Consider the following 72,089-nt stretch of genomic DNA (forward strand, 5'->3'; position numbering starts at 1 on the left):
CCATTGTCATGCGTATGGCTCTTAGTTGTTTTGATTTTAATACGTGGCGTGGAAGATATCTTTGCGACGCAAATAGGATGAAAAGATTTCATCCATCATTTGTACGCAACAAATCCGTCATTTGTACGCTGCATTTCATTGGTACAATGTTGGACTATGACTTTAGCCAGCAAAACACAATGTGCACTCAAAACTGATTTTGTACATTGTTGCACTTATGGGCCTCATATGGACCCACCATGCTCCATAGTTCCCCCGATGCGATAATCCTAACCATCAAATTGCTTTCCTAACTTAAAACTTACTACTTTGCTTTTGTTACTCCCTTTTATCTTTATATGTACTCTTTATTTGCATCAACCATCGTGCGAGCCAACTCAATGTCGAGTCAACTTGAGTTGGTGAGATCTCAAGCTGAGTCACTATCTAACTAACTCATGCATATGACTCAGTCCAAGAGAACAAGACTAGTGGAAATGGCTGAGTCTATTAATGCCAACAACGACAGATCCCCTTTTGCGTGCGTCCATCATCTCCACAGCTGCTTGAAAACTTCTTGGCCAGCGTAGTACCCTTCCATTCAGGAGCAGCGTCTTTATGCATTTGGGAGACATGTTTGCGGAGTTGTACCTGGACCTCTCCTTAATAGCAAGTACAGTGCCATTTGCTGTGATTTAGTCGAAGTGCTGGAAGACCTGGCTTGTTCTAATCTTCAAAACTGAAGGCAAAATGCCTTCATGAACTGAAAACTCATCGAAATTCTGCACCACCCATTGGTATCCTGCTACCACATCACTTCCCAAATGGGCCGTTGCTAGTTCAGCTATTTCTTGAGCTCTTGTATCGGTCGGCATGACCTAATGGTTCGTCCTTATCAAACGCTATGCTCATCCTGCATGTCCTTCGTAATTTCTGTTGTTTTCTGCAATAGGTCGGTGTAATTGTGGGGCCAAAATCAGCAATTGTATTGCTTGCTACAAGAATCAAGGCTGATGTGCCTCCAACCTTCCCGAGAAGGTAGTCACTGGGTGAGGTTGTTCAACACTATTGATAGGAGTCTTTTCCTTCAGTAGCAGATCTACTTTCGCCTCAATGCTCAACATAAACTGTTGTTGATTCTCCCTGACCACTGCAAGCCGTTCTGCAATGGCCTTCCAATGCTTCTGCAATTTCTCCAGCAACCCCATCCAACTCCGTTTCTGTCTGAATCATGTTCGTTGGCCATGGATCTGATCATAGTTTAATATCTCAAAAACTCAACTCGTTATCCAGCTGGGTCAGGTTGACTTGAAGATTCGAATTGACTGGATGTTCAAAATATTAAAGTAGGATTAAATTTCACTAATATAGATAATTAAATAATAGGAATGTAAAAATAGTAAAAGTTGATTGCAAAGCAATTTGCTTGGGTAGCTGGTAGGAGCATGATTCTGCTTGTTTGAAGTTGGGAATTGAAATCCCATGAACAGCACATGTTTTTTTTTTTTTTTTAAAAAGGGAATTACTCACCAAGTGACTTAGTTCAAGTCATGCTGAGTCTTGTCAAATCTCGACTGAGTATGCAAGCCGACTCAACAAGTCTAAACCGAGTCAAGCTCGCCAGCAAGTTTCAGAGTGACTTGTTTCAATTTCGAGTCGACCCACCAAATTTTAGAACAATTGCTTTGATACCAAATGTTAAGACCCCAAAATGATGACAACAAGAAAGGTGAAACAACACCTTTAGAAAAGATTTATATCATTCATACTCCTTTTACAACAATAACACTTCCACGTACAATATTATTCAAATAAAACTCATGCCTAAAAATAGCTTATTCAATCTCATCAACAGCAAATACAAATTCACACCCACATCTAGCTACATTCCAACATCTTAAATGGTAGCTCACATATGTTGACTCATCATTACCACTAACAACTATGATGATTCACATGCTGACTCATGACTACATGCAACGGATGGCTGACAAGGATCGTATCTAGGATCAAATGACAATTGGGAGCAAAATATGAAGCATCAAGCGATCTTATTCTTATTGCTACATCTATCTATAGTAATCCTGCCAAAATCTAAGAATCCCAAAATAAACCTTAGATGGGGCATTATCAACAATGGAGATGGCCTGCATTCTGTATGCTTACAATCCCCAAATTGCATTGGCTTGCATCATCAAACATTAGGAACATTTCAACTACTACCTTGTGAAGGGAGATTATGTCTTCAGATCTATGCCGCAAGTTGAAGCAAGTTATCGAGCACCACCTGTCTAGCCACTGAGAGCTCTATGCAGCAAGCTGAAGCACGGCATCAAGCACAGCCTTTCTAGTTGGTAATGCAGGAATGGCTCCCCTCTCCATCACAGTCAATGCCCCACATGTATTTGCAAACTTGAGAGCCTCTCTCAGTCGATCTTCATCCTAAATGGTATGAAATAAATGACCGATGAAAACATGGATAATGCATAATAAGTGTTTTTAAAGTTGGGTATTTACAATTCTTACAGTAAAAAGAAGTTTTTTTTTTTTAACCAGAAGCAATACCTGAAGCAACGAAAAATCAGTAGCTAATTGTGATAGTATTCCTGCAACAAAAGCATCACCAGCACCAGTCGTATCGATTGCTTCTACCTTTAATCCACTGACCCGCCCATTGAAATCCTGTAAGAAGTAAAGACTGGTTTTTCACATCCAAAAATAGAAATGAAGACGTCTATAATGACTTGATAAACTGATTCCAAATGGCATTCAAGGATTCTGTTCGCCAGTTCCCTACTTCTGTCTGCAATGCATTAGCAGGTGATTGTGGATAATGTGAACCAAACTTATGATATTCTACAGAGAATTGGAAAGTTCCTCAATAAAGAAAATTTCCAAATAATAGATCATTGGTGAATTTTCCATGAAGAATTCATAACATATTCAGCATATAAAACGAGTGCAGTTGAAATGACAAGGTAATCTACTTTATAAGCAGTGTCTTGAGACAGCACCCACTCATAATATCCACATTCGTGCCTAGGACGAAGCATATAGCCTCAGCCATCACATCAGATGAGAGAGGGAACAAACACAGAAGACTGAAACAACTTATGTTCAGAAATCCTAGCTCAAGTTGAAATTATCTTCTTCAAAGCTCACAAAAAGGATAAATATTTTTACATGCATCAAAACTGTCAACATTCTATAGACCAAGGGGAAGTAATAAAAGGCATTCCGTGGGTTTCTCTAAGCAGAAGTGTAACGTGTTGGAAAAATCTGACACTACATTCATATGGGATACGTTAGGGTTCTTCTCCTAGACGAATCCAGCCGTTTAGACGGCTGAATACAGAATCCTCTCACCAGCATGGTTTCAAGATCAATTTTTGGCATGTCATAGCGTTCCCCAAGGACACATGGTCATATCACCCTGTTCGGGCTGTTTTGGGCCAATACAGGGCCAATGCAACGTTGTCGTTTATGGATGATACCAGTACATATTGCCCACTATGCGATACTTTAAACCACGCTAACCAGACACTAAATAATTCTGTGCTAAGAAAGACAACAAATCTTAGCTTCTAATTTAAAACATAAAACAACTTTTCTGTTTACAAATAACTCTCAAAATAAGAAGTCACTTATGCAAAAGATAAATTATTAATTCTATTGTTGCTTTTGTATCACAATTTTAGTAAAAGTTTGAAAGTTAAAATTTTATTTTTATTTATTTTTAACCACCAAAAGCTTTAAATTTTTAAAACATGTTTATAGTTTTCTTCCTTAATTTATTTATTAGGAGTGGATCGTGCAATATGCATGTGTGGAGAAGGAAGGGAGCAAAACCTGCAAATAGAGATTTTGCAAGAGGTTTTGCTAGGGTCCGGCGGCCCCATACTATACTATGTTACATTGGTTGGTTTTCACACTGTATTGGATTTTAAATGATGATTTGAACCATTCATGTTCTGGATTCTATGCTACCCAGGCCATGGTAAGAAAGATCTGTTGAATGGGTGATTGTGTATGAAGAAACATTTGTTGAATTCAAATACAAGATTCAAAGGTTAGGATAATCGAGGAAGCATGATTATAAGATTATAGCTTCTATATGGTGCTATTGAGAACATGAACGGTTCAAATCAATCTAAGGATGCAACCTAGGGGTGTAAACCATTCACCATATCGTACTTTGGTGAGTTGCCACGGCCTCCACACCATAGCAAAACCCTCTAGAGTGAGGGCTTTTTGGGGAGAAATTGATGCAGGACAATTAACCACTTGCTCTAAAAGCTCGAACTAATAGAGTGTGACGAATTAATCCCTTTTATTTCATAGCCCAAGCCTTACATCGCATGGGTTAGGACCTCGGTCGAACCCCCCTCGTGGGCCCCAAATCACATGGGTACCACCTCACACGAGCCACCTGTCTACACGGGTCGCCCACCCCGAGTGTGCCCCTATATCCCACAGGTAAACCCACTCATGCCCAGTGTGAAAATGCCCCTACATTAATCACCCTTGGTGAGGAGTCTCGAACACGAGACTTTCCGCTCCGATACCAATTTGATGCAGGACAATTAACTACTTCCTCTAAAAGCTCAAACTGATAGAGCGTGGCGAATTAATCCTTTTATCTCATAGCCTAGGCCCCACATCGCATGGGTTAGGACCTCGGTCAAACCCCCTCTCACGGACCCCAAATCGCATGGGTACCGCCTCACACGAGCCACCCGCCTCACACGGGTGGGGCCCGCCTCTCATGAGCCACCCGCCTCACACGAGCCGCCCACCCCGAGTGTGCCCCTGCATCCCACAGGCAACCCCACTCGAGCCCGGTGTGAAAATGCCCCTGCATTAGAAATCCAAGCCCATTGCTTTCTTTTTGCAGGTGAAATCTGCACTGTTTGACCAACAACAGCCACAATCTTTAGTTCCTGTGATACCCATCCTTCATTACAAATGTCTCCCATATGCGTTGAATATCCAAAAACTCTGCCTTTGGGAAACTAATTGCGGGTGCAAAAATGTCCAAAAGCTGCTCATGTTATATATAGCATAGATTTATTAGTTACATTATTTATTTAAAATCACTAAGACTAATAATACTCATTTTAAAGCAAAGTGTTACAGAATCCGGCATGCTGTTTGGTACCCGCAATATCAAGTTTTTTAAAGAAGTAGTGGAAATACGCAATAGTCCTTATATAACAAAGGATAGCATGTGTTTACCTAGATATGGTACAGATAGCCCATGTCACCTTGATCATTTTGGCACAACTGTTGATAGGAAATGACCCAAGTATCACATCATAACTTATTGGAAAAGGCAAATTTGTTAACCAGGAATTATACCATGCTCTACTGAAAGGGTCCTTATTTTATGTTTAATTATGAAGACATTTTAAATTAAATAAAAATATACCTGTCAAATCTATGAATCCTATTTTGAGGTTGTATGAGCATGAAACCTCCATACTGGTTGCCAGATTTCAACACTTGCATCTTCATGCAAGATAAAATCCTTAATAATTCTCATCTCCATGCAACACAAAACCCTTTCCTGCCCAAGGGTTTCCTTGATTCAGTTATGACCTTTGTCATTATTGTTAATAGAGGTGGTTTATCGTTATGTGAAGAAAACTGTCTTCTTCTTATCCTTTAGGCTACTTCCTTTATCTAACAACATTCTTGTACCTTTTTGTGCATCTGTATAACATAAATAGATTTTCCTACCTGGAGAGGTGACTAATCATTATTATTGCTTTAATCCTTTGTCCTATATTTTTCTCATTCATCTTATTTCTGCTTCTCTACAAAATCGCATTTGTATATACAAGTTTTTATGGTCATGTGGAGTCCAATTCTGACACATTTTGCTAAGAGTGAGCATGTTATTAGGATGGATTTGACTGTGACGTGTGGTGTTTGAGTGGCTAGAGTGGTGATGAGTCTTATGCCATGTAAATGTTGTATGATTTTCTTTGCATGGATGAGAATTCTGGAAGTTTTAGGAGGTTGATCCCCTCCAACATGATCACTCACCTTCAACACAGCAAGGGTTGTATCAATTGGTTTTTTGTAGTAGAACAAGGCTAGCCTCCTTTATACATGGTGATCAAGGTGTCCTGTATCGGTATTGGTTGGCGTAATGGTGCCCTCCGAAACCGATACGGATACGGGGGCGTAACGGCGATACGGGGACATAACGGCCCATAACGGCACCAAAAAAAAAAAATTTGGCAAAAAAAATATGAAAAAATATGGATTAAATCCGGAATATTCTAAGCATTCCAAATATGCATTCATTTATAAATTGGAACATGTTTATGGTGGTGTAACGGTCCACTCTTTGGTGAGAAGTTGTATCGGACTGTCTGATGAATTTATGAACCAGATAACCTGAATTTGACTACAAAATTCATATATTTAATTTTCTAAATATCTAATTTATATACTTAACAATTTGATATCATTTCTCCCTATAGTTTTTTTTTAAAATGAAATTAAATTCAGGTAGATCGCGTTGCCAATTTGGGGCTGACTTGGAGGACCAATCCATGCCCCAAATCAGCCTCAAATTCATGCAATTTATTGCCATTATCCCACTTGTGAATTGGTGAACATTTATTAGATAGTGAATCATGAAAAAAAAAAATCAAAAGGCCCTAATTTAAAAAATAAGCGTCCACAAATTAACAATTAAAACTATTCAAACAATTTGATTTTGGCATTTTGAGTTTGCAATTACAGTCCATAATTTAATTTGTAAATTTTAAGTTAATACATGTATCATGTACAATTTTTTAAGGGCCCGAATTAGGTAGGACTCAGATTGTGAAGTGTAGCACACGAGTGTCAAAGTTTTTTGGACCCCACTCGTGATGAATGTGTTATATCCACACCATCCATTCATTTTGCCAAATAATTTTAGGACATGAGCCCAAAAATGAGGCAGATCCAAAGGTCAGGTGGACCGCACCATAAGAAACAATAATAATTAAACAACTATCATTAAAAATTTATCGGGGCTACAAAAGTTTTAGATCAAGCTGACATGTGTGTTTTCCCTTCATCCATGTTAGTGTGACCCTATTAATAGGTTAGATGGAAAATAAACATTATAGTGGACCCTAAGAAATTTTTAATGGTGAGCATTCTATAACCACTGTTTCCTATGTTGTGGTCCACCTGAGATTTTGATCTTACTAATTTTTTGAATCATAACCTAAAATGATGTGGCAAAATGGATGGACGGCATGGATAAAATATATACAGCATGGTGGGGCCCATGTGGCACATGTACATTTTATTAAATTGTGCAGCTTGCTGCGTAACGTGTACCAGTCCATTCATTTGATGCAAGCAAGTCTTGCGGGTCTGATCATGAGGTATGTGTTATACCTAAACCGTCCATTCCTTTAACGAGCTCGTCTCAAGGCTTGACACGAAAAATAATACAGATCTAATTATTAAGTGGACCACACTGCAAAAAGTAGTGGGGGATTGAACGTCTACCATTGAAACCCTTTTTGGGATCACAGAACTTTTGGATCAATATGAAATTTGTTTTTCCTCTTCATTCAGGTCTTTTTGACCTTTTGAACAAATTGGATGGAAAATAAACGTTATGGAGGGCCTACGAATTTTTTAACGGTGAAAATCATCATCTCGCTGCTATTTTTGGTGGGTTCCAGAAGATCTTTGGATAAGATTCATTTTTTGGCTAATGCTCTAAAATGATATTTAAAAATAGATGAACGGTGTAGATATAATAAATACATCACTGTGGAGCCCACGTAACTTTGATCTCCTTTGAACCGTTCGTACAACTCGGAGCTCGAGGACTGTCAGCGCTCGTCTTAACATGACACGTACCTCCAGCTGGTGCGCGGTACACCTCCGAAAGAAAAAAAAAAAAAAGGGAGAGGGAAACCGAAAAGAAAAAAGAGGGAAAGAAGAGAAAAAAAAAAGAAAAAGAGAGAGAGAGAGAGAGAGAGAGAGAGAAGAAGCAGCAGCAGCAGCAACAAGCCACCGCGGTTGTAGCCACAGCCGCGGCCTCAGCTTCCCGAGAAGAAAAAGAAGAAGAGGAAGAAGAAGAAAAGAAAAAAAAAAGGTAAGTATTTGTTTTTTTTTTTTTTCCTATTTTTTAAAGGCCGTAACAGCAGTTACGGGTCAGTAACGGCTGTTACGTGTACAAAAACGAGACTCGGCCAATACGGCCCCGTATCGCGTAACGGGTACCACCGTTACCGTTACGTATCGGCCGTTACGGCCGATACGTAACCGTTTTGGGACACCCTGATGGTGATGCAGGGGCATCCTGGTGCGGACTCCAAGTATACACCCTATCTCCACATTGGGGTGGGGTGGGGTGGCCCACAAGGTGGGGTCTATGAGATGTAGAATGGCCACAGGGTGGGACCAACTGTGGGACCATGTGATTCAGGGACCCATGCGATGTGGGGGTTGCCCACAGGAAGGTCTCGCCTAGGTTTACCTAGGAGAGCCTGCATATAGGAATAATCCGGTCAATCCTCAACAACTCTTAGAACTTTTGATGCACTGGTCGGTTATTCGCTATCAGAATGGTATCAGAGCGGAAGCCCAGGGATCGAGTCTCCTCACCAGCATGGGTGGATGATGCTGGGGCATCTTGGTGTGGACTCCAAGGATACACTGTATCTCCAAGTTAGGGTGGGGTGGTCCACGAGGTGCGGTCTATGAGATGCAAAATGGCCATGGGGTGAGGCCCGTTGTGGGACCATGTGATTCAGGGACCCGTGCAATGCAGGATTGCCCACAGGGAGGTCTCACCTGGGTTTACCTGGGAGAGCGAGCTGGAGCTTATTGTGCACTGGTCGGTTGTCCGCTATCACATGGTAACATGGATGAGGGCAAAGATGGAGGTTGGGATAAAGAGCGGGAAAGTGGGTTGGCTGCCACGAGTAAACTTGCCTCAAATCTTGGAGTCGTTGAAGCTTGAAGGATGTCTTGAACGTGTTATCAAAACGGCCCGAGATATCAAGTCCACAACTCCAGGATGAACAATCGACCACACATTATCCCAACTACCAAGGAAGATCTTAACGGCAAAGGAAGCCTATCAAGAGGCACATGGATTCAAACTCGCACTGTCAGGATTAAATTCCTAGAAAATATTTAATATGATTCATGATGGTCAGATGGTGACACTGCCCTCAACGCATCTAATTGGTGATGCAATTCCATGGTACTAGTGTATGGAAAGGACCATTGAAAAGATGCCATGGTCCCAGTTTAAACTTATGTCATGCATGCGAGCTGGACCCACAGAGTATGAAGATCCTGGTGGCACGTTGTCAAGCTTCAACAAACCTTATAGGCAGAGATTGGCTAAGAGAACCATCAGGTTGCTGAAATTGTTATTAGCTAGTTGCTATATCCAGGCTCAAGGATGAATATGGCGCAACTCAGCAAATGACTATGGAGATTCAGAACTGAAGATGCAAGGTTTTGGAGGGAGGTCGTCACTAGCAAATATGGTGTTCAGGACAGGTTGGGAACAAAAAGATCTTCTCTTTATCGCACTTATATCTTATGGAAGGTGATTTCATCGGTCTAGTATAGCCGCAGTAGAGGGATTTCCTTTCTTTGTGGGATGGTAGTCACATCCGCTTTTGGGTGGATGTTTGGCATGGGGATCGGGCATTGCATGAAGATTTCCCTAGCTAGGCTCGTATCACCTCAAATAGGCTTGTTCTTGTGCGAGATTGCTTTTCGATTTGTGGTGGTCAGTTTGTTTTGGACTCCTTGCTGTGGGGATATGGTAGAAGAATAGATATTGGAGTTGTTTGCTCCGATGGGTCATATGAAGAACACGGTCCCTTTGCCTCATGATGGAGACTCAACGGTGTAGAGAGCTCATAGTTCAGGTCATTTCTCTGTGTGATCTTTTTACAAGTTGATAAGTACACACATAGAAATTCCAGGTATCGGTGATATATCGTAGAGTACACACATAGAAATTCTAGGTATCGGCAATATATCGTAGAGTAGACACAGAAATTCCAGGTATCGCAATATATCGTGTAGAGTATTGCCAATGCATCAAGATCACCAAGGTATCGTCAATATTTTCAATTGTATAGATTCCAGGTGTCGCTTGTATCGCCAATGTATCGGTGATTTTCGATAATATCGCCAATATATTGCAATGTATTGATATCATGAAAAATCTGTTTATTAAAAAAAATCATTTTAAAACTTTTTTTATGGGTGCATGGTTGTATGATGAAATACATGTTTGTATGTGTATATGTATGCATGCATGGATGTATGTATGAATGTATGTATGGATGGTCCATTGGATGGATGGATGGGTGGATGTATGTGTCTCTATGTGCGCATGCGCGCGCGTGCGTGTGTGTGCGTGTGCCAACGTGCATGGATGGATGGATGGATCCACCATTTTTCCATGTTTCCCTAAGTTGACGATACATGCTTTTAGGCCCCATTAAAGGGAAACTTATTATTTGATTCCTAAATTTGCAAATATGCGTCTTTTTCTATTATTTTATTCTTAAATATGCAAATGTGTATTTTAGCATCTTCTAAAATATCATTGAAAAAATCCACCATTTTCCTGATGTTTCTCTAATTTTTCCCTAAGTCAGCATTACATGCTTTTAAACCCCATTAAAGAGCAATTATTTGATTCCTAAATATACAAATATATGTATTTTAGCATCTCTTGAAGTTTCATTGAGAAATTCCACCATTTCCTGGTGTTTCCCCAATATTTCCCTCAGTCAGTGATTCATCCAAGTATCACTGATAATATTGGTGATATCGATAATACATGTTTCTGTATCCCCAGCCAGCGATACATGTAATGATACCAATACTACAAACACTGGTCATATCCGACATCAGTTAGCAAATTCAAAGAATTAACAAATAATCAGTTAAAACACTAGCTCTTACGTCATTCACTTGGTTTGCGTGGATCTGTTTGGAAAACTTGTCTAACACAGTTACACAGGTGGAACTATAGGGTCCTCAGGCAAAGCAAATCTACAGTTCCCTGAAGCTCTCAAATCTGTAGACATGTGGCCCCTGTTCCGATTGTCCAGACCTTGAATTGATGGATGCCACCTTCAATGAGGGAGGCCCAAAAAATATCACAGATTGATAGATTTCAGTTGGTGGCCTGCAAATAGAATGTTCAGGGGAAAAAAACAAAAATACTGCATAGTTCGCATTTGTCAGAAAGAAGACCAAACATTAATGGTTTCAGATCTCCAATATATAAGAACTTTGGGGCACCCCCACCCACTGAGCAGCCATCAGTTCAACAGTCTGAATTTCCAGAACTTGGGTCCCTTATATGGATTTGAGAGCCACATAAAACTGTACATTTGCTGAAGCTCAAGTCCCTATAATTCCTATGCATTGAATTGGTACAAGATCTAGAAAGAAAAGCATAAACAGAATTCAAGAAAGATCAATTACGGGAGGCTTACCTTAGAGTAATACCTGCAACCATCTGGGCCCTCAGTCACAAGCAGCAACTTGAGATTTGGATGGAATAGCTTGCGAACAACAGCATCATCATATGGGTCTTCACCTTTAGTCAAAAAGCACACTTCTTCTTCGCTTATCTATTTCAAAAGTTGGAACAAAATCAAGAAAATATTCATTTGCCTGTAATTGTAGATCATTGACCTTTCAGAAAAGAAGAAGAACTGTAGATCATTGTAACACTGCCTTCTACAACGGAACGGGACAAAAGGAAAGAAATCATGATTCTACAAAACACATTTTTAAGAAGATCTATACCTTAATAACGTCAGCAGTCTCCCATATGCTCAGTATTCCTTCTCTTGCACTTTCTGGTGATGGCCAAAGTGGAAGTCTCAAATTAGGATCATAAGACAGAAGCACGCCAGCATCCTTTGCAGCTTTCACTGCAGCGATATGGGCTGACTTGCATGGTTCCGTAATCAGACTTATAGAACCGTAATGGAAAACTTTTGCCTGTCAAAGGATTTATAATAAAGCATAATGAATCGCTAAATTAAAGAGAATACCACCAAATTCAGAAAAGTAAAAAAATACTCTGGCGCTAGAGAGTGTATATTTTATTACCACCACCATAAAAGCTTCACATACCTTCTTAATGAGATCAAAATCAAGTTCAGATTCTTCAAGCAGCATATCAGCACTTGGATTACGGTAAAACATGAATTCACGTTCACCATCACTCTTCAAAGTGACAAATGCTAGAGCAGTCCTAGCACCAGGGTCAAAACGCATTCCCTTATTATTTACATTATTTTCCTTTAAAATATCAGCAAGCATATACCCAAACTCATCTTCACCAACCTGTTTTTGCAATTAAACATAATGCAAGATACAGGCATAAGATGTATCAGGAACACATGCACTGGTAGTCAAAATAGAATGCAGTAATCTGAGCTGAATCGAACTCTTTATTACAGAGACTACAATTGCTGAGTTAACTTCAACAAGAAATGAAAGTAAGAAAGTATAGTCGAATTCTATGCAAATTCATAGATCATAGGCGATTACAGCTCCATGGCTTCAACGTTAGAACTATTCAAACAACAAAGTGACTGAACTGAATCATATTGAATTTGTATGACCATCAGCGATAATAATGCAACTATAAACATTGCAAAAGATAAAGACTAGGCACTGATACCAATTTGAAGATTCTCAACTTTCAAGCACACCACAACTACATAAAAGTCTCTCATACAAGGCATAATACATGTACAAGATATAACCTGAGAATCCTCTTGTTACGCCCCGAAATTCGAAACCTGAGTACAACGACCCTGACCGCGAATTCTAGGGTGTGAACTAAATGAATTGTGTTTATTTATCCCATTCACATTCAATACACCACAAACTAAACCAAACAACTTATTTAATTATCCAAACCATAACATCCATAACTCTAAAATTAAGAATTTTTTTTTTCAAATTCCACTGAACTACTACCATTGTCTCTCACTCATAATCTCTGCTTTTATCTTTTACAATTGTCCAAATAAAATAAACTAAAACTGAAACTCTAATAAAAATAATCATTTAAGTACTCTGCTTCTATAGTTCATTCCTTGACTCCTGAACCTAAAAGAGTTATCAAATTGGGTGAGCAAGAAGCTCAATGAGATCAGATCCGCCACACTTGAATTCTAAAAGTTGTACCAAACGGATCGGCTCAATGACAGACAAAAATTAAAATAGGATCTCAATGGAATAATGTCATCAATGAAATTCAATGTCATATATAAACTACGATGCCATAATTGTTAGTGCACCTATGAGTCAATTGAGCCATTGAAAGCTGAAGACCGAAGACACAAGAGGACAAGAAGCATCAAGGAGTGAAGGAACGGATAAATTGAGGTGCCTTGGTGACCCTAACCTTGGACCCAAAAGAACCTAGCCTCTAAATTATCCTAATCGTAATGGGTGAACCTTCTTTTGATCATCCTCTAGCTTTAGGAGCTCCATTTGAACATGCTTAGATAGGCTATAGAGGTCCTGAGCTATTGGAAATCAAACTACCCAAACCAACAGACTCTCGAGTGAAGCTCTATCGACCTCAATCAATCAAACATGGCTGAAATTGTCCAGCGAGTTCTCCGGGCTAAATCAACGGAGTTCAATCGATCAACGACCCTCGGCCGATCAATCGAAGATGCCGTTTTTTGCCCGTTTTATAATCGTTGCAAACCGAAATCTATATAAAGGGTATTCAGGCATTGGGCATTCGGATGAGTTTTTGGTGAAATAGAAGCCTAGGTGATTTCTCACTCATATCCCTCATCCTAAGCCTCTAAACCTATAAGATCTAAGTCATCTTCTTGAGATTTATCACTCCAATGAGGATTTCAACCTCCATGATGAAGATAAACTTGATCTCCACAATTTTGTAGAAGTTAGACACTATGCCTATAAGTATATCCTTGTCTACATCCTTTAGAAGACACATTTAGGTGAATCCCCTTTGAAAATTTTCAACTATCCATTAGTTGTAGGAGATTCCACCATCCTCCCATCACCTTTGGTCACCTCATCGGAGCATCGCATGCAAGGTATTTGTTCGTGGAGCTGAACCATCAGCATCAACGAACGTGGGAGCAATTGCACAGCTGATTCAAGCACGAGAGAGCATTGAAGAAGCATCTCAAGATGGCGCATCAACATGGCTCATTCCGACAAGGTTGTCAATTGTAGAGTCCATACACTCTTTCCTTGTGTAGGATTCAGTGTAGGAGTTTGTGAGCCAAACTTGAATAAGTTCTTGTATAAAACCTAGGTTATTGTGTAGGGCCGAATTCAGCGGACACGTGTGTGTACGTGTTAGTCTCCTTGGGGAGCCTCCGGTGGGGGTGTACGTAGGGTCGTGGATTAGGACTGTTAATAGTTGGTTAACCAATAGAAAACCAACTAAAGTCTCTTGCGGGAGCCACCGACATAGGTGGAAATGTGTTCCTCCGACACAAGAGTGTACGTACGTCAAGTCCTTACGTAGGCCTTCAATGGAAGTGTACGCTTGTAAACATCAGGGGTGAACCTATTGAAAACTCCTAAGATTGTGAATAATGGTACACTCCAGGAGAGTGTGTCCGCTAGGAGTGGAGTAGGGAAACCGAACCACTATATATGCTTATGTTTGTGATTGTCATTTAAGCACAATTTTATTCATGCTTATGTGTTTGATTAGTTAAATTATATGAATGCTTGAATTGAATTGTATGCTAGGCACTTAACTTACAAAGCACACACAAGCTCAATATCTCTTACAAACTAGTTGCTTATTGATGCATCATTTGTAGTCTGTGATTGGACCTACTTGGCTTGGAAGCCTAAGTGTTAATTTTCCTCGTTATTTTTAATTGAGCGACGAATTTTAAAATGGTCACACAGTTTCAATAATGCCATGAATGCAATAATATATTTCATCACATTCAATTTCAATCTAACCAGTTTTCTATGAACTGCATTGCTCTGACAAAAAGAACCTTTTGCAATCCCGACATGCTCACCTATCCAGTCTTGCGAGGCGTGTACTTAAATTCAATTTATTCATGTTTCCAAAATCTCGCACGGCTCTGGCGTCAAGAACCTTTTGCAATCCTGACATGCTCACATAACCGGACCAGCGAGGCGTACAATCCCAACATGCACACCAATGAGCAATCCAGACATGCTCACATAACCAATCCAGCGAGGCGTACAATCCCAACATGCACGCCGATGAGCAATCCAGACATGTTCACCAATCCATTTCAATGAAACAACAAGATCTAACATGGCTTTGATGTTAGAAACTTGTTGCAATCCCAACATGCTCATCTAATTGGTCCAGTGAAGTGTACAATCCCGAGATGCACGCCGAAGAGCAATCTCGACACGCTTACTGATCCGTCGCCCAATCAATCGAATTCCAATTATTCACATTCTCAAATTCCAAATAGCCGAAAAAAATCCAGTTATACCATAATGATGGAAGTAATTCAATTCCCAAGCATTCCATGATTATAATGTAACCATGCAAATCAAGTTGTCAAGCACACCATGATTATGATGCAGGTAGATTCCATAAATGGACAAACTTAATAAATAATCCTTAATCATGATTTCAAAAGAGGTATTACAATGCAACAAAATGATATGATGTGAGAATACATCATAGTTCAAAGAAAATTACAAGGGTCGGGATTTCAAAGAAGATCACACCAAAAGTTCAGAATTCAAGACATTCAACAAAATGGCTACTAACTCCAAAGGAAACAGACAATGAAAGGAATATACCCAAACCTTTAGAAATCAAGCAAAAGTAGTCAAGGGAAACCCCCAAGTCAAAAAGAAAAGGAAAAGGGTTATTCCTGAAGCAAAAGAACTATGTCAAATCAAAAGGAAATAATTTTAGATACACAAAAGAATTTCCAGATAAGGAAGAAATATTCAAGAAACCCAAACAAAAGGGCTAACATAAAGGAGAAATAATCACAGAGATGAATTCAAAGATTTGAGGAACCCTGTGCAAAGGGGGAAAAAAACTCAACTTAAAGGAAAGTATTAAAAGAAAGAATTAAAAGCTTATACATTAAGGAAGAAAATCCAAAAGAAAAAAGGGCAATTCAAAATCATGAATCTTTCAAGGAAAATAATCAAGAAGGAGAAGAATATAACCCAAATTTTTTAAAGAAAGAAGCAAAGATGAGAATTACTCACCCAAAGAAAAAGGAGTTATTCACAAAAGAAGAACGGTTGAATCAAAAGGAAAAATAAGAAAGATCAAGATTAATCCAAACATGTGAAGGAAAAGAGGAAAAAGTTCTAAACCTAAAACAAATGGGCTAAACCCAAAACAAAAGAACTATGATTTCTCTACTCGAAACGGGAATTAGAAACTAGATGAAATAAAACGAAAGATGTATGAGAGATATTTAGATCTTGAATTCTTGAATTTAATGAACAAGAATAAAGAATCTTGGAAATAAGAAATCAAGCAGAGGAAATTTATAATGGAGGATCACTCACCTTAGAATTGAAGAAATCTTTAAACTCTCTCTCTCTCTCTCTCTCTCTCTCTCTCATCATTACCCTCTTACGCATCTCTCATCTCATGACTCCCTTGTATAGGAAACTCCCATCACCCTCTCACTTCACATGTGAAGCACATACGCACCCTCTTTCTATTCCTTTTTCAAGAAGCCTCACGTTACCAACACCTAAACTCCATAGACTGCACACGCTACTCTCTTACACTCATTAGGACAAAACAAACACCGGATAGACACTACCAACCAAATGACAAGACATGACAAACACTTATTTATATAAAATAACATGCAAGTAAATGTTATAAACCTTACCTTTCCATTTATTTCAAGTTATTTTATGCAATAAGAAAATCCTCCCCCCCCCAAAAAATAATAATAATAAATAAATAAATAATAAAAATAAATAAATAAATTTTCCAGATCAGGAATAAATTACAACCAAATGACAGGACGGGGACAAACACTTATTTACATAAAATACTATTTAAGTGAATGTTACAAACCTTACATTTCAATTTATTTCAATCCCCCTTGAATTCAATAAAAATACTTTAAGAATCAAATTTCCAATAATTAAAAATCCAATTTTCCAAATCAAGAACAAATCGTGACTTTTTGACATTTTTCAAAATTTTGAACTTTTAAATGACAAGGTTTTTTCTAAAATCTTAATAGCTTATAATTTTTGTTATATCAAAATAGTGCAAAAACACTGAATACGGATAAAAAAAATATTTTCAAATTATAATTTGCTTCCTTACCAAAAGAAAAAAACAGGCATCGGCGGGCAACTAATTAATGGATGGTCAAATGAATGAATGGTTTAAATTATCAAATAGGTGGTTTTATTTGGCTCGCTTGGGTAGCGCGAACCAAGCTTCCTTGTTTTTTCGTCTTCTTTCAGATCTCCCTCCCCAGGTTAGAGGCATCCTCTTCCTTGATAAGGTGGGCCTAGGGGCGATCAGGGAATCCTATCAGGTTGGGAGTCCTTGAAGGCGATTGTTTATGTGGCGTTGTCTTTAGAGTTTTTACGATAGGCTTCCCCAGGTCCTTTTTCTCTTGAGGAAGCCCGAATGCAATTATCATCTTCATCAATGATAATTTTGCTTTTAAAAAATAAAAAAGAAAAAAGAAAAAAAGAAAGAAAAAAAGGTGGTTTTATTTGCTTATGTGAATGAATGGTTGGGATAAGGAGGTTAATGAATGAAAATTCCACAGTAGGTTAAGCATATACATACGTGATGGACAAAATGAACGAAACAAAATCTTGAATGGATGTGTATTATGAACGGATATAATGATCTCATGGTTGGTTTACTATGATTGAGTGGTCCAAAAGCGAATGGAACAATAAGATAGCTTAATCTAATGATGAATAGTTACTTCGATGGTCGGTTTGATGAACGGTCATGTATGCTAAGCTATATGAGGGCATGAAAGTTATTATAGTGTATGATGTATATGAGAGTGGATGTACACTCGTGTACCTACCCATGAGCGAAAAAATTTGGGTCATTACAACTCTTAGCATTTCTCAAATGCTATGAGTCTAAGTACTCATTTATTTTCAAAGTACAGAAGGCAAAAGAAGAAGAGATGAAAGAAGATGGAGGCATGTACCAGTACAAGGGACCAAAGTAATTTCATTACATATAAAATAAATTACTTACAAGACTCATGTATATGCTTGCAGAGACATACTCTTTGTTGTACACTCATGTCAAATCTACTTATGGCTTTACAACTATTCTTCCGAATATCCCCGATATTATCGGTATCTTCAACTCAGTGATACCACAACACTAGGAGCATTAGAAATTCTAGGTATGGGCGATATATTACTTATATCACTAATGTATAAGCAATATTTCGATAATATCACTAATGTAGCAATATTGCCAAAAATCTATTTATTAAAAAAGTTTCCATTCCAATTTTTTATGGATGTGTGGTTGTATGATGAAATTCATGTTTGTATGTGTGCATATCTATATATATATATATATATATATATATATATATATATATATATATATATATATATATATATATATATATGCATGCATGGATGGATGGATGGATGGATGGTTGGATGGTTGGTTGGTTGGATGGATGGATGAATGGTTGGATGGTTACTTGGATGGACGGATGGATGTGTGCATGGATGGATGGATGTGTGTGTGCATGGATGGATGGATAGGCCATGCATGTGTGTATATATCTATTTGCTGTTGTATGTATGCATGTATGCATCCATGGATGGTTGGATGGATAAATGGACGGATCATGCAAGTGTGTTTGTATTTATGTATGTGCATGCATGCATGGATGGATGGATGGATGGACGGTTGGATGGATGGATGGATCCACCATTTTCCCCATGTTTCCCCAATACTTCCCTGAGTCAATGATACATGCTTTTAGGCCCCAATTAAAGGGAAACTTATTATTTGATTCCTAAATATGCAAATATGCATCTTTTTCGCAATTATTTGATTCTTAAATATGCAAATTTGTGTATTTTGCCATCTCTTTAAGTATATCATTGAAAGCTTCCACCATTTTCCCCATGTTTCTACAATGTTTCACTAAGCCAACGTTACATGCTTTTAGATCCCCATTAAACAGAAACCTATTATATATCCATCTTTTTTGCAATTATTTGATTCTTAAATATACAAATATGAGTATTTTAGTGTCTCCTTAAGTTTCATTGAGAAATTCCACCATTTCCACATGTTTCCCTCAATCAAAGTTGCATTTCCAGAGTACGGTGATATTGATACATGTTTCTGTATCCCCAGCCAACAATACATGTAATGATACCAATACTATGGACAATGTGTACCATCACTATTTGTATAATGTAAGAGGTGTTACTCCTATCATCAGTGCTATTTAAACCCCACGATGTATGGTTAGTGTGACAGCAAGAAAGTGTGAAGGCAAAAAGATCCATGCCATGTGAATTAGCATGACCACATAATAGGGTCGTTGATGTGTTGGACTCGGGCACATGCAGAGGTTAAATCAAGCCCAGCCCATTTAAATTTCAGGCCTGCAATTTAGGCCCCACCCTAGCCCACGATAGGCCTGAAAGTTAGGCGAAAGCCCAACCCATGGCAAATATGAAGGTAGATGGCTGCAAAACTGAAGGAGAGATTTGAGAATACACTTACCATTGGTGTAGGAGAGAGAGAGAGAGAGAGAGAGAGAGAGAGAGAGAGATCATCTGATACAACTCCACTTGGCACAACTCCATTTTAGCCAAGTTGTATCTGTTTCCCTTAGAACTGATCTGGTCCAACGACTAGGTTCCAACTCGGTTTGACTTTGGGGCTTATCACCAAATGCAACTCATCCGATGATTTCACAAGTCTTGAGATGAGTTTGAAGACACCAGTTTGCCTTTTCTTCATTCCATTTAAGGCTTAGGGAGGACAAAAACCTTGATTTTGAAGACTCCATTGTCATCCTCTTTCAGACTCGCAATTCAAAAATTCCAGGAAATGAAAAAGCCTGTTAAACTAAAGAGACTACATTGTGGAAGACATGAAAAGGAAAAACAGAACAAAGAGGCAAGAATATTTCTTTATATCTCTTCTCTCTAGTAGCTCTCATTTATAGACCATTTGTTACAAAAGATAAGCTCGAAATAAATTAAAATGAAATCTAAAAGACACATCATTACTCCAAGGATATGGTGCACACAGGACAAGTGAATGTGTACTCACACTCAAATACACTGCAATGCACATACACTAAAGATTGTACTCTAACAAAGCCATTTTGGGTTTTTCACTAGAAGTCTTGAGACAAAATTCTATAGTCATATCACCTGACCCATGGCCTCGTAGCAGGTGATGAACCCCGCTTCCATGTTTGAAGCAGCACTAAGTGTCTATTTGACACCTTTACTGATATAACTCTCCCAGCCATCATGGAAACATAACAGTTTTTTTGAAAGATGAAGCAATTTATTAGGCAGAGCCAAAAGCAAACCAAACTATACAGGAAAAAAGAAAAGCCTACAACTCAAAGAAAGAAACAAACAAAAATAAAATACAACAAGAACAACAGCCTATAGGCTGGAAAACCCCCAGAAGAAGCCTTTAGGGCACCCAATCCCTCAAGCACATCTTAACCCTATCTAACACCCCTTAATGAGGAAAGACTCTTATTACAGAAGCAACAGTTGTTCCTTTCTCCCTAGATCGACTATAGAGGAGCAAGGAGAGCTAATCTCCATTTCTTCTTCCGGGTTTCCCCCTGTTGCTAGTGTGCCAAGAGCGGAAAAAGGCCGGCAATAGAGGGAGGCATCACCCATGAGAGATACGCAAGGGCAAGGATTCTGAACCAGATGGACAATGAAAACAAACACTAAGGAACAAATGGTCAACATATTCTGCCTCCCCGAAGCATAATGAACACACATTAGGCAGCACCAGGCCTCTCTTCTGGAATTTATTGACTGTCATAATCCGATTTCTTCCTGCCAACCAAGCGAAGGCAACAACCTTTGGAGGGGCTCCATAAGCCCAGACCAGGCCTGTAAGACAATTGTAGCTAGGGATATCTAATTGGGAAAGATGGCTATAGAAAGAACGCACGAAGAACACTACTGACCTCCCAAGCTACAAAACTAGAGAATCCTCCTCTCCCGAATACAGCATGAACCCCAACAGACATGAAAAAAGCCTAACCAGATTATCTATTTCAAAATCCCTCAGATCTTGCCTGAAGGGTGGTAGCCAAATCCCTTCCTCACCTAAACTTGAAAAGCAATTAGCCATAGAAATGTCTGCCACTGAGCAAAGTAAAGCCGGTGATGGAAAAGAGGACCTTAAGGGAGGACTCATCACACCAAGGATCCTCCCTAAACCTAATCCTAATCCAACCCCAACCAAAAAAACCTGCATAGAGGAAGACCTTGGTGGCCACCCGGGCAATTCCTTTCCAGATACGAGAGGCTTGATAAAGGGAAGACAACTTTGTCAACCATCTTATCCGAGTCAAATCATATTTCGCAGCTACAATGGATCTCCACAAACCAGACCCCTCCACCCCGAAACGCCACACCCATTTTCCTAACTGGGCTTCGTTTACCAAATCTAGACGCTTAATCCCCACACCCCCTTCTGAATAGGGAGCACATAACTCTTTCCATTTGAGCAATGAGAATTTTCTAGAGGAACCCCCTGCCACAAAAACTCCCTCTTAATTTTATCAATCTGAAGAATGTCCGATCTAAGGCAACGAAACAGCGACATGTCGTAGAGAGGCATGTTCGAAAGAGATGCTTTAATGAGGGTGATTCTGCCTCCCAAAGAAGCTTGCTCCTCTAGGGAGACATGTCCTCTTAATCCTCTCAATGACCCTATCCCAAAGGTGTAGCTCTGGTTTCCCCACACAAAGGGGAAGGCCAAGATAAGAAGTGGAAAAAGAGCCGACTCGGCAACCAAAAGATTCCGCCAGACAAGAGGGATCTTCCCTGGATATATGAATCACAAAAAAATAAAAATAAAATAAATAAAAATTTAGATTTGTTTACCTTTATACCAAAAACTACTTCAAACCAACAAATAGTCATACCCAGACAATCCACCATATAATCACTAGCCTCGCAAAACATCAAAGTATCATAAGCAAACTGCAAATGATTGATACACTGGGGATAATTCTCCCTCGAGAATCTCGAACAAGCCCAACCTCCTAACCCCTTGAAAGCATCCTACTCAAGGCCTTCAAAACCAGGATAAAGAGAAACGGAGACAATGGATCACCCTAACGAAGGCCCCAAGAGGACTTAAAGAAGTCAAAGGGGGATCCGTTAATAAGCATAGAAAATCTGGCCAAGTAAATACATGAATGGATCCAGTTCCTCCACTTTGCTCCGAAGTCCATACAAGACGGCATATAATCTAGGAAGGTCAAATCGACACGGTCTTAAGCCTTCTCGATGTAGAGTTTACAGAGGGCACCCGACCTTCCCACCCTATGACAGGAATGGCGGCATTCGTGCGCAATCAACACAATGTTGAGAATTTGTCTCCCTAAAATGAAGGCGCTCTGACAAGGGGAGACAAATCTTCGGGAGGACCTGTCTCAACCTTTGACTAAGCACCTTAGCAACAATTTTATACGAGGTCCCGTTTAAATTAATCGGTTGAAAATCTTTCAAATTTTCGCTCCCCACAACTTCGAAATTAAGGGCAATGAAAGAGCATCCCAACTCAAAGGGTAGGCAACCCATCTGGAAGAACTTTCCGATCATTCGTGCTTGAGAGTTTTTATCCTATCGGCTGTGTGATATATCATGATATTGAAAATATTGTGATATGTCACATGATACATGCGATATTTGGGGCAATACAAAGGAATTTTCCAAATGACCCATACCCATGTATCTTGTATTAGGCGCATGCAATACCATCGTACATAAGCAACTGCATATGTGAGGAAAAGGCACTCTTCTCAATATGTATAAATACCAATCACCGGTCATTGGTCTCCAAATAGTTCCCATCTTGATTTCAAACAGGTGGGCGGACACTAATAGACAATGGATCATAGTTTGGGCATTGTGCTTGGGTTGTTATGGGTGTCTAATTTGAATCATGATAGCCATCTTGTGAGTGCAAAAAGGTTTGCACAATTACATATGACAGTTTGTTTATTTTATTTTGGTATGCATCAACGGTGATAGATTAGGTTTTACGGCAGGATTGGTTCGTTAGATTCGTGTCAACCCTTACAGCTTCCACTTATGCGATGCCCTTGGATTTGTTCTCGAAAATTCTGTTACTCAGTTCTTTCCAAATACCCCACATGTATTGCATGTGGAAGCATATTCCTAGTATCTCGCCTCTCAATTTAAAGGACCACTATTCCAATCATCCATAAGAGAAGCTACAAAACCTGGAAGGATGCAATTGATTTCAGAGAAGGAAGACCAAATTGAAAGAGCTGAATCACACATAGGAGGAAGAAAAGATTGACAAGACTTCCATATGTAGAAATATTAACCAGCTATACATAGAAATACTTTTTCACAAGAAAATGCATAATGCTTTAGTCTATTAATTAAAAAAGTTACAAGCAATCTAGACCCATTGGATTTTTATTAAGAAATCAATGGGTGAAAAGAACAACAAACAACAGCAAACCATTGAGTTACAAAATAAAACAACTAAACTACCAGCATGGTACAAAAGAGAATAGTAATTGTGGGCATAATAATGTGAGGCATGCAAAGAACTGATCCTATCAAATATAAGTCAAATAGTACAGTAATGAGGTTTGAATATGACACTTGGAAAATAGGTTTCTGACAATGAGAAAATAATATAAATCTACAGAATGATGGCTCATCATGATATAGAAGCTCTGTCCAGCATTTTGAATACATCATACCTCATTTTATTTTAGAGAGTATAATTTAAAAATCTTTTTATTTTTGTTCTTTTCTTTGATCAAGTGAGCCATATTCATCTATTCAGTATTTTTGTCAAGAAACAGTTGAAAATAAACCAAACACTCAAGTTTTCAAGAATTTTTCGAATTGAGCAGTATCCAGATCAAATCAACAGACTTTTCAAAGGTACCTTTCCAATAAAAGCAGATGAACCACCAAGCCGAGCAATGCCAACAGCAACATTAGCAGGGGCACCTCCTGGAGCCTTTTTAAATGCAGGTGCATCAGCCAGCGAAAGCCCATTGGTAGTAGGGACAAAATCAATAAGCATTTCTCCAAAGCTCACTACGAGTGGGGATTCATTTGTATCAGGCGAGCCATTATCACCCGAAATTGCTCTTGTAGTGCCTAGGATCACATAAAATTTCATGGATAAGAAAGTAAATATCAATAAGAAAGGACCTAATATGAATTTTTAAATTTCAGAAGAATGTATCAAAACGTCTATACACATTTGTTTATTTGATACAGCATCTCCTATAAACTACTTGGTCAAAATAATAATAATAATAATAACACAGGATCTACTATAAACTATTAAAGAACGCATCTACATAAACAAAATCGTAAAGTAGTCACCATTTTTACGATTCATTCACCATCCATGCAATTGAATTTGAGGGGTGAAGGTTGACTTTCCATCCTATGATGTTTGGCATGTGGATCACCTGACCACTCTTTAGTTTTGGCTCCTTCTTGTGCACTGCCATGTGTGGTCATTGTAGTCACACAAATCCCAATCTGCTTCATTGTCATGCACGCTCTACATGGTAACAGAGTTAACATCAAAAACCACAAAATGAGTCAATACTCTAGACTGAGGGTTCATTCCATTTATTGTGGTCGTACGGGGCTAAGTAAGACAGAGCTTTGGATGCTATGTGATAGTAGGATGGTAGCCCTGTACACTCAAACTCTTTATAACTCATTATAAAGACAATGGAGTCCCAACTCGTCCATGTTTGAGATTTAGATGCAAGGGAAATTCCTTTTGATCTTTGGACTTGAGATTTGCCACCCCCATAGGTCATGTGAGAGATGTTGGACATGGGCCACCATGGGTCGTGTTGAGGTCAAGATCTGGACCACCCTCCACTCAATGCTACAAACCTCGAACGGACCCTGGTCCTGCACAAAAAGGTGAGCAAAGGAGACCCTGGTTTTAACAGGGGACCCTCTGATGCCTAAGTCAAGCTAGGGAATCTGGGTCTATGTCCTGTAATGTAGAGAGGGTGTGAGATATTGCATACCTGTGGCAATGCGGTCCCCTAGTATTTATACCTGTCGAATGGACGGATCGTGTCCGTCAATCTCAGCATGATATACTTAATCAAACGAATATTACAATCGTGGAGATACTCCACAATCTTTGGATCGTGTAGCGCATCGTGTCTTAATGGAGCATATCTTCAGGCGTGATCTTCGCCACCTCCACATTCGGATTCCAAGCTCGATAATCGAAGTATTTTCATCCAAGCTCGGACTTCATCCTATTCGAGTCAGCGGCTGAGCACTAGTACTCGAGATTCATAACCGATTCATAGGGGTTGGAGTTTGTAGAGTGAAGATGATGACGAGTGTGAGAGCTCGACTCGGCCAACCTTCTTCGGACGAGGATGATGGCTCGGCTCGACCATCCTTCTTTCCTGAGGATGAGGATGAGGACGAGGACGACGGCTCGGCTCGTCCAACCTTCTTCGGCTAAGGATGAGGACGATGGCTCGGCTCGCCCATCCCTCTTCAGCTGAGGATGAGGATGAGGACGAGGGCTCGTCTTACCCGGCATCGTAGTCCAGAGGCCCGCTCGTACCGTATATGTTCTCTTTTCGAGGCCCTATTGATTCAGATGACTCATGCCGACCCCATTTGACCCTGTCCGGATTTCCCCATAACAGGTCGTACAAGTGGGTTGCATATGGGATGGCTGACACATATAGAGAAGGGAAGGGATCCCTCACTAGCAAGGCTCCTTCTCTCACTCACTTTCCCTTTTAGGAAAGATTCTCCCATCACTCACTTTCCCCTTTTTATGACAACACTACTATTCTCTCCCTCTCTTGCTCAATAGATAAAGAGGAGAGGAGTCTTTATAGACAAAAGAGTAATATCATCATCATCACTATCATCATCTAGGCCTTATCCTAACTTATTGGGGTCGTTTACATGAATCATTTTCCTCAATTCCACTCTACCAAGGGCCATAACTTTAGTTAGACTATAGGTCACCAAATCTTTTGATGCAGAACCGATGCATGAACCAAAGAACATGTGAGATCAAGTAGTAGAATTAAGACAATTAACAAAAAAACACAAGCATTGCCATAATCATCACGAATCCCATGAAAACCAAAGGAACATCATACATAATCCTAGCTTAAGTTACCAACATCGTCACACGGGATCATTAAATAAGAAGAAACTAGGATTTAATGCTTGTAAGGACATCCAATTAGCATAGGGTATAGTCTATTTCAAAGTTAAAAAAACTCAATACAACATATGGTAAAAATTAGGGCTTGGGTAATTTGGTAAAGTAGGAAAGTTAGGGATTTTAGATTTAGGGTTAGGGTTTTGGGAATATAAGAAATCGGTTTAGGAGAAGACGAAGGTTTTGGTTGTGAGAATCGGAGAACTTGAAGACAATACCTTGATGGTGGTGTGGGGATAAATGGAGACCTCGCACCTTCGTTGATGAAGATTAGCCTCGCACCAATCTCCCTTCCAAATCGCATGAAAGTATCTTCAAATCGCATGAACATGGAAGAAAAAGAAAGAAAGGGCCTTTTCTCTCTTTTTTTCTTTTTAATCACAAAACCTAATGAGGGAGAGGGTGACACGCCCACCCTCTTTTTATAGCTTTAAGAAAATTGAAAAATTACAATTAACACCCTGTTTTGTGAATTTTGACGAAAATACTAATGATGTCCAAACATAACATAAACAAAACTAAATCCTACAATGCTGATAAAATCTAAGAAAACTAGTGTGGACGATCCACGATCAATGGCCTAATCATGTGATCCAACGGCCCGATCATCACGTCTCTCTGATCCAACGGTCTGGATCACTCCATAAAGCAACCCATGTGCATCTTCCCAATTTAGGGTCTTCCAGATGCTCACACATGCACATGGGGTCTTCAGCACGATCACGGGTCCTCGCCTAGCCACAGGGAAATCAGTGCGGCCCACCTCCTCCTTTGATACATATGCAAAGGTGTATGTGACGTGATGTCCTCGTCATCTTTTCTTACTACTCTACCCATCACCTTTTGGGCATTCCCCTTGTCCTTTTAGAGCCTTAACTTATACGAACTCATATGGTGAGAGAGAGAGAGAGAGGGAATCCACTTTAATTTCAACCATCGATCAAGGACACCATCTGTGCCACTGGATGTAATGGGTGAAGACTGACTTTACTTCCCATCGAAGTTGGATTTTGGACCAACTACATCTATTCGTCGTCCTCTGGGTCACCATCTGTGCCATTGGATGTAACAGGTGAAGATTGACTTTACTTCCCATCACAGTTGGATTTTGGACCACCAACTACATATACTATCACTCTGCCACTCCTTGAAATCAATCCAACTACATGTATTCGTGGTCCAATACAAGCAACTATTGTAGCCATAAAAATTCCAATCAGCTTCCACTCTGGTTTTTATTCTCTACGGCAATACCATTGGGTTGATAAATTAACATCAACACCTTAACTCATGCCATGGTTGTTGCCCACCTCACATCTACCATCACTCTCCACTCCCACTTCTTGAAATCAATCCCATCTGTTTACCCCACCTTCCTTCCTTCTTCCTTATCTCCTCACTTTCCCCTCTCATCATACCATTTCTCCTTTACCCATTGCAACACTTAACTCTCATATTCCTTTCTTTAGCGCGTTTACTCTAAGAAAAATCTCCATTTTCACCTAAAACAAAGAAATATACTTCAATACTTTGAAATGAAGAAGCCTTATTTTTTAATAATTACAGAATATACCACCAGTACCCACATGTGCAATGAGTGTGCAGTGTTTAATGCATGCCCATTCCTGCCATAAGCTGTTCACAGAGATATCTTTGGATGGAAACACTGTTTGGATAATTGATAGAAATACCCTTTAAAAAATATTTGATAGAAACATAAGAGCATGCCTTAAAAAACAATCCGATAGAACTCAAGGTTCATCTGAGTTATATCAGTTTTGATCTGAAATGAAAAAAATAAACAGACCGAAGAGGACTGAAACTGACCAATACAGACCAATTTGGACTGCTAAAGGGTGAGGTGTATTGGTTTTGGGTCCCTGGAAAATCATACTCCAAAACCGCTCTTCAAATCCATGAAGAGGATTGCTGTTGTTAGATGTTGGTGGGAATTTTCAGTCATTTTACTTCTCATATAGATGACTGAAACTGACCAATACAGACCAACATGGACCATTTAAAGGGCGTGGTGTACTGGTTTTGGGTCCCTGGCAAATCATCCTCCGAAACCACTATTCAAATCCATGAATAGGAGTACACTAAGGAAAATCATTGCAAAAAGTTTCTTTCTCCAGAATCACAATAAACAAAAAAAAAAAAAAAAAAAAAAAAAACACACCGAGATGCAAGATCACATTACGGAATCACTAACCAACAGATCGCACAACACACAACAGCTCCAATGATCCACCAAAAACAATTTAGCGTAGGTACAACCAGATCTGTACAACTGAACAAAAGTTTTTTTTTTTTTGTTCCTCATACCAAATCTATACAAACATACGGCACCCGAGAACACCAAAGGGGAACTATGAAATCCAAAAGGGACTTACCAATAGATAAGGATTAAAGTGCGAAGAACACCGGATCTGATCTTCTTAGATTGTCTGCTCTAATACCATGATAGGTTTTGGAGAAAACCAAGAGAAATCACCACAGATAACAGAACTCCAGATTAGTGAGGTTTGCCCTTATGCAAAACCCTCAAAGAAAGCAACAATATATATCAACCCTAGGAAGAGAACAATGTATAAGAATACCCTTATATAGACATAGTCACCCAGCATGGGCCAAGGGATAAAAGAGAATATATTACAAGCAATGATACAAACATAATATAAACAAGTGAGGGGACAAACCACTCCATTACGGCCATCCAGCCGTACGACCTAGCCATGTGTGGCACATGTGACATGGGCAATCATATATGTCTAACAAACATGACAGTCTGTTACAAAATATTTTCCTCTGGGGTAAAGTCATATGGATAATAAGAGTTCATGCTCTAATTTATTTTTGTGCTTTGTTCTTGACTTTTCTTTTAGTAGGATGCCAGGAATGCCTTCCATTACAGTAACCTGCGTAATAAATTTTACATGTAGTAAACACTTGGCATCCATCTCTTTTGTACTAGGTTATTATGGTGCCTCTGTAAAGCTCTATATGGCCTTAAGACAGCTACTCAGGCATGATTTAAATGACTCCATGATATGCTATTCTATGATATGGTACTCAGCTATCTTTATAACCCCAGATGATCAATAAACAAACGATAGTATATGGATAGGAGCGCGAGGTATGGCAAGATATCGCACGAATATTCTTTCTTAATACATATTGAGGACTATATTATCTCCTAGACATTATACATTTTTTTTTTTTTAAAGATTGATGAAATTTTATTGAAGGAACCTGCAAGAAGCAAGGAAAGAATACAAAGAGGACCAAAAAGCAAAGAGGAAAACAAAAAGCCTCTATCCTTTACAAGAAATGGATTTTCAATCTGAAATCTACACTTTTACAGTTTCCACAATAGACCCAACAGACCGGGCAGAATCCTGAAAACACTAGCTATTTCTTTTGCCCCAAATCGCCCACCAAATAGCCGAAAGCATCAAAAGCCAACTAACCCGGTCTCGCCTCCCCCCGCAACCCTCGTGTCAAGCCCACGGGAGATCCCTAACTGGACCTAGCATGATCCAAAACTCCCCAAAATCCGTTATAAAGAGTTCCCAGACCTTAGACGGGAACAGGCAATGGATGAACAGATGGTCAACAAGCTCGGCATCCTTACTACACATGCAGCACATTTGGGATAAGAAGAGATCTCTCTGAAGCTTGTCTATGGTCAGAAGACTCAGAACCCTATTCCTCCCCACCAACATTGTATAAACCAACAACACCCACCGCATTCAATGCCACCTAGTCTGAATCCATTCTTCCCCAAATGGGTTTCATCACCCTATCCATCAATTGACGCTTAGTTTCTTCAAGCATAATAATCCGTGCTTTAGATCAATGACGTAGATCTTTGATCTGAGTCCTTTCATACCCCAAACTTCTCACGTTGCAGCAGAGGATCTTCATAAATCCCTTCTTCGCACTTTTAGAAGAAGCGTCTGCGTCGTAGTTGATCCCTTTCGACATCAGTTGAGTCTTCCCCAAAATCCCTGTTCGAGCCTTCTAAGTTCCTCTTTCTTCCACAAATTGGAATAGAGCTACATAATCCTCTTTACAATCATCGAATGTGATGTCGACCATCTTACGAACCTGATCAAGGTATCCCAAATCGAATACGTATCAGCCGTAACAGCTGATATGTATCGGTAACGGTGGGACCCGTTATGCGTTTCCGGGCCGTATTAGCGATATCCCATTTTTTCACCCGTAACGGCGTAATGGCCGTTACTGACCTGTAACGGCTAGCCCGTAACGGTCATATAACGGTAACTTTTTTTTTTGCCTTTTTTAGCTCTGTTTTTTTATTTTTTAAAAAAAACCATTTGCTTCCAAACTCTCACTCAATCCTTCTACCACTAATTTCAACCAATCTTGGCTTGGTATTTGAGATAAAAACACATTATATTACGGATTTTCTTGAATCAAAGCTCAATGGGCCATTTTTCAAAAATTTGTCAAAAATAGATTTTTATACTTTTTTTAATATATTTTGCTGTTTTAATCATGTCATATGATGTGTTAATCATAGTAAAACATGTTAATGTGCATTTTATAGATCTGGGGTGCCATTTTATTTTTTTATATATTTTTTCTATTTACGCATTAATTTTGGCCATTTTTTTTAAAATTCGAAAAATCAATTTTTAATGATTGTTTTGTTGTTTTAATCATGCCATATGATGTGTTAATCATAGTAGAACATGTTAATGTACATTTTACAGATTTGGGGTGCCATTTTATATTTTTTTATATTTTTTTCTATTTACGCATTAATTTTGGCCCTTTTTTTAAAAAAAATTCGAAAAATCAATTTTTAATGATTGTTTTGCTGTTTTAATCATGCTATATGATGTGTTAATCATAGTAGAACATGTTAATGTGCATTTTATAGATTTGGGATGCCATTTTTTTTTTTTTCTATTTATGCATTAATTTTGGCCCTTTTTTTTTAAATTCAAAAAATCTATTTTTAATGATTGTTTTGTTGTTTTAATCATGCCATATGATATGTTAATCATAGTAGAAATGTTAATGTGCATTTTACAGATTTGGGGTGCCATTTTATATTTTTTATTTATTTTTTCTATTTACGGATTAATTTTGGCCCTTTTTTTTAAAAAATTCGAAAAATCAATTTTTAGTGATTGTTTTGCTGTTTTAATCATGTCATATGATATGTTAATCATAGTAGAACATGTTAATGTGCATTTTACAGATTTGGGGTGCCATTTTATATTTTTTTAATATTTTTTTATATTTATGCATTAATTTTGGCCCTTTTTTAAAAAATTAGAAAAATCAATTTTTAATGATTGTTTTGTTATTTTAATCATGTCATATGATGTGTTAATCATAATAGAACATGTTAATGTGCATTTTACAGATTTGGGGTGCCATTTTATATTTTTTTCTATTTTCGAATTAATGACTTTATGTTTTTATTTGCTTATATTGAACAGGTTTTGGAGCTTCTTAGGGTTTAGTTAGAACATAAAATCATCTTTATTGACATAGATCATACACTCATACTCTAATATATATCTAATTATCTAGTATCTACCTAAACCTAAAGAAATGTCTGAGTCTGGCCAACAACAAGTGAGGATATTGGATGGCAACATTGTGAGAGGGTTGGTGGTACTAGGCACCAAATGAGGTGCAATTATTGTGATAGAATAGTGACTGGTGAAATTACCCGTCTCAAACAACATTTGGCACATCGAAAGGGTCAAGATGCGTCATGTACTAGAGTACCGATCGAGATAATGCATTTAATGCAAGCTAGTCTGGATGAGTCGAAGGTAAACGTGCTGCTGTACAAAAGAAGAAAGATGATGTTTTGGATGCAGCTCGACAGGAAGTGTTTGGTCCTGAATATATGGGCATTCGTGATGAAGATATTATTGATTCTAATGAAGAATCAGATCGGGAAGTATTTATAGATAGGAGAGAGAGCTTGCGTCTAGCTCGTGAAGAGGAAGAACGTCGCCGCATGTTTAGCACACATGGGTCAATGCGTGATACAGGGGGGGCAGTGGGAGTGGGAGTGCAACTGCTTCTGCAGGGGGGGTAGGTTTGGTGGGTTACGACGTGTATTTGAGAGCCGACGACAAACATATTCACGTGATGCCCCTATACGTTTAGATGAAGAAGTAAATGAACCTATGAGACCCTCTATTAATCCAATCCTGTTTAAGAAAGAATCAATTAAACAAAAGAAGATAAAACAAATGTGGAGTAGAACTTCCGTTGAGAAATTAGGTAAAGCAGAAGCAAAGTTATTTATACATGCCAACATACCTCTTAACGCAGCCAATTCTCCATATTGGCAGGTGGTAATTGATGAAGCAGCAGAAGCAGGTGATGGAATAAAAGCTCCTACGGCTAAGGAGATTAAGGGGAAATGGACAGATGCAGAGTATGCGGATGTGAAAGCATACGTGGCTACCTTCAAACCTGTATGGCAAGCAAGAGGATGCATAATCATGTGTGATAGCTGGACGGGCCTAACCAAACGCAGCATGATCAACTTCATGGTGTACTGCCACTTAGGAATATACCACAAGTCAATTGATGCCTTAGAAGTAACAAAAGATTCTAATTATATTACTAAACTAATGGATAAAGTTGTAGAAGATATTGGAGAGGAGAATGTAGTGCAGATTGTGACAGATAATGAAGCATCATATAAGCTTGCAGGACATATGTTGATGGATAAGAGAAAACATCTTTTTTTGTCACCATGTGTTGCCCATTGTATTGATCTCATATTGGAAGATATTGGGAAGAAGAAGAATGTTAAGGAAATAGTCGAAAGGACAAGAGAAGTGACAACGTTTATTTACAACCATAATCAAGTAGTCGCAATAATGAGAAAGTTCACGAAAGGACGAGAGTTGTTAAGGCCTACGGCGACTAGATTCGCAACAAACTTAATAGCATTAGAGAGTTTATTCCAGCATAGGGGAGAGTTGAGTGAGATGTTCGCTTCCCGAGAATGGCTCAACATAAAACATGGGAAGAAGACATCAGGGACAAGTTGTGAACAGCATACGGGACAACAAATATTGGAAGAGCGTCAAGTCAATCCTAAAGTGATGAAGCCACTAATGAGGGTACTCCGTCTTGTTGAAACCGACGAAGCACCTACCATGGGCTTCCTATACAATGCCATGCATAAGGCAAAGTTGACAATTCAACGTGATTGTAAAAGCTGAGAGTCTTATTGGAGGATGATTGACAAGAGATGGACAAAACAACTCTATTATGATCTTCATGCAGCAAGTTACTATCTAAATCCTAGGTATAAATATGCCCAATCATTTGTTGAGGATGATGAAGTTCGTGTCGGGCTAAAAAATGTGATAAAGAGATTAGAGCCTGACATAGATCTGCAAATAAAGGCGTTAAATGAATTAGATATATTTGGAAATCGCCTTAGTAACTTTGGAGATGTTCTTGCACAGCATGCAGTATCTAGGTTGCAACCGGCCGAATGGTGGATTAGTTTCGAAGAGAGTACGAAGGCTTTCCAAAAAATTGTAGTAAAAGTTTTAAGCTAGACAATATCTTCATCTAGCTGCGAAAGGAATTGGAGTTGTTTTGCGCTTATTCATTTAAAGAATAGGAATAGATTGCAGACTAGAACATTAGATAGACTTGTCTTCATGCACTAAAATATAAAACTAAGAATGCGACGACATCATAAGAGCATTACAGCTGTCGATGACGGAGACTACTGTCCAATAAACTTGGACAATATTTATGATGAGGGTGACCCGCTTTTACCTTGGTTGGAAATAAGAGAAAGGTAAATTGAAGAGGATAGTGAAGAATTGGAAATTGATGACCCAGAAATATGTAGAGCGCAACAAGAGAGTCGTGCAGATGTGTTGGACCCAATAAGAGGGGCAGCGTTTATGCCAAGTACGAGTACGGCTCAAGATCAACAAAAGAATACGAGCAGTGGTAGCATGACCGTGTCGGATGATGGTGACGATGACCCTCCTGCCCCTAGTGCTGGCACTTCCGATGTTGCTCAGCGCCCTATACAGTCATCTACAGATCGCGATGCTGATGAACATCGACGAGGTAGTACACGAGGTTGGACTTATGAGTGTACTGAGTCACGATACAGCTAACAGGAGGAGGGTACATCTAGTGGTGCACTGGGTCCGGGAGGTCCGGAACATCTGCAGGCTCATGGTCTTGGTTATTATGATAGATATTCTTATGGTCAATTGGATTATGATTATGATGGTTATACTGAGCCTGTTCCATCACATTTATGTTGGAGTAGCCCTCCCGATCAATATCCATATGATTATAGATATCCAGATCCAAATCTAAGTTATTCATCACAGCAGACACACTCTCAATCTCAAGATTCTCAACAACCCGAGTATGGGCACCAGTATGGCTATTCGACGGGCACTGGTGGATATCCTTACTCGGGCTCAAAGTCGTTGCTTAGTCAGCATCAATCATCCTTTGGTTTCGTTGATCTAGTATTTCCTTCTGGCACTGGATATTATGGATATGCAGCACCTACACCTATTGGACAGCCTCAGCCTGATGGTGACGATGATGATAATGTGGAGGTCAAGCAACCACAAAAAAAAACAGATTTTCATTTTGGTGGTGACTTGTGAGTATATATTTGTATTAAGGTAAGTATTTGCAGCAGACAGCTCACAACAGTATTATTGCAAGAAGCCATACACACACTTGACACTGCCGAACTTGTATTTAAAATAGCTCACCTGACAACCAATCAAGTAATCCTTAATCAAGTTGCAGGGAAGTATATATCAGACACTACTAATTTTATTTTATTTTAATATTCTTGACTTGAGGATGACAGGTCATAGACAGGAATCACAGTAACATGCACGGGTATGTTTGAGAAATTCCTCAAAAATAATTGCAAACACCTAATGTAAGATATTTTCATATTACATTCATTCTAATATATCTATCATTGATAGTAGATAGTTAGAAAATTAAATATATGAATTTTGTAGTCAAATTCAGGTTATCTGGTTCATAAATTCATCAGACGGTCCGATACAACTTCTCACCAAAGAGTGGACCGTTACACCACCATAAACATGTTCCAATTTATAAATGAATGCATCTTTGGAATGCTTAGAATATTCCGGATTTAATCTATATTTTTTTATATTTTTTTGGCAAAAAAAAAAAAATTGCGCCGTTACGGGCCGTTACGCCCCCGTATCCGTATCGGTTGCAGAGGGCACCGTTACACCAACCGATACCGATACGGGACACCTTGAACCTGATACATTGCTTCCCTTATCAACTTGGTGCCTCTGTACAAGGGAACATGCCCTCCTCCATCTTCGTCGAAGTGATCTTTAGTGCCATCCGAACAACTCTCCTTAATGATAGGGCCCACTTCAAGTCCTCTTGCTTCTTAGAGGGTAGAAATCGCTAGCACTTCCGGTAAAAAAAAAAAAATCATTCTCCATCTGATCTGCACTTTTTGAACTTGCCCACATTATCTGGTTTCGCCGAGAGGCCTATCTTCAAGCAACACCATTGCCAACATCTGCTCCACTAGGGTCTCCTTATCCATAGCTTCAATGACCTCTATCCGTCCCAAGCATGAATATATAAACTCCCTCACACCTCCATCCATTCCATCAACAAAGTGGATAGACCGAGAGTTGAATGACAACCTCAAGTTACAAGACATCTCCTCACACGTGAGAGGCGTCGATTGTGTGGCAATGCCCGTTAGCACTGCACGTTCAGGAGAATGTGTCACCGGAGCGCTTTCAACGCATGCCAACACTAGAAGTACCAGCATACTCTTTTAGTTGACAGATGTCAACCCAAACGTACACACAGTACCACAAGGATTAGCCTCGTCTCCAAGCCTATCATCTCTCTCTGAAGGAGGGGACCAAGGCAGTCCACTCACACTAGCTGCCTCTAAATCTTCAACCGAAGCTCCATTGAGGATCCCAAGCCTGCACGTTTTCTCCTCCGAACCTTGACCCAGCCTAGATGTGTGGCTGGCACGCAGTCCTCTCTCTTGTCTCCATCCCATCATTCTGACAACTTGATCAAGCCTGGAAATGTGGCCAACACACTGCCCTTTCTCGAAATATTTTTTGATTAAAAAGAAAGAAAGATCCAATAAGTAGGGACTCACCCCCTAAGACAGGCCCTAAGCATAACATCCATACAACAGAATGCCCAAGTACTCCCTACAACAAAATGCATGATCATATCAAACCCCACAAGCTCCTCAAGTAAGCCAATGAATCTGGTGTCTAAAGATACCCTAAGGGGCTGTTTGTTTTCTAATTCACTATGGTAAATATGTGGAAATAGGTATTAATAATTTCCCACCCAAATTCCAACACAATTCTCAAGGGAGAGTTGACGTTTTGCTTTTTGAACGCTAAAAGCGAGGTGGAATGTGAATTTCATGTGGGGCCCATTGTGTTGTTTATGGCTTATCCATGTTGTCCATCCATTCTGCTAGCTCATTTTAGGGCATGAGCCCATAAATGAGGCAGATCTAAAGCTCAAGTCGACCACATCACAGGAAACAGTGGAAATTGAAGGCCTACCGTTAAAAACTTTTTGAGGGCCCAAAAGTTTTGGATCAAACTGATATTTGTGTTTTGCCCTTATCAATGTCTGTGTGACCTTATGAACAAGTTAGATGACAATTAAATAGTCTTCTAGGCCCTAGGAAGAAAAAACATTTAAACGGTTGAAGCTTTACGACCACTGTTTCTTATGGTATAGGCCACGTGAGTTTTAGATTTGCTTCATTTTTGGGTTCATACCCTACAATGTTCTGGTAAAACAGATGAACAGAGTGGATATCTCGCATACATCATGGTGGGGCCCACAAATTCAAGTCAGTCCTTTTTGGACCAATTTTCGAGACAGAAATACTCTCAAAAATCAGACGTGCATAGGGAGTAATAATGACCCATTTACCATGCATTTCCAGTGAAAATAAAATATCAAACAGCACCTAACTTGATGCATAAAAACAAGGAAAGACAAAACTAAGTCACACAACCAACACTTGTAATGCACCAATAAACCCTTATTTATCAAATCCCTTCTAGTAACAAACAGTAGACATGTAGTTCAATGTATGATGGACCCAAAGGTAAAAGATATTTGTATTTTGATGAAAATGCACAGTAATTGCTGATTTGCCATTGGGCTGCTGGTTATCTCTTGCAGCGGGGATTAACACATATGATAGGAGATTTTTTTTTATGCTTGGATTTTTGCATGTCTTTGTCTTAATAGACAATCATAAATTCAGTCGTAAGAGTTCAGGTGTCTTGGTAGAAAATGCCTCCTTTCCAAATGTACCAATCTATGTCCACCATCCATTGCAAGTGAAAATGGTTGGCAGTTACCAATTTGAATTTAAAAAACACACAACCTTAGGGCCTGTTTGGATGCCTGTAACTTTTTTAAGTTGTAAGAAAGTTACATGTAACTTACTTACAGGTGTAAGTAAGTTACAGGTAATCCTGTTTGGATATAAGTTGTAACTTACTTACAGGTAACATACTTTTTGTGTTTGGATAACTTGTAACTTTATTATAGGTAATAAGTTGCATATTCACACTAAGTAGAGCTTGAAATAGGGAATCGTTGAAAAATCAGATTTACACGTAAAAAAGATTGGATAAAATTATTCCATCTTATCAAGCCCATGTAAATGAATAGTTTGGTTGATTCTTAGGCTAAACAAATCAACAGGTGGGCCATAAAAGTGAGCTCACGTTTTCAAAATGCTTGTAATATAGGGGGGGGAAAAAAAAAACTTGAGGTAAGATATCCAAGCAGAAATTTCCCACAGGAGTGACTCTTGTTGGCAAGGACAAGTTAAAGAGAAATCACAAGCATAGGAAGCTGCTTCCACCAAATTCTGCATTAGCAGTTAAAATCTCAAAGTGGGACATTATTAAAATGGACCAATATCAAGGGACTGTTTAAAACCAGATATCTTAACACTTCGATGTACCCTCCATTTCTCACCATTTGACAATAGAACTTGGGATTGTTTGAAAAATGGATATGTTAACAATGCAGTGGGCACTCAATTTCAGAACACCCGAGGATGTGAGGAATCTCAATGCAAATAGAAATTGGGAGTGTTTAAAAAACCATATGTTAAAACAGATTTGGGACCTACACGGGGACAAGTTGCACTAACCAACAAGCCCCACTTATACAAAATGAATAATGGAATGTGGGCCCCACTATGATGTATTTGTTTTATCCACACCATCTATCCATTATTCTAGATCATTTTAAGAAATCAACCCAAAAATAAGGTACATCAAAATCCCAGGTGGACCAAATCACTAGAAACAATGTTGATTGAATGCCCACCATTAAATACTTTTGGTAGGCCACTGATGTTTTGGATCAAACTGATATTTGTTTTGTTCCCTTCATCCAGGTCTTTCTGACCTAATCAACAGGTTGGATGTGAAACAAACATTACAGTGGCCCAAGGAGTTTTAACGGTGGACTTTCAATCATTACTATTTTGTGTGGTGTGGTCCATCTGAGATTTAGATATGCCTCATTTTTGGAATCAAGCCCTAAAACAATCCAAAATAATGAATGGACGGCATGGATAAAACAAATACAGGATGGTGGACCCCACAGACCATCGGACGTTACCCACGCCTCTAGCCAAACTGCCTCCGTCAACCCCGATGAAAAAAAAAAAAAGTAAAGAAAGAAAGGGGTTTTCTAACCCTGTTGAAGCTAGATTGGAGAGGGAGAAGGAGACTGGGAGAGGGAGATTGAGACTGAGAGAGGGAAACGGAGGCCTTCACTCCGTCTGAGAAGGTAGGTACGCTTCTTCAATGCAGGTGCGATTCTTCCCAACGATTTTCATTTCAAAAATTTCAACCGTTACCTGTAACTTAGTTACAGGTAACTTGAAAAACGACTCCAACGCCTATAAGATTTCCGGCTCTTTCTCCTGTAACTTAGTTACAGGTTGAGAGAAAGTCACCTGTGACTTTCCTCCCCCAAACGTCAACTGTAACAAAGTCACCTGTAACTTACTTACATTTTAGAAAAGTTACAGGCATCCAAACAGGCCCTTAACTGACTAATAGGAGAGAACTCCATGTTGGTATACAGTCCTATCAGCAGTCATGCACATGGGGCTGTCTTGGCCAATACCAACAGTGTTCACTGTTCACACTGTCTTTAAAATCCAAAAACTCCCCAAAACAAATACTTGACACCCAATCTTAGCTGCATAACGCTTCTAACTAGGTGCAGCTCCTGCTCCAAATTGCACTTTCAACTTGCACTCTCAATCTATACTTGCTAAAATATTCAAACTGACACTTCCGCGCTCCGGCTCCCAATTCCGTTGCTGCTTCAGTTCACCCTCTGTGTGCAGCCACACACCCACCCCACAATTCACATCCTTTGAAGATTTAAAATAAATAAATAATAATAATAATAACTATCAACAGACCTTTTCTCGCCATCCAATTTGTCGTCTTATAAATTCTACAGTCATCATTTCTGAAGAACACAATTTGCATATTTCTTGAGGAAGAGACTTGGGTGATACCCATTTTTTTATTTTTTCTAAATGGTAGTGAAGCATCAACCATACACATGTCATAAACGCGCATCAACCCTTACTGTACAAACCATGGGACCCATTGTCGGAGCATGATCAGACAAGCGCATGGATAGATCAATGGGGACCATCCAATTGGTGGCATCAAATGGAAGGAAAAATTCAAAATGGTAAGGGCCCCAAAATTTGAGTGAAATTAAATGACTAAGATCATCCTAACACTAACTTTTGGCCCACACCTCATCCACAGAGCAGCACACAATCTGGACGACCTAGATCTGGATTTCAGTACATGCATTGCATATGACAGGCCATCGCCATTTTTAAAATGGCGGCAAACTACCACTGCAGTGTAGGCTATTTGACAAGAGTTTTAACTTTCACCAACCCAAAATCCAGAGAGCCTCAATTCTACAAATTCCACTCTTCCAAGTCTTTCCTAGTTCAGATTTAGTTAACTCACTAAACTGATCAGTTCCTCAAGGAATTATAGGGCCATCGGGCCATCAGTTTGAACAAATGGGGCTCACGCTTCCCTAACACAGACCTTGATCTCTGGGGCCGCACCACAGATAAACCATGCCCCCAAAACCACCCAGATTACAAGACCCCAGACATCCGATCTTTTCCTTTTTCTTCCGATGAACATGGACCCTTGCTGCAATTTCTCGTTAACCATCCATTTCTAGACGGCCCGTATTCCATACAACCAGATCTACGATCTGGATCACCCACCATGGGCCCCACCTGTTCACACTGTCGGCCCCACAAGCTCACAAACCAAAAGAAAATCAAAAATCATGAAACTCGGTACCTTCGCATCTCCTCAGATGCACCGGCAACTGCGAAGAAGAAGAAGAAAAAGAAGGTGTCGCTTTGACTACTCCCCTCCTAAAAGCCGTCGATCCAGTGCACCACTCCATCGGATGGTGACGATTTGATCCGACGCCATTGAAGCAGATAGAAGCAGAGCAGAAGAGAGCCATAGACACAGCTACTGAGTTCTCGAACGGGTCAAGAAAAGAAAGAACGAAAGAGAGATGCGCATGGCGTTGAAAGACAGCATCTATAAAAAGAGACCGTACTGGAGAATTGAAAAGCCTTGAATCTGACAAGTCGAATGGGTCAGGGGTTCCCAGTCGAGTCGAATCGGTATCGCCTTCGAGAAAGAATCCAAAGAGTAGCGGAGAGTGCGAGACGAGGTGGTTGTCAGTTTGATGACTGTTCTTAGCGATAAGCCTCCGATGTTAGTTCAGTACATTTTCAAAATCGTGATGACTCATCTTCCTCACACGTGGCGACAATTAAAGAAATCCAGATGATACAAATTTTAAGTAATATCTTAGAATGGACCATATCTATAAAATGGTACTGGTCAAGCAATTTAAATCTTTCAATTAGTGGTTAATAAATGGATGGTTAAAAGTAAATCAGTGAGTGGTCTAAATTCGAAGGAAAATATCACATGGATAATTTCATTTTTATCAGATTTTTGTGCTTTTTTAATCCATCCATTGATAATTAGATATTCTGACAGTCTGGATTGTCATACAACTATACAATGTATGGATGATTTGAAGAGTCACCACCAATCTCTGTACGCTGATAAACTAAACCAACGTAGAGTCCAGCGCCAGGCATTCCGGAGGAGAAAAACTTTGATACTCTGAGAAACGACGATAGTTCATGCACACGCAATGAAACGTTTTTTTGACCTAACATAAATAAAACTGTCCAAATTGTTGGTCACGTCGTAGATGGGTTTTCAACCAAACATTTGTTGAAACTAATATAGAAATAATGATTTTCTATAAATTATAAAAAGCTGAAAATAATATGGAATCAGGACAGGCTGAAGCACATATGGAATGTTGTCCTTAAAACTTAATTTGTCCATACTCGAATAGATTGAGTATGCTAAAAGGTTACAGACAAATGACTTCTAGGATACGACGAGCCTGATGTGAATTTGCGTTTAGCAAACACGAAGACCCACTAATGGAACTCTTGTTACACAAATTGTCTGGCAGAAATGAAAAAAGGAAAAAATCTCAAAAAGAGAAGAAGAAAATTCATGTTAGAACACTGCACTGTTCAGATCTTCAGCTATTGGTTCAGATTAACCATATTAGACCACAACATTATTTTGTTCTTCAAGTAATGGTTCAGATGAACCTTACTGTTTTGTTGGATATCTGCCTATATGAGAGAATTCATATGTATTTGTTAGAGTGTGATTTTTGTGATGGATTGGAAACTCATCCAGGTCCAGTATATATAGGTTATGGTGGCTGACAGTTTTGGTCTAGAAAATTAATCCAAATTATCGTTTTCTAGCTGTTGTGAGAAACTAGCCGTTATTGGCAGTTTCTGAATGTTGTGCATGTGGTGTAATGGCTACTGCATGCAGCTGTTTCTGACCGTTGTGAGACGCGGGCTAGCCGTTTCTAACTGTTGGGATAGCCACATGCAGCAGTTTCTGCATGGTCAGCAATCAATTGCATGAGGAGTTACACCTCCCCGCAACAACTCTATTTCCAGCATCTATATAATCTAAGCCCGTTTGGCCGGGCGGATTGGAAGGGATTGGAAGTTAAATCCCAGGATTGGCCAGGCATGCCAAACAGACTGGGTGATCTTATCCCAGGATATAACAATCCCATGGATCTTAAGACAATCCACTGACAATACTATCATTACCTTTAAATCTCATTCAATCCACCCTAATCCGTTCAAATTTGCCTGGGATGTGTTTGGTTCGAGGGATTGGAAGGGATGGGAAGGTTTAATCCTGGGATTGGTCAGGTGTGCCAAATGTTGAGACTCAAATATTGCATAATTTTTCCCATTTACATCTTAGTTTTATGAACATGAATCAGCTTGATGTTCTATTTTACTCATGTATGTGTTGTAAGGTGAATTTAAGAGCTTGGATTGAAAAATGGCGCTAAAAAGCATGAATTTAATGCTCAAGAATCACCAAGGCAAGGGATGAATCTTAGGAGACCAAGATTAAAGAATTCACATGCCAAACATCTAAAAAAACCAAGTAAAGAATGAAAAGAATCGAAGATTTGAAGTGAAGAATCCTGAAATCATCCTGAAAAAGTGTATTCTGAACCTCTGAAGTCTATTTTGGAAAACTATGCAGCAGAAAATCTATTTTGAGAAATATGTATATTTGAGGCGGTTTCTAGGGTTTTTCAACTTTATACAAAAATTGAAGTTCCCTACTTATAAATAAGGCTTCCTAGCGCATTCCTAATCATCATTGAAAGCATTCAAGAACAATATTTAGGGTTTTTAAGAGGGTTTTTAATTTTATAAGTTGTTTTTTTTCCTTTTAGATTTTTTCGATTTGCATTTATTTCTTTCTTGTTGCTTTCTTTTTCTATTCTAGTTATATTTTTCTAAGTTCCCTCTAGCCCAAACTAGAAGGGAAGCACATGGGTTTAATAATTCTTTAAGTTATAATGATTGATTGTTTTAATGATGAGAAGAATGGTGTATGCATGTTATCTATTATTTATGTTTTGTTTTTTATCCTCTTGTGAGATCCATATGTTTCCATCATATGAGATCTACAATGATGGATAGGCTTACCCTAGAGCAATCAGATTTCCTAAATAGGAGAGGTTCTCAACATATTATATTTCTTTGATTTTCATTATATCATTGATGTTGAATTCTTAAAATCACTGGCGCTTGAGAATATATATCAAATGCAAATCCATGATTTTCTAATTTTTTTATATCATTTATTAAAATATTTAAATTGTTTTATTTTCCAATTAGGCCGACTATAGTGCTCGGATCCTAGTTGTGTTATCCAAGTCATCATGATTTTGGAACATTAACTTGCGTGGAACTTTGAAGCTTGGGTGTTATTTTATTCAGTTGAATTACATCTATTCAAAAATCTCAAAATCAAATCATCAGTTTAGTTTTTATTACTTAGTTTGTTTTGCATTTGATTTTTTCCTTCTCGTAATTCATCTCCTTGTGGGATCGACCCTGTATTCACAAGATATTACTTACGAACCTCTGCACTTGGAGGCAAGCAATCAAGTTTTTAGTGTCATTGCTGGGGAGAGACTGAGATAGATCAGATTTGTGCAAGATAGCTAAGGTAAGTTTTCTTCTAGGGTAAGTTCTCTTCTAAACCCTTCAAATTTTCTGTAGATTTTTTTCTTTAAAAGTAAATTCAATTGGGTCTTTCAAGCACTAACTACGACATAAGGTTGCTCTGCTTGGGATTTATCACCCAAGTGTTATGATTGTCCTACAGTTGCTGTTTGATCACAAAGATCATCCGCTGAATCTATTTTCCATATTAGCATAGTTTAATTTCTGCATTAGTTTTACTTTTGTTGATTTATTTATTTATTTATTATTTATTACTTTTTCATGGACTGAACCCTCATGATCGGCCCTACCGCTTGGGTTATTGATTTATTTTTACTTTGTGGATTGAACCTCATGTTCGGCCCTGCTGCCCGAGTTGTTGATTTATTTTTGCTTTGTGGACTGAACCCTCATAGTCGGCCCTGCCGCCTGGGTTGTTGATTTATTTTTCTTTGTAGATTGAACCCTCAGGGTCGGCCCTACCACCTGGGTTGTTGGTTAAGTTTTTATTTTTATTTTAAGTATCATACTTGTGATTTGAATTAGTGGTATTTGTTGTGTGGTGTGGATGGTTTATGTCCCGTTGGAGTAGGGATCAAAATAATCGACTCAATTCCGAAGGTGGACTAGTTTCAGGCCTTAATCATTCACTTAGAAGAGACACTCAACATCACCTAGATTCCATAGCAGACCCAGTTGATAATCCAAATCCAAATCTGCCAGATCCAACTATAAATCAAAACAGAGAAAATCAACCTAATCCTCCTCTTGATGGTGAAAATGAAGTTCATAGGAATGTGTTAAACTAACCACGGACTTTACGTGAACATTTACACCCTGAGAGATCAACTTTACCATCTTGCATAGTGTTCTTTGTTCACACAGGGAACATTGATTTTAAACCAGGTGTGATTCAATTAATTCTTAAATTTCATGACTTAGATTATGAAAGCCCTTACTTGCACCTGTGAGACCTGACTCGAGTTCTCTTGTGTGTGTGTCTGTGTGTGTGTGCATTTTGTTCATTTTGGTCCCGCGGTCCTACCGGTCAAATTTCAGTGACCCGCAACCTTCGGATAGTGTTTACGGATACCCTTGAGTTCGGTCATGTAAACCCGACTCGGGTTGACTTGTGACCTATGTCATTGCGTTCGTCTCGTCGCCGCGATTCCAACGCTGCCGTGCGTTAATCCGATATGTACATCTCAAGTTATGATCATTGATCGATATGGGCCATTAATTGCATGATTGGTGGACCCCACCATGGGTTGCACATTTTCCCATGCCATCATTTCACCCTAGGCTGAGATTCCTAGAAAGGCTATGACCCTAAGCCTTGTTAATATCACCATAGGCCACCATCATTGCCTAGGAGAGAGAGAGCTCATCATTACAACTCTTAAAAGTCTCTCTCTCTCTTTCCCTCTCATTTCTCTCTCTCTTCTCTTCTTCCCCAGCAACTTCTCTTCCATCTTCCTCTCTTCTCCAGCCCCTTCTCCCTCAAATCCCCTCCCATCTAACCTTCAACAATCCATCTCACCCATTGAAACATGTTCCTTGGAGCATGAAGAGAAGATTGATGTAAGCTTGGAGTGGGATCCATTAAGGTGGGTGATTATAATTGCTGATCTTCTTTTCTACCCTTTGATCTTATTTTTCTTCCTAGATGGATCATATGGGACCCACCAATCCATGGTGGAGATCCCATTTGATCCTATGGATGTGGCCCTTTGGCCCATCTTACATGCATGTCATGATCCATGATGGGGCCATTCTCCATGGACCCCATCATGATGTATTTAATGATCTACTCCATCTTAAGGTCATTTAGACCCTAAGGATCATGTTGGGATGACATCCCAACCATCCATAGCAATTATAGATCATGCATGTAGTGATTTTATGTTGCATGTTCAATTAATGTAGTTGTATGGGTATGATTCACTCTTGGGAGGGCCCATTAGTGGCGGGGCCCTACCCCCATGGCCGAATTACTCTCTTTTCTTCTTCTCTTTCTTTGATGTATGGATGATAATGTGTGTGTGGCCCATTTAGTGGGCCTTGGATGTCCCAAAATAAATAAAAATAAAAATCCAGCAAGGTGGGATGCCCTTACCACCCAACTCCATGATCATTGGACACCTTAATCATTACTGCAAGTGTCCTAGTCCTAGGATGTGATCTGGACTTATGTGGGGCCCACTGAGGGAGGCCACACACCCTTTTTATGACTAAGATTATTGAGATATAGGCCGATGTGTCCAGCCATGTATTGCTGTCCAAAAACCTGGACTGTTGCATGGATTGTCATGTTCAATCTTTGGCATGGATTTTTGGATCATGATTGCCATTATTTTCTTTATAAGTATGGGGTGTAATGAGAAGGTGTGGACCCCACCGTGAGGTGTGATGGGTCATACCTCAAATGGCCCATGATATGGTACTCAAAAAGGGGGCCCATAGGGGTGGGCGGTCCACCTTGTTGGGCTGTCCAGCCCACATGTATGGAGGGAAAACATACACTTTAGCTTAGTTTCTCTAAGGGATGGTCCAATTTTATGGACCCCACCTTACTTTATTTTATGAAGAAAATACTAAACCTCCATTTCCCCCCTCTTGGATGAAGGTTGGGCCCACCTTATTGGGTAAACAATGCATGGACAACAACATCTCTTACTGGACATATTGAAATTCCTAATTTAATTAAAATATTTATGAGTATCCAAAAATTATAAAATTTTGTAGAGAGGTGGTTCACTTATGTTACGACCCACCTACAAAATTTTGGGGCCAATGGACACCTGTACACACCATGGTGGTGGCTGGACTAGCCCATTACAATACGGTGTCCAGATCAGTCCGATTTTTAGGACAGATTGATTTCTTTAAATAAATTAAAATATTTATATATGTCTAAAAATTTTGAAATTTTTTGAAGATATGTTCCACCCATTCTAAGACCCACTTACCAAATTTCAGGGCCAATGGACCTCTGTGTACACCGTGGTGAGGGCCGGACTGGCCCACCACGTTGGGACGTCTAGGTCAATCCGATTTTCTGGACAGTTTATTTTATTTAAATAAATTAAAATATTTCTAAGTGTCCAAAAATCTTAAAATTTTTTGGGGGTGTAGGTCACCTATGGAAGTATCACTCTATAAAATTTTAGACCCAAAATATATTTGAGTTGCCCGTGGTATGGCTGGAAGTGGTCTGCTAGGCAGGGACGCCCAAGCTGGGGCATCCAACCTGCTTCGTGGGCCCACCTTGATGTGTTGAATGTCCCACCACCCATCCATGTAGGGTCCTTAGGGGATCGATTAGACTTGCCCCCTTTTTATTCAATTAGAACCCATTAGGTAGATTTTTGGGCTAGATACCCCAGGCCCATAGGGTTGCCTACACATGGGACATCCCTGCCTTAGGCTACTATTGGGCTTGCATTCTAACGGTCTGGCCCATTTCATGTATGTATTGCATATCCTCTCTCATTTGGTGGGGCCCAAAGTGATGTGTGTCAGCCATCAAGAATTAATTATACTAAGAAATACTTCTAATGTTGAACTCCAACCAACCCAGAAATTTGGGTGGGCTGGAATTTGGCATTGAGCCCAATAATTGTTGCCTATAGATGTTCTTTGGGGCAATATGACCCACTAGATTTGAGGAGGATTTATGTCAGTATCTTACCATCTTAATTATATATTTTTTTAGGCTTAATTAGTGTATGATTAAAATGCCCATCCCAAATAGGATTCTTCTTGGGCTAGTCTCTTAGTTAAGTATGGGCCTTATAACCTTGGTTAGGCTGGAACTTTTGATAGGTCCATTGAACCCTTGGGTCCTATATTTACCATGTCATTGTGATGGGCCTTATGGGCCAAATACTCAAGTAGTTGGGCCCTTGTTTGCCCACTATAATAAATCCATACTTGGGCCGAGATGTGAGGCCCAACTTACATGTATTAAAAATTTAAGGATTTCCCATATGTTGGGATAATGGGCTGCCCATTAGGCCCACCACAATGAATGAACCTATGACCCTTATGGTTGGGCCCTAACCTTGCTTAAGGGCCCACCAGGTTGCCTTTGTTTTTGGGCTTAGTGTATGGCCCACTAGGCCATGGGTTGATTGTGCCTTGGACCTTTCTTTACATATGTAGCAGGTTACCCTTTTGGGACCCAGTTAAGGTTGGATGTCCTCCTTGGTGGCCCTAAGGTAGGCCCATAGAGGCCCTTATAGGTGGTTAAAGGCCCACCTTGGGCCTGGCTAGGACCGTTCCTCCTTAGGATTTTGACTCTCTTAGTTTGTGGGCCATCCCAAAGTACTGGGCTCCCACTAGAGGACTTCTCTTCTTCTTAGAATACTTGTCGATGTGCCTAGATCTTGACCCTCTTTGGGACAGACGATTTCATATTCCTCAGGTAGCACACTTACATCATTGCGACCCATATGCATCATCTGTATGAATTGATTACATTGTATAGTGGTCATTCAGGGATGGAGTTTCTCCCCTTGTGCACATTGAGTGCTTGAAACTTGTGCATGATCTGTGTGTGCGACTCATGCATTGGCATCGCATTTCATGAGGATACCGCCCTTACTTCATCAGTGCCTTGCCTCCACAGGGACATTTGTAGATGGCCACATGTGTGGACACCAGAAATATTACTTGAGCATACCGGGTGCATAGGATGCCCATGGGTGAGATTCTCAAAACTTCCATGGTACCAAGGATCTGCTCCAACGCCGTGACCGGGTGGAATACATGAGCGCACGAGGGCCTTATACCGTTAGGCCGCGACTCCCACTGTCGTGTAGTCGGTTGGATAGGGGTGTAGCCTTACCTGCCTGGCGAGAGGAGGCATTGCTAGGCTGAGTCTGACCAGCTCGTAAATGGGTCCGTTACCTTCAGGCCTTGTTGGTGATTGGCTGTCCACAGGCAGGTAGTGAGGTCTCTTACGCTCGTTTGACTGTGCGGGGTCTGCAGAGCGGCAGTCATTTAACAGTGTAATGGACCCCGGTGATTTTCTTATGATTAGAAACGTACTTGACATATGGTTTGGATATGAGCACTGACATTACTTGCATCGCATTAGCATTGGATGTACAAGCCCCTTCATGCATTGCCTTGGTACGACATCCAGTACTCTTTGCATCATGTTCATGGTAAGCCTGGGTAAGGCTAGTGATGTTTTCTTTGATCATGTTTCTCTCCTTGTATCTCCTACTACTCTTCTGTATACCATTATCACACACCTACACCACCCTCTAAGCTTCTATAAGCTTATGCACGATTGATGCGTGCAGGAGATTCTAAACAGGCGTCGTAGCAGCAGAGCGTGGAGTAGAGCTGAGCATTTGAGGACCCTAGTGTTGCCGACCTTTCTCTCTTTTCCTTTTTATCTCACGTATGTCCTTTTGGACCTTATGGATGATTGTAAAAGTTCAAATTCTTAGTGGATTTTGTGATGTGTGCCCTCTATTATTCTCAGGAATACTTGCTGTGATCTTGGGTATACTTGTATTGAAATGATTATACTGTTATGGAAATCCTCCTTGTAGGATTTTAGGATTGGAACCTACCTCAGGAGCCAAGAATGGGGTACTACGGAGGCTGTTGTGGCCAGAACCAGCCATCGGGCTACTTGTGAGTCCAGTTACCGAGTCTGGGGCGTGATAGCACCTCAAGGACTTTGAGGAAGTAATTGCAACGTTACAAGTAAATAATGGCAATAGGGATGTACTTAAGCTTTAGTTATTCTCATTTTCTCTAAAGGATCGAGATAAAGCATGATTCAACTCTCTAAGACTTAATACCATCACTATATGGCAAGCCTTAAGTATAGAGTTTTTGAAAAAGTTCTTTTTCGAGCACAAAACAAATGCACTAAAATAAGAAATCATGTCATTCTCCCAAAAGGGGAATGAACTATTTTTTCAAGCTTGAGAGCGCTTCAAAGATATTCTAATTACTTGTCAACATCATGGTTATGAACCATAGCATGTGATTGATGCTTTCCGAAAGGGGCTCACCATGGATACCCATCCGTTCATAGAGATGATGTGTGGTGGAACCTTTCTTGACAAAGATCATACTGAGGCTTGAAATTTTCTAGATATGTTAGCAGAGAATACGCAGACATGGGATGTCTCTGTTAAATCAGACCAAACTGGACCCATTCCTAGAGAGAAAGCGGGGATGTATGTCCTAAGAGAGGAAGATGACCTTAATGCAAAATTCGCTGCATTGGCTAGAAAGGTCAAAGCCTTGGAAATGAGGAAGGTTGAAATGGTTAAAGCAAACACTTCCTTAGATAATTTTTGTAGCATTTGTGGTGGTACAGACCATGACACAAAGGATTGTCTAATAATCTCAGTTGTACAAAATATCTTACATGAGTATGATCAAGCAAATTCTATAAATAACTACCAAATGTTAGCTATGTAACCAATGAGAAACAAGTATAATCCAAATTGGCTTAACCAGCCTAATCTTAATTAGAGGAATGGATCACAAATTAATGCTCCCAATGCACCTTAAATGCCTCCATAAAACAACTTCTTTAGGGCACCTAATAATGCACCATATGTGCCCCCACCAAAGCGATCATCTGTGGAGGATGCATTAACCGCATTTATGAATTCTCAAGCTCAAATGAATCAGTCTCTAATCCAATCAAATCAGGAATTAAAGACAGCTGTGGCTAGCATTGAGACTCAACTAAATGCTAGGGAAAAAGGCACCCTTCCTTCTTAATCTGTGCCAAACCCTAGAAACGCACATTTCATTGTAGACTCAAATCCAAGTGAGCTACATCATGAACAAGCTAAGGTCATCATTACCTTAAGAAGTAGAAACGAGGTCGATAACAAGATAATGCAACCGGTAAAAATATCGGAGGATGAGCCACTATCTCAAGAAAATGATGAACCGGCTATGGTTCAAGAGCCGCAACAGCAAAAGGGCAAAGAGACGGAGTCATATAGGCCTCCAATTCCATTCTCATCTAGACTTCGGAATCTAACTATCCCTATGAAATATCAAGAGGTGTTGGATGTGCTCTAAAAGGTTACTGTTAATATTCCTCTGCTTGATGCCATTAGACAAATTCCATCATTTGTTAAATATCTCAAGGACTTGTGTATTATAAAGAGAAAATTAAATGTGCACAAAAAGGCCTTCCTTACTGAGAAAGTGAGCGGTATTATTCAACAAAGGGCTGTACGCAAATACAAAGACCTGAGAAGTCCCACTATTCCTTATATTATTAGAAATTTTCAAATTGAGCATGCTTTGCTAGATTTGGGTGCAAGTGTCAACTTAGTACCTTATTCAGTTTACAAACAAATGGGGTTGGGTGAGCTTAAACCAACCACGATTATACTCCAACTCGCTGACCACTCTATGAAGGTACCAAGGGAAATTTTAGAAGATGTGATAATCCAAGTTGAGAAATTCTACTTCCCCATGAATTTTATTATACTAGACACTAAACCATATGTAAATACTAGCACTCAAGTTCCCATCATTTTAGGCCGCTCATTCCTAGCAACTTCAAATGCAATCATAAATTGCATGAATGAAATGATGAACTTGTCTTTTGGTAACATGACTCTAAAGCTAAATATTTTCAATCTATTTAAGCAGCCCATTGATAATAATGAGATCCATGAGCTGAATTTCATGGACTGCTTGATAGAAGAAGAGGAATTGAAACCTAGTCTGACTGAGGAATTGTTTCAAGTCATTGGGGACTTGAAAATTTTTGATTTAGAAAAAGTGTTTACTGAAATTTGTGATGATAATGAGAGCACTACCACCCAGGACATTGGTATGTACCAATGGAGACCACGCACTCAAATCTTATCTATCGAGGACTTGTGACCTCTGTCATCACCAACCAATGTTCCAAAGCTTGATTTAAAACTACTACCAAATGAGCTTAAGTATGTATACTTAGGTGAAAATAAATCTTATCCTATGGTGATCTCTTCATTTTTAGACAAGGATCAAGAGATTAAATTGTTGAATGTTCTAAGAGACCACAAAGGAGCCTTGGGCTGGACCATTTCTGACATCAAGGGTATAAGCCCTTCCATATACACCCATCGGATCCACCTCGACGAGGACACCAAACCAATTAGACAACCTCAAAGGCATCTCAATCTAAACATGATGGAAGTTGTAAAAAATGAGGTGATCCAATTATTGGATGTGGAAATCATCTACCCAATATCCAATAGTGATTGGGCAAGTCTAACTCAAGTAGTCCCAAAGAAATCTGGAATAACTATTGTGCAGAATTCTAATAATGAACTCATACCAACACGTTTCACCACTGGTTGGTGTGTTTGCATTAACTATAGAAAATTGAATCAGGTCACAAAGAAGAACCATTTCCCTCTACCATTCATTGATTAAGTTTTAGAGAGGGTAGTAGGTCACTCTTTCTATAGTTTTCTTGATGGATATTCTGATTATAACTAAATAGAGATAGCCTTGGAAGACCAAGAGAAAACCACGTTCACTTATCCATTTGGCACGTTTGCTTTCAAACGGATGCCATTTGGATTGTGTAACGCCCCAACAACTTTCCAACGGTGTATGTTAAGTATTTTTTTAAATATGGTTGGGAAGTTTCTTGAGGTTTTCATGGACAACTTCTCTGTATTTAGGAGTAGTTTTGAGGAATGCCTCAACAATTTATATATTGTCTTGTCTAGGTGTGAAGAGAAACACCTTGTCTTAAATTAGGAGAAATGTCATTTCATGGTTCAAAAGGGAATTGTTTTGGGTCATGTTATCTCCAAAAATGGAATCGAGGTAGATCGCTCAAAGCTCGACATTATAGCTAATCTACGTATCCCCCGAACTGTTAGAGATATTAGATCACTTATAGGGCATGTTAGTTTTTATAGAAGATTCATCAAGGACTTTAGTGCCATTACTAGACCCTTGACTAATCTTCTTCAAAAGGATGTTCTATTTAAGTAGACAGATGAGTGTGCAAGTGCCTTTAATAAAATTAAATCATCCCTTACCACTGCACCTATCATACGTCCACCAGATTAGACACTTCCTTTTGAACTATTGTGCGATGCAAGTGATTATGCCATAAGGGCTGTTTTGGGCCAAAGGAAAGATAAACGGCCTTACGTTATTCACTATGCGAGTAGAACTCTAAACTCGGCCCAAGTGAACTACTTAACAACCGAAAAAGAGTTACTTGCAATAGTTTTTGCTTTAGATAAGTTTAGGTCCTACTTGCTGGGATCGAAAGTGGTTATTTTCACGGACCACTCAGCTTTGAAATATTTGCTATTTAAGAAGGATGCAAAGACAAGACTTTTGAGATGGATCCTCCTACTCTAAAAATTTGACTTAGAGATAAAAGATAAGAAGGGAGTAGAAAACGTAATGGTCGATCACCTTTCTAGATTGGTGTTAGATGATTCTACTGAGGAGATGCATATCCAGGACACTTTTCCTGATAAACAATTATTTTCGATCTCCAAATTGCCTTAGTATGCAAATATAATGAACTATCTTATAACAAGAAAAATGTTATATCATTGGAAGTCACAAGATAGGATGCATTTTGAAACCGAGGCTAGGAACTTCTTCTGGGATGACCCATATTTATATAAATATGGCACTGATCAGATTTTAGACATTGTCCCAGAGGATGAAGTTCAGAGTGTTATTTCTTTTTGTCTCATGGAAGCATGTGGTGGCCATTTTTCTGTTATGAAAACCACTGCAAAAATCCTGCAGTATGGTTTTTACTGGCCCACCATATTTAAATACACTCATGCTTTTCTATGTTGCTTGTGATGTATGTCAAAAGTTAGGAGTAGTGTCCTGGCGCAACATAATGCCTTTATCCCCAATTTTACCATTAGAGATTTTTGATTGTTAGGGTATTGATTTTATGGGCTCATTTTCATCTTCTTTTGAATTTCTTTATATATTGGTTGGTGTGGACTATGTTTCAAAGTGGATTGAGGCAATTCCAAGTAGGACCAATGACAACAAAGTGGTCATATGATTCTTCAAGGAAAATATTTTTTCTAGATTTGGAACTCCAAAGGCCATCATTAGTGATGGCGGGTCTCACTTTTGCAATAGGACATTTGAGGCTTTGATGAAGAAATATGGCATCAAGTATAAAGTGAGCACCTTATACTACTCACAAACGAGTAGGCAAGCTGAGATTTCTAATCAGGAAATCAAACACATTTTAGAGAAAACTATAAGACCAGATAGGAAGGATTGGTTCCTTAGACTATCCGATGCTTTATGGGCTTATAGGACTGCTTATAAGACCCTAATTGGAATGTCTCTATACAGATTGGTGTATGGGAAGGCTTGTCACTTACCTGTGAAATTGGAACATAAAGCCTACTAGGTAATAAAGAAATTAAACTTTAATATGGACAAAGCAAGTGGACAAAAGAAATTAGAGTTGAATGAATTAGAGGAGTTGAGAAGAGACTCCTATGAAAATTCTAAAATCTACAAAGAGAGGACCAAAGCTTTTCATGACAAAAACATCCTGAGGAAGAATTTTAAACCTCAACAAAAGGTCCTATTATACAATTCCCGTCTTTAGTTCTTTATGGGAAAGTTAAGATCAAGATGGATAGGCTCCTTCATTGTGAAGAATGTTTATACTCATGGGGCTGTTGAAATTGAGAATCCACGTAATGACAATGTGTACAAGGTTAATGGTTAGAGATTGAAGCCTTATGTGGAAAACTTTCATTTAGGAGAGGAGTCCTTCCCTCTTCATGAGCCAAAATATTCAGAATGATGCTCCTAGTCTGACGGGATTTATATCATATTCAATTCTTTTTAGTGTCATATAGCAGGTGAGCTTTTCATGGTAGGTACTATCCACCCTTTCTTTTATTTTTATTGTTCTCTGCATTACATTATCATTACATTGGGGACATGTTGATTTTAGGTTGGGGGGTGTAGATAGTCATCCATGTGAAGGTTTTTTTTTTTTTTTTTTTTGGGTTTCAGTTTTTTTAATTTTTTTTTATTTTTAGGTTTCAGTTAGGTTTAAGTTTATTTTTTTAGGTTTATGGGGAAATTTTTTTTAACATTTTCAAAACAATATTTTTATATACAAGAATGTGAATATGATATTTTGCGAATTCCAAAGGCAAAGTTAATACTTAGTCTAGGTTGATAGTAGTCAGAAATCTGATAACTAAAAATTATAAACTTGAGTTCAATTATCTAATCACTAGTTTAAAGTGAGTTGTAATTTGATGTACTGAATTCACAATACACCCTAACTAATTAAGTGAGAAATATGATATGTGAACTAGAATAATAAATTTTGATTCAAACAAGGTTGAATGAACTAGTACCATTGATATATGCTTAAAAGAGAGAATATTGAAGGAAAAAAATGATGGAAAAAGAAAATTTTATTATAAAGCATGAATGCAATTACCAAGAAATCATGTCAGTAATCCAAAGTAAGGATACCTAAATATCCATTAATGTTTTCATTATAAGTACGATACCTTATGTTATGAAGCAAACCCCATGAGAATTTTCATCTAAGGGTGGTATATAATAATGAGGTTATGATGATAAAAAAAGAAATGTCATGAATAAAATGAGATAACTAGAGATTTCATATTCTTGGGATAATTGAAAGGAGTTAGGATAGGGAACATGCATATTTCTCAAAGTTAGACTAGTGTCACGGAGCACCTAAGGATATTGGATCATAACTATTCTAAATTTTGATTAGGTCTCTGAACTCAAGGATGTAATGAATTAGAAAATTGAGATTCTAACTAACTTTAGACTTAGGGTAAGTATTGTTTTATTTTGAAATTCTTATGATGAATGGATGCATAATTGTATAAATTTTTGAGTGTTGAACTATTTTTCATGTTTTTAATGTTTGTGGGTAACATTTCTAGAAACCCTCACGAGACTATAACTCGTCCCCTAGGGGAAGCCTAGGGGTTTAAAGGCTTGTTGCAAATGCTAAATGCAATCGAGATTACCTACGAAAGTGGTGTAGTTAGAATTTTATTTCTAAAATTAATTTTTATTCTTATTTTTATTTTTCTTCGCTTATTTTGCTCAAGACTAACAAAATGCTGGTTGGGGGGTGTGTTGAGACTCGAATATTGCATAATTTTCCCCATTTACATCTTGGTTTTATGAACATGAATCAGTTTAATGTTCTATTTTACTCATGTATGTGTTGCAAGGTGAATTTAAGAGCTTGGATTGAAAAATGGTGCTAAAAATCATGAATTTGATGCTCAAGAATCACCAAGGCAAGGGATGGATCTTAGAAGACCAAGATTGAAGAATTCACATGCCAAAGATCCAAGAAAACCAAATGAAGAATGAAGAGAATTGAAGATTTGCAGTGAAGAATCCTGAAATTGTCCTGAAAAAGAGTATTCTTAATCTCTGAAGTCTATTTTGGGAAATTACGCAGTAGGAAATCTATTTTAAACAAACTGTGTAGCGAGAAGTCTATTTTGAGAAAATATGTATATTTGAGGCGGTTTCTAGAGTTTTTCAACTTTGTACGAAAATTGGAGTTCCCTACTTATAAATAGGGCTTCTTAGGGCATTCCTAAGCATCATTCAAAGCATTCAAGAGCAATATTTAGGGTTTTTAAAAGGGTTTTCGATTTTATAAGTTGTTTTTTCCTTTTAGATCTTTTCTATTTACATTTATTTCTTTTTATTTCTTTCTTGTTGCTTTCTTTTTCTATTCTAGTTATGTTTTTCTAAGTTCCCTCTAGCCCAAGCTAGAAGGGAAGCACATGGGTTTAATAATTCTTTAAGTTATGATGATTGATTGTTTTAATGAAAAGAAGAATGGTGTATGCATATTATCTATTATTTAGGTTTTATTTTTTTATCCTCTTGTGAGATCCATATGTTTCCATCATATGAGATACACATTGATGGATAGGCTTACCCTAGATCAATCAGATTTCCTGGATAGGAGAGGTTCTTAACATATTATATTTCTTTGATTTTCATTATGTCATTGATGTTGAATTCTTAAAATAACTGACGCTTGAGAATATATATCAATGGTGCAAATCCAAGATTTTCTAAATTTTTTATATCATTTATTAAAATATTTAAACATTTTATTTTCCAATTAGGCCGACCATAGTGCTTGGATCCTAGTTGTGTTATCCAAGTCACTATGATTTTGAAACATTAACCTATGTGTGGAACTTTGAAGCTTGGGTGTTATTTTATTCAGTTGAATTACATCCATTCAAAAATTCCAAAATCAAATCATCAGTTTAGTTTTTATTACTCAGTTTGTTTTGCATTTAATTTTTTCCTTCTCGCAATTCATCTCCCTGTGGGATCGACCCTATATTCACAGGATATTACTTACGAACCTCTGCACTTGGAGGCAAGTAACCACCAAACAGACTCGATATAGCAATCTCGGGATAAAACAATCTCATGGATCTTACGACAATCCACTGACAACACCTTCATTACCTTGAAATCCATGCCATCCACCCTAATACCATTCAATCCCTTCCAATCCACCGGGCCAAACCGGCCTTAAGGGACCTCATTCAGTCCTCTAGACTCTTAGCCAACCATCTGCCTTAGCTCTCTGTCACACTGGGTCACTCGCGGACGTGCGAAGTGCAAAGTGCGCCTCTACAGTCACACTGCCTCACATGCCTGCGCCCTCGCCCTGGTGTTCCAGTGCTTCACATTGCAACACGTAAGCATGATTATCCTCGGACTAGGTGGGTAAACCTAACAATACTTCACTATTCTCCACTGGAACACGTAAGCATGATTCTCCTCGGACTAGGTGGGTAAACATAACAATACTCCAACATTCTCATATATACTAAAGAATTTTCTTCTCTTTTTTCCGATGTGGGACTATTCCCAAAACAGTTGAAAAAAGGTATTTTACAAACCTTTTTATAATATATATATATATATATATATATATATATATATAATATTTTTTATTTAAAATATATATAACAATATTTTATAACAATCCCCCACTTGTTTTTAAAATGTATTATATATACACACACACACACACACACACACACACACACATATAAAATCTCTACCAGAAAAAAACAGCTTATATGCATAGAGAAAGATATCTTTCGATTTAAATCTTTCCTTAGTGTAAATAACTCAAAGCTCTATTGAAATGACTGATAGCTGTAGCGTTAAATCACTTATTCCTAGATAACAGAGCTGGAGAAACTATACATATATTCACTATGTATATTTTAGAGTCCCACAATCATGCTTATCACAATTAATGGCTATGTGCTTGTCCTATTTCATGAACGATCCCGAGAGAAAACTCCAATCTCATAAGGGACGACATCATCTCTAGGTTTTCGTAGATAAAATCCTTCCAGTGTCTTCATTACTAATAAGACACTTGTCCTTTAGACAGGATTTCATTAAGAGTTCTTAAGACTTCCCTCTTCCGTAATGCTCAATACTTATCTATTATGGATGAGGTCGTAAATAATTTTAGTGCTGAAAACTTTTCACATATCAGTAACTTGTTTTTACCTATTATAAACCCGAAGTTAGAGATTTTTTTTTATTTTAGGTTGGGTTACTATCACTGGTGGAACTTTGGTTGAAGAGTTTCAACCCCATCCCTTTAGATGTTGCCTTTATAACTTCTCTTGGTAGAGGTTTAGTAAAAGAGTCTGCTAAGTTATTGCTTGATTTCACATAAGAAATAACAATGATTCCATCTTGAATCAACTGTCTGACATAATCATGTCGTAGACTTATATGTCTAAACTTACCATTATAGGTGCCGCTATAGACTCTAGCTAACGTGGCTTCACCATCACAATGTAGTGACATAGCCGATATATGCTTTACAAAAAATGAATTTTTAGTAAAAGATCCCTTACCTACTCAGCTCTTTACCTGTTGTAGTTAGGTCTATAAATTCAGACTTCATAGTAGAGTATGAAAATGGCGAGCTCTCAGTCCTAAAGGGGGGGAGGGGGGGGGGGGTGAATAGGACTATGCTAAATAAAAAATAATTGCGGAATAGAAATAAAGATAGCTGAATCAAATAGCAATCTCAATTACAATAATATTAATAAGTTGATTCAAACGTTGTTCAAAGGACAACCTTACACCAAAAACTAAAGTTTATGATAAGATAACCTGATGTCTTGAACTCGGTAAGGATAAAAAATCCAAACTAAAATAAGAAGTAAATAAAGAAATCTATCTATTACAACATTCACCACATGTACATGAAAGAGATACAATCATTCATCACACATTCATCACATACATCATCATCCACCCAACACCAGAAATTATAATAGTTCGATGTGTTCACCAACTATTCTCAAACAGTCAAACCAACTCCACTCCCAATAATCACAACTTACGTGATATTGGTATTCACTATGAAACAAGGTTTTCCAAGGTTCACATTAAAACTTGTACAATCGGGTTTACAATAGGATATCACAATTAAAAACCCTACGTTAAGATTTTCTGTCTATCTCAGTTAAAACCAATACAGATATTTTCTAGCTATCTCAAAAATCAAAAGCAATTAATCAAAATACTTATCTTGAAGATTTTGCTTGATGGAGCCCGGTAGAACCGCTTCACTTGAAGATGTAGATATTTAATGTCCATCACACATATAGAAGGGTTCTAGATTTTAAAAGAATTTTAAATTAACTCAGACCTGGGCTACTTTGATTGAATTTCTTGAATCTCAAAGGGTAGAGAAGAACTCCCTTTTACAAAATCAGATTGAAGCAAAGAGATCAATAAATTACACAATCAAATAAGTTATAAATGAATCTAAATTTATCGAATAATAGCTTAATAATGACAGAGGATTTTCTCTCAAAGTGGAGGCTTGATTTGGCTTTGAATGAATAAATAAAGCTAAGAAAAGACCTCTATTTATAGGCTGAAAAACGGTTCCTTCGACTAGTTTAAGTTACCTTTGACTGGTCTTGGAATCAACTAAATTTTAAAAAATCTGGCGTGATTGGATAAAAAAGACCTTCGACTGGTCGAGTGGGTCCCAAAAACCTTGCTGGAGTTCGAGTTGAGCTCCACTCGACTGGTTGAGCTAATCTTCACGATCGGTCAAGCAGGGTGCTCGACTGGTCGAGGTCCTACCAGAAAATTCTGAAAACTTGAAACAAATCCTGGACTGATCGAGGAAAACCTTAGACTGGTCGAGCCAGAGTCTGGACTAGTCGAACATAGACTAGGACTAGTTGAAATAAAGCCTATAACAAGTACAACAACCCATAGATAATGTGCAATTGAAATAACCTAAACCTAAGGTCTTTCTAGGATCATTTATACCTAAAACATTGAACATTGAACTTGTAGCTTCAGTGGCTTCGGTAGATCTTCTACTTGATATACTTGTACTTAAAGCTTGATCTTGATCTTGACTATGAAGTGCACTTGAACTTGATCTTGCACTTAAACTTGAACTTGCACTTGAACTTGAAGTTGAACTATCTTCATGTCTTGAACTTTGAAGCAGATCTTCATATGAAGGTGAACTTTCCATCATTCTTCACTTGAAGGTGAACTTTCTATCATATGAACAAGTTAACCTCTAAAGTGGTTTGTCTCAACGAAATTTGACAATAAAGGGTGCTTGATATACAACACAACACTTATAGAGTGCGTTATGCAGGTTTATTTCTTAGATCCCTAAGATACAACTGCACCTCCTAGGGTGAATACCCACCATGTAGTAGACTTGTTGTCTCCCACACTCGATATTCAACTCGTACTGGTATATCCTTCCAACACGACAGAAAACTCTGAATAAAATAGTCCTAAGTCTTTGGTTGCTTTTAAGTAGTCATTGACCATACTGATTACATTCCGGTATTCAGTATTGGGGTTACTAGTAAACCTGCTAAGTTTACTAACAACATATGTGATATCAGGTTTAGTGTATTACATAACATACATAAGACTCCCTATAGCACTCACATACTCCAGTTGTGCAACTGCTCTTCCGTTATTCTCTTTTAATTTGATACTTGGATTAAATAGGGTTTTTGCTTCTTTAATATTCAGATGGTTAAATTTGTTTAGTATCTTCTCAATATAATAAGATTGACACAAAGCCTAACCCCTATAACATTTTTTAACTTTGATACCTAAGATGACATCTACTTGTCTAAGATTCTTCATTTTGAATACGGAAGATAAAAACTTTTTTATTTCAGTTACACCTTATATTTTATTACTAATTATTAACATGTCATCAACATATAGACAAATAATAGTAATATAGCTACCATCAACTTTAAAATATATACATTTGTCAGCTACATTATGTATGAAACCATGAGATAGTATTTTGGAATCAAACTTCTCATGTCATTGTTTTGGTGCTTGTTTTAATCCATACAAAAATTTTATTAATCTATACACTTTATTTCATTTATAGTAGAACGAATCCTTCAAGTTGTTCCATGTATATCTCCTTATCGAGGTCACCATTCAAAAATGCGGTCTTTACATCCATTTGGTGGATGTAAAGATGATGTATGGAAGCTAGTGCAAACAATATCTTAATGGATGTTATCCTAGTTACAGGAGAATATGTGTCAAAATAATCTATCCCTTTTTTTTCTAAAGCCCTTAACTACTAGTCTAGCTTTAAAGGTTTGGATAGTCCTATCGGTGTGATATTTCTTTCTAAATACCCACTTGCAACATATGGGTCTAGAACCTAGAGGTAAGTTTACTAATTTACATGTTTGATTTGACATTATAAATTCTATTTCATCATTAATAGCCTCTTTTTAGAAAGCTGAATCTCTAGAGGATATAACCTCTTTATATGTTTTAGGATAATCTTTTATAGTCATTACTATAAGTATTTTTCTTATAACATTTTCTTTATCTCCTTCTACAAGATGGAAAATGATGTGCTGAGAGTCTATATAATCAACATCTAAACTGTTCTCTATTCTTGTCCTTTGACTCCTACGAGGTTCAATAGGAGCTTCCACTACTTGTGGAGCTATACTATCTGGTTCTCTATCAGGAGTTTGGACTTCATTATCCTTTGACTCCAAGGATAATGAGTTCTCAAAGAACTCAACATTTTTTGATTCTATTATCATGTTAGACTCTAAATCTAGAAGTATATAAGCTTTACTATTTTGTGTATACCCTATGAAGGCACACTTAATAGCTCTGGGTCCTAACTTAGTTCTTTTTGGATTAGGAGTTCTGCAATATGCAAGACACCCCCACACTTTAAAATATCCTAGGTTAGGTTTTCTACCTTTTCATGTTTCATATGGAGATATTTTATATTTCTTAGATGGAATTCTATTTAATATATGACATGCAGCAAGCAGTGCCTTATCCCATAGACTGAGTGGCAACTTTGCTCGTATTAGCATTGAGTTGATCATCTCTACTAATGTTCTATTCTTCCGTGCCCATGCCCTAGCCCGAACGCCTGCGGACTAGGTGGGTAAACATAACAATACTCCGCTATTCTCATATATACCAAAGAATTTTATTCTCTTTTTCTAATGTGGGACTATTCCCAAAACACTTGAAAAAGGTATTTTGCAAACCTTTTTATAATATATATAATATATTTTTTATTTAAAAAATATATAAAATAATATTTTATAACAACATTATATTAATAAAATATGATAAATAAACGATTGGTGGCCATATAATTCAACGGTCTAAATTTAACAATATAATTCCCATTTAGTGAAAGTTGAAATCTATATCTTCTATCATCCCATTGTCGTGGATTCCTACAAAAGTGAATTTGAGCAAGTTTTGTGTAATTTAGATGGATTTGTGTGGTGTATTTAGAGATCTTTGAAGATATACAAAGAGAAGTTTACGATCATATATCTAGAGTGCATCGAGTGACGCCACATCATTCAATAAGCGATCGATTGAAGGGCAGTCGTGCAAAAGTAGTTATAGGATAGATGTCAGGTTTAGAAGCAAAAAAGGTTAAAATATGCCACTGCTTGCCCCTTAACTACTTTCGCTGGTTCATAAGTGATCATCTATTCTAAAAGTAACAACATCCATTTCACCAATCTTTCTGATAACATCAGCCTTATCATTAGGAACTTTATAGGGTCTGCTCGGGAGATCAATTATATCGTGAGAGAGACAATAATGGTGCAACTTCTGTACTACAAATATCAGTGCCAGGTATACTTTCTCGATTAGAGAATAATTGCATTCTGCACCTATCAGAGTTTGACTCAGATAACAAAGCGTAATTTCTTTCCCATGTTCATTCATCTATGCCAATAAAGCCCTTAATGAATTTTTAGCTACAGATATGCATAAAATAAGCGGTTTACCCTTTATAGGAGCTGCTAATACTGGAGGCTATTTCAACAATTCTTTTATCAAATTAAATGCATTCTGACATGACTTGTCGCATACAAACTCCGTTCCTTTCTTCATCAAATGAGAAAACGACTGACACCTTCATGCCAAGTTTGAAAGAAAACGTCAAATGTACGTCAATTTTCCTTGTAGGCTTTTCAATTCTTTCAACGTTTTCGGGGGCAGCATATCTTGAATGGCCTTGACTTTTCTTGGATCGATCTCGATCCCCTGTGCTTAACAATGAAGCTAAGGAATTTTCCTGATAATACTCCGAAGGCACATTTAGTCGGATTCATTTTTAGCTGTTTCTTCCTAAGTCAGTGGAAGACTTAAGTCAGATGCTTGCGATGTTCTTCATGGTCATTTGATCTAACCACCAAATTGTCCACGTAACATTCAACAAGTTTATGCATCATGTCTTGAAAGATATTCTGCATTGCCCTTTGATACGTTGCTCCCGCATTCTTGAGACCAAACGATATTACTTTATAGCAATAAATTCCCAACGAAGTTCTGGATGCTGTTGCTTTTTTATCTTTAGGAGCCATTCTTATTTGGTTATAACCAGCGTAACCATCCATGAAGGACATGACAACATATTTTGTCATACTATCAATTAACAGCTCGGTTATCAATAACGAAAAATCATCTTTTGGGCAAGCTTAATTTAGATCTCTGAAGTCAATACATACCCTGATCTGCTCATTCATCTTCTTTATCGGGACAATATTCGATATCTGTGTAGGATATTTAACTTCTTTGATGAACCCGACTTTTATTAGCTTGTTTATTTCTTCTTCTATCAAGGGGATTAGATCCAAGTGAAATCGCCTTTGTGCTTGCTTAATCGGCCTCTTGTCTTTAGAAATGTTTAATCGGTGCATTGCCACTGACGGTTCCAAACCTAGTATTTCTGCATATGTTCAAGCGAATACATACTTATTCTCTTTCAAGAGCTTGACATACTAATTGACTTCCTGTTCGAGGAGACTAGCGCTTATGAATGTATTTCACGGTTTTTCTTCCATGCCCAAATTTATTTCTTGCAAACTATCAGTTGTCGGTTGGCCCCCGTCTTCTATCTACTTCGGAGCTGTCTCAGGATGTTTGATTATTTCAGAATTTGTTTCTTTCACCTGATCAATCATAACCATATTTACTGAAGACTCTGCCCCCAATCCTTAAAATTTCTCTCGCTTTTCCTGATTGACTCCGATCGGGATTTGAATTCCTTTCCCATAATTTAAGCCAGTTGGCTCTTCATAGTCAAAACTCATATTTTTCATGATTTTCCTGCTAGCTGGAGTATACTTCTTGAGATCTTTAGATGTCAACTTTCCCCAACTCGTGCTGTTATTAGCCATTTCTTCAGTTTTTACTTCTGCAGGGGTGTAAAATTTGATTAGCTCTAGGTATTTCGTGCTGGACTTGACATGAAATCTTTTTGGAACAACCGAAAATGGTTTGCTCCTTTTAGCATATGGTAACGGTACTGTATAGTTTGACTGCAAGATTTCCAATTGTTCAGGTGATAATAATGTGAGCGGCAGCTATCCCAGTTGTCTCAGATGCTTTGGCACGAAGTAAAATTTCCTTCTTGCTTTCGCTGTCCCGGCTGATTCTGCCTTTATAGTTTCTTCTCTTATCACCTTCACGTGAGCACTACTTGGGGCTCTATTTTCATCATTCTCTTTTTCTGTCTCTCTGGCGAACCCATCATAATAGCTGACATCGGTAAAAAAGGCTTCAACCTCTGTATACGTCCTTGCATCGGCTATTACTTTGTATTGCAACCCATCTTTGTAGTATTTGAAACACTGGTGAAAGGTGGAGGGTATGATACGATATTGATGCATCCATGGTCTTCCCAGAAGGAGGTTATATGTTGTTACTACATTAATAACATGATAGATAATATTGGTAGTTAACTCTCCTATTTCCAGTGTTAATGTAATCTTACCAAGCGCACGCTGCCCATCTTGGTTAAAGCCCTGTATCATCATTCCACTAGGGTGTAAATTAAAATGATGATATCATAATTCATTCAACACAGTCAATGGCAATAAATTCACTGTGGACCCATTATCTAGTATTATTTGCTTAACCTGTTTACCGTGAATATGACCTATGATCATCAATGGCCTATTGTGCTCCTTATCACAACTTAGATCATCGTCAGAGAAGGAAACTACTGGCATGCAATCTTCCTGCTTATTTCGTTCCACATCTTCCATTTCCGTGAGTAACACTTCTCTAACATCATCATCAGATAAGGCTTTAATAAAACTTTATCAATAATCTTCTGATAATCTTAGTGCATCGTAAACACTTAATCAAGCTGGTATACCTTTCAGATGATTTACAATGTCATAACTCACCTTGCCTATTTCCTTCTTTTCTTCTTTCCCATCACTGCCACTGCCAGGGTTATTCTTGCTTGTTTCCGCCTTTACTATTTTGGCCTTCAACTTTGGTGGGCTCGTTACTCTTTTTCCTGATCGTAATATAATTACTGCAACTTTACTCGTTGTTTTGTGGTGCTCTCTCCTTGTCCTTCCATGAGAATCTTCTCGTATATTGAGTACATTTACCGTCACTTTTCTATCCCTCTCTTTTTTCCTTCCCGATTATTATCTTGCCTTTGTTTATCATTCTTTGTATTATACATTTAAACGTGTAACAATTTTCTATCGGATGCCCTATCAGATAGTGATAGCGACAGAAGTCTCTTTCCCTTGTTTTTGATGATTCCTCAGGTCGTTTAGACGGGGGCAATTCTATTGTGCCAGCTTTTAACAATTGATTTATCATGGGAACGACATCTTCTTTCTCAAACGCAAACCCTTCGTGAGAATTTAATGACCCGAGTCATTTATCATTGAACCTTCCTTTAGGACGATTTGATTCTTCTCTCTTTTCTGTCATTTTGCTTCTTATTTCTCTTGCATCATGGTTTTTCTTTTCATGATCGACTACATTTGTAATCAATTTCTGAGGCCCCCTTTTAGCCGTTTCATAACTCAATGCTGGCATTTTCCTAGTCATCAGTTCCAAAGCATGCGCCTTCGTAGTTAGGTCATAGAAGGTTTTGATATCGGTGCTAGTGAGACCGAATGCGATTCCTGTCTCCATAGAGTTCGGGCACATCTTCACTTTCTCTCTCTTCTGGCAATTATCTGCAAGAAGCTCCCAACGTCTTCCACTTGTCTATGAATTTTTCTTCTGGCTCTCTTTCTCTCAGTCGTATTGAAACTAATTCTAAGATACTGACGTCACGTTCCGACGAGAAGAAGTTTGACATGAGCGCGTCTTGCATTTGCTCCCAAGTTCTCATCGACCCTGGCGCTAAACTTGAGTACCATCTAAATGCCTTACCTGTCAGAGAAGACCCGAACAATCAAAGATAATATTGAGGCACCATAGAGAAGTTCCCCATACTGGTAATGAAGTGCATTAGATATTCTTCTGGCGATTCGTCTCCTTTAAAATTTTGAAAATCGGGGTGCTTGAAATTGGTCGGGAAAGGGATATCTTCCACCTCTCTTGGGTACGATGTCTGATATCTGAATCTCCCGATATTCTCACGTTCCCTTTCTGTCCTCACAGCTTCCTCGATGACTTGTCGCAGTTCCTCCTCAGTCATCACCCTTGCCGCAAGAGCAGACTCGAGCGATCCTGCTCTTGGCGGTTGGGATCCTTCAGGTTGCTGTTCTCATCCATTTATGTTTCCCGTCATTGGAGGAGCTACAATATGAGCTACATTGTGTGCAAGGGTTGCCAGGGCCTTCCAGAGATTTCTGTATTCCTCCATCACCATTCTCTATGCTTGTGCCATTTCATTTATACGGTCTTCTATAATCGGTGGTGGATTTTGGTTGGTTTCGGCCATACATATGGCAGCTTCTCTGTTCCCTGACGAAGCCGTGGTTAGAGTAGAATATGAATATATTGACGCAATGGGGCTCACCAAAAGAGGAGTTTCATCTAGTTTTCCTATACTTCCAAAGAAGTCAGTTGACTGAGGTGATGCGGGGGTTGGCGAGCTTGTCAGCACTGATTTACCTTTCTGTCCCTTTGTCCATCAAATGCAAGTTCAGGGTGTTTTTTAGCTGCATTTCGTGTTATTGGTCCCCTAATTCCTTGTAATGATGGACTTATTCTGGCAGCTGGGACATTCCGGGTTCTTGCTCCCCGACGCAAAATGGCGATCCAATTGTTCCCGTTTTCTACTGCTATTGGTGAAGCGGTTACGACTGCAGCAGCTGCTCGCGATTCCCCATGTTTGACTGCCATGGATTCCTCCTTGTGATATGAAGTTTGTTTGCCAGCGTATTTTATGACAAACCCTGTTGCTATGAAATAAAAGACTATCTTGTTCTAAATGATTGCCATTGATTGATTGTAGTTTTTTTTTTTAATCTGATTCTGTTGTAAAAAGAAATAAAATGGATCAGTATCTAAACTAAATCATACTCTACTTTGGAGATGAAAGGGAGGATGTTCTTGTTGAGAGTTACCATTTTGGCATCTATACAATGCTAAACAGTGGTGAAAGTCCTCAGTATTATTCCTAAGTTAACATCAAATAAAATGGAAAGGTCCCCAGAAGAGTCGCCATTTTTTTTAACAAGAAACAAATGCATTCGATTTTGGGGAATTTAATTTTACTCAACAATTAACAAAAGAAAAATAAAGAGAACAATCACTATATTTATTTAATCTGAATTCATTTACATCCTTTCTCTCCTTTGATTCCAAAGTAGAGCTTTTACATATACATAATTTAATACAAATATTAATTGTTCAATATTTATTCAGGTTTGTAGCATCTTTGACTGTATTAGACTAAACCAATATTCATTCTGATTAATTCCATGCTTCTGATATCTCATGGATCTTGAACGATCATCACTTGAGCTCGAACTAGGCTGTTAAGCAAAACTGTTGCGCATTCACTTGAGTTGTGCGCCCACCTGAGTTGTGCGCCCAATGGGTTGTTGGCCCACTTGGGTTATGCGCCCACGTGGGTTGTATACCGCACAATGTATGTTGCGAATACCTGAATCTCTCTGGAGTCTAGATCTCTCTCTGGAGTCTTGGTGTTGCTCGAATGAATCATACATGAGGGATAGTGGGGTATTTATAGACTCCCACATGTGCGAACATCCCAATCCGCACAACACAAGTCTCCATTGTGTGCTAGTTCCTTTGTGCACAGATTTACTTTGTGACTCAAACTATTGTGCACCGCACAACCATAATCCCAAAACAAGTCCCATTGTGCACCACACAACATCACTTTTTGATCAAGTCCTGTTATGCGTTGACCTTTTTATGCGATCACACCTACTCTGTGCACCGTACAACCCTTCTAACTTTGCTTTCTTCATTGTGCACACTGCACAACTCTTCTAACCTTGCTTTCTTCATTGTGCGCCGCATAACCCTTCCAACCTCGCATTCACTGTGCATCACACAACCCCTGTATCCTTGCATTCACTTGTGCGCCGCACAACCCCTTTATCCTTCTCCTAATCTTTTTATGCTTCAACAGGAATGAAACTGTTCCCGTGTAGCGAGCCACAGTGGTAAACAACATCGTCGCAACCACTCAAGGCAACCAGCATGCTCTGCAACAGGAGCCACATCAAAACAAACAATACCAACCATAACAAACTTAACAGGGATATTAGGCACAACCGCCTCAACAACAACAGCAACAACAACAACCTAGGAAAAATGCGCAATACCCATACAAGCAAGCGATGTTGGCTAGAAAATTCACCCCATTGGCACAAACATACAGTCAAATCATGGCAATGTTAGTGCAAAAATAACTTCTTACACCACTCCAACCTCAGCCTCTACCAAATCCTTTGCTTGCTAGCTACAATGAAAATGAGTATTGCGCATACCATCAATCTCGAGGCCATCCAACAGATCATTGTTTTGCATTGAAACACGCAATCCATGACTTGATCGAAAGCCAAAAGATCACGATCACCCCACAGGATAATGTTAAGGCTTAGGATAATATTCTCCAGAATCCCTTACCATCAAATGAAGTAGGGCCTAGTACATTACGCACCTTTGCCATCAACAACATCGAGGAAGGACGTCCCGCATACTCCTTCCCATATCACTCCACACAAGCAAACATGCCTGATATGGCAAATTGGACATGGGGATACCGACAAGCACTACCGCCTGAATCATAGGTATTCCTCGAAGCAACACCAGTTGTGAGACCCGTATCCTATCCCGTACTGTTCTGTAGGCTTCTGCGGTTTTATTCTGACAACACTTGACCTATATTTGGCATTTGCGTGTGATCCTAAACCAAGTCCTACATATCAGAGTCGACTCGACTTGAGACTTGTATCCTTGTGACCGCGTCGTCACCGCGGTTCTAACACCGCGTCTCACTCGCCGATGCGATACACAGGCCGGGAGATATGGGCCCGTGTTCATTCTGAAGAAATGCCGCGTGTTGTGAATTCTAAGAGAATCTCTACAACCCGTCACATCAATCAAGTCAACTGCACCCTCCATACCCCAATGCCACCTCACCCTATCCCAAGTACATGCACCCATTCCCTCTTTTTCCCAAGTCACTTCTCTCTCCCCACCCATTCCACCTTTACACCAAATTCAAACCAACCTATACTTCCCATTCCCATTTCTTACAACATCCACTCCATCCATCCATCACTTCTCTCTCTCTCTCTCTCATTTCTAACTTCACTCTCCAACTCCCAAGGGTGGATGTCTAAGCTCCATGAGAGAGCTAGGTGTGGCCCACCTTCCTACCATCCAATCCCACCCTCTATGATCAATCTCGACCGTTGATTCTCATCCATTGGGGCTCTAAAATGCGTTGATGGAAGGAGAAGTCCATGATCAAAGGTGTGTATTTTTTTAGTTTTGTTTGTGTGGATTTGATGATTTGAGGGCCCACATATGGTGGGACCTATCTTGATGTATGCATTGTATCCAAGAGGGGCCCATAGTGGCGGGGTCCCTCCATCACCATCCGATTTCTCTCTCCCTCTCTCTCTCTCCCCTTCTTTCTTTCTCCTTTTGTGAATGATGGCCCACCCTGATGTATGATCCACGTTGTCTAACCAAGTGGACCCAACCGGGGCCCACTCGCGGCCACATTGCTGCCCGTTTGGGTAGGCCCTGTCAGAGGGAAAACACAAATATCATCTTTATGCTAAAGCTGGTGGGTCCCACACGTGTGGACCCACCTTTTATGTATGCGTTTCATCCATGTGGGACTATGTAATATATGGGTTTTATCCAGCCGTCCGTCCAGTAGAGCTGGGACAGTGGGTCCCATTGTATGGATGTAGTAGTTAAGGGCCTGATCACGAGGTGGTGTTATATCCAAACTGTCCATCCATTGCTGGACGGTGGGACCCAGCTGCACGTGTGGGGTCTCCACCATCCAGACATGGCATGTGGACCCCACCTTGATGTTTGAGTAGCCACACCGTCCGTCCACGTGGGACATGTGGACGTCACCTCGTTGTATGTATAATGTCTAGGTCATCCATCTAGGGCCTGGACGTTGGCAGATTTAAAAATATAATAATATTATTATAGATATATATATTATAATACACACACACACATATGTTATATACATAAATGGTGGCCCCACGTGGGAACCCACTTGCTGTGGGCCAGCTGTGATATATGGGTCTTATCTCACCGTCTGTGTGATGCTAGACGGTGGGGCCTACTGCATGTGTGGCAGTCCACATCGTCTAGTCCACTGGACGTGGACCCCCCATGCGATATGTATTATATCTTAGCTATCCATCCAAATGGCGAGCTCTCTCTGGTGAGCCACGAACGTGGGCCCCACCCCTGATGCATGTGCTATATCTACACCGTCCAACCATTTTAAGAGATAATTTTATGGCATGAGAAAAAGAATGAGACAGATCCAGTTATCCAGTGGACCACTATGCCAAAATAGTGGTATTGGATGTCTACCATTGACACTCTTTTGGGTCACAGAAGTTCTGGACCAATATGATATTTATTTTTCCTATTGGTTCAGGTCCTTGTGACCTTATGAACAAACTGGATGGAAAATACATGTTATGATGGCCCTGTAACATCCTCGATTTTCACTGTTTTGAATTTTTAAAAATTCTTAATTTTTTTTTTAATTAACTTATATTATCACTCACTGACTGTTAGCACTCAACGTTAGCTTATACATGAGTGGTCCAGTCTGGTCACAATTAGACTGTGTGCGGGCCTCCAAGCCAGATGGCCGTTTACACTTAGCGACAGCCCGTGTGGGCTATACCGCGACATGGAAAGGTCAGAAAATTATAAAAATTCAAGGGAGCATAGATCTCACTGGGCTTGGGGATC

At 38.9% G+C, this 72,089-nt stretch overlaps 1 protein-coding gene and 1 non-coding gene across 2 annotated transcripts; both read right to left on the reverse strand.

The window, feature by feature from the left end:
• Window positions 1–1,691: 1,691 nt before the first annotated feature.
• LOC131251463 (probable fructokinase-6, chloroplastic) lies at window positions 1,692–41,344 on the reverse strand. Its single transcript, XM_058252176.1, has 7 exons — window positions 40,939–41,344; window positions 24,176–24,393; window positions 12,136–12,348; window positions 11,803–12,000; window positions 11,487–11,624; window positions 2,545–2,661; window positions 1,692–2,421 (listed from the first exon to the last, which is right to left on the reverse strand). The coding sequence occupies exons 1-7, from the start codon at window positions 41,108–41,110 to the stop codon at window positions 2,287–2,289; spliced, it is 1,191 nt and encodes a 396-aa protein (XP_058108159.1). The 5' UTR covers window positions 41,111–41,344; the 3' UTR covers window positions 1,692–2,286.
• An 8,794-nt stretch (window positions 41,345–50,138) lies between these two features.
• LOC131252438 (small nucleolar RNA R71) lies at window positions 50,139–50,245 on the reverse strand. The gene has a single exon (XR_009174459.1). It is a non-coding gene; the product is annotated as a small nucleolar RNA R71 (small nucleolar RNA).
• Window positions 50,246–72,089: the final 21,844 nt, after the last annotated feature.

The sequence above is a fragment of the Magnolia sinica genome, chromosome 7 (genome assembly GCF_029962835.1).
Source record: "Magnolia sinica isolate HGM2019 chromosome 7, MsV1, whole genome shotgun sequence".
In the NCBI taxonomy this organism is placed as follows: Eukaryota; Viridiplantae; Streptophyta; class Magnoliopsida; order Magnoliales; family Magnoliaceae; genus Magnolia; species Magnolia sinica.

Bases quoted from the DNA above. Each gene is read 5' to 3' on its own strand.
- LOC131251463 (XM_058252176.1), bottom strand. From the start codon at position 41,110: ATGGCTCTCTTCTGCTCTGCTTCTATCTGCTTCAATGGCGTCGGATCA. The intron at 24,394-40,938 runs GTACCGAGTTTC...ATGTGATCCTAG, and splicing joins GCATCTGAGGAGATGCGAAG to GCACTACAAGAGCAATTTCG. The intron at 12,349-24,175 runs GTACCTTTGAAA...TTGCAAAAACAG, and splicing joins CATCTGCTTTTATTGGAAAG to GTTGGTGAAGATGAGTTTGG.